Source organism: Gobio gobio (genome assembly GCF_949357685.1).
Source record: "Gobio gobio genome assembly, chromosome: 6".
NCBI lineage: Eukaryota > Metazoa > Chordata > Actinopteri > Cypriniformes > Gobionidae > Gobio > Gobio gobio.
This window is the reverse complement of record NC_137102.1, coordinates 35,135,470-35,196,417: the sequence shown is the minus strand read 5'-3', so window position 1 is coordinate 35,196,417 and position 60,948 is coordinate 35,135,470. Positions and strand designations below refer to the sequence as shown.

At 38.3% G+C, this 60,948-nt stretch overlaps 2 protein-coding genes across 3 annotated transcripts; one reads left to right on the top strand and one right to left on the bottom strand.

Moving 5' to 3' along the window:
* Positions 1 to 451: 451 nt before the first annotated feature.
* On the bottom strand, positions 452 to 29,174 carry dhx30 (DEAH (Asp-Glu-Ala-His) box helicase 30). Of its 2 annotated transcripts, none has more exons than XM_079819470.1 (20): positions 28,971 to 29,156; positions 28,753 to 28,880; positions 26,430 to 26,540; positions 24,445 to 24,611; positions 23,483 to 23,591; positions 22,864 to 23,013; positions 19,795 to 19,947; positions 17,948 to 18,421; positions 16,403 to 16,786; positions 16,221 to 16,296; positions 12,596 to 12,700; positions 11,873 to 12,048; positions 10,671 to 10,877; positions 10,407 to 10,488; positions 8,308 to 8,501; positions 8,047 to 8,197; positions 3,935 to 4,092; positions 3,590 to 3,693; positions 1,982 to 2,121; positions 452 to 1,629 (listed from the first exon to the last, which is right to left on the bottom strand). In XM_079819470.1, exons 1-20 carry the CDS (start codon positions 29,143 to 29,145, stop codon positions 1,334 to 1,336), a joined length of 3,540 nt encoding a protein of 1,179 aa, XP_079675596.1. In that variant the 5' UTR covers positions 29,146 to 29,156; the 3' UTR covers positions 452 to 1,333. The 2 variants fall into 2 exon arrangements, with proteins under 2 accessions (XP_079675596.1, XP_079675597.1); XM_079819471.1 differs by having other exon boundaries at positions 453 to 1,629; positions 28,753 to 28,900; positions 28,971 to 29,174.
* An 8,415-nt stretch (positions 29,175 to 37,589) lies between these two features.
* Positions 37,590 to 46,354, top strand: LOC307128255 (uncharacterized protein). Its single transcript, XM_079819970.1, has 3 exons — positions 37,590 to 37,633; positions 39,091 to 39,312; positions 39,645 to 46,354. The coding sequence occupies exons 2-3, from the start codon at positions 39,228 to 39,230 to the stop codon at positions 40,706 to 40,708; spliced, it is 1,149 nt and encodes a 382-aa protein (XP_079676096.1). The 5' UTR covers positions 37,590 to 37,633; positions 39,091 to 39,227; the 3' UTR covers positions 40,709 to 46,354.
* The last annotated feature ends 14,594 nt before the right edge of the window (positions 46,355 to 60,948 follow it).

Here is a 60,948-nt window from a genome sequence, read left to right as displayed (position 1 = left end):
TTGAAGGACCAGCACCACATCCTCTAGTACCACTGTTTGAAGAATTCATCTTCCAGAATCTGGCAGTACGTTTTGGGAGTTCATTTTTAGTCCATCTCTGCAAAACGGACTTCAGGATGGACTAAAATGCACAGACAGTTGGAGGCCCCTCACAGAGGAAAAAAAACAACTAAACACTTTATGCACTGCAACTGCGATTTAACTCATTTATATTTATGAATTTTTGGATCAGATGTAGCTGTTAATGGTTAACGTATAATTAGATTCTATTTCAAATCATATTCTATCCACCATTAAGCTTTAATAATGATGGTTCTTTAACCAGAACTATTGTTACAAAATGAATCTTGAATAAAAACAAAACCAGCATTCAATCTTCATCACTCGTAACACCTGGAATCTGGACTAGACCTTGAAAGCACGTTTAAAAAAAACAAATGAAGACAAGGATTAGATAAGAGATTTTATAGGAATTACAATGGAAATTCCTGATTATGGAAATATTTTTAGTTTTGTCTGTGTGGAATTTGTCAGTGCATTGAGAAGAGTTTCACCTGATCAAGTCATCTACTGATTCATAGAGAAAAGTATTGCACAAAGCAGTGCTTAAAAGACAAAAAGAGGCAGTGTATTTGTGTAATTCCGGTGAGAGTCTAAAATAATGTTTCAAAGTAATGAAGTCTGGGCTTGTTCCACAGAGACATACAGAAAACCTTGTTTGTTACTGTAAAAAAATCTTTATAGGTTCTTTTGGTAAGGTGCAATCTTATATCATCGTACATTTCTACAAAAGTTACAACATTGCAATGGTAGAAACAACATGGCACAAATGTTGCCACCACGTAATTCCGTTGCAATATAGGATTGCTGTTGAGTTCAGTGCTGCAGGATGTGATGTTTACATCTTTAATTGACAATAAATTAAGCAAAGTATATTAGTATTATAATGGTTTTCATACACCCTCAGACACAATGCCTGCACAAGTTAATGTCAACACAATGCATTTTGTGTAGACGTTCTTACAACTTGATAGTATTTCCAGCTCTCAAAAATTCAGCTTTTATTCTCCATGAAAAGACCTTTGTGCAAAAATGTTTTACATACTCTACTACTGAGAATTGTAACTGTTCTTTTAACTTAAATAAATTACTTTAATTAGTGCTATTTAAGCAGTTTGAGTGCCTCGACATGACCCGTACGATTGTGTTCTGACAGGAGAGAGTTTGATCCGAAATTCACAATCTTTACCCAGACCGCCTTGATATGCACAGCTGTTAGGCTGGAATGGAAAAACGTATCTCAATGAATTTGACACACAGACATACGTGCAAATTAAAAATGGTCAGCTTTAACATTTTCTGTGTTGGAGTTCAGACAGTTGTTGAAGTCATCCTGATCACCGCTAGTTTCTAAATCCGTGTTATTCAGAAGCTCCACTAATAAGCCAATAAGCTCACTGTCCTTCCCGCTGCTGGAGCTGGATTCACATTCAGACGGTCGGAGATTGCGGTGGATCATGGCCTGTAGGGAAGTGCGCAGGTCCCACAGTAACTCCCAGACGTGAGGAGAAAACTCCCATCGTATGAGTGTGTGACCTGGTAATGCCACCTCTACACGATCTCCCAGAACTTTAAAAAAAAGGAAGGAAAAAAAAAAGATTACCACTGTATCCACAAATTTTCAGAGCAAACAAGCATTGATAAAACATATTTCAGTATGAAGTGAATAATATGGAAGCTTGTTTCCACCACAGAATAAAAAATATTTAATTGCCACTTTTTAATCTCACAATTCAGTTGCATGTTTGTCTCATAAGTCCGAAAAAAAATCAGTCAGAATTGCGAGTTTATATCTTAAGTCAAAAAAAAAAAAAAGGTCAGAAAGATAAGTTTTTATTCTGTGGTGGGAACAAACTTCCATAGAATTATTATCAGAATCCTAGATGATCCAACTGTCTGGTGATGGCAGGGATTGCATTACCTCTTTCGCTGAGGTCACAGTCTGTGAGGAGCAACAACGCTAGTGGATGAGCCACTGAAGAGTCTCTAATGAAGACTTGACCATTTGATTTCATAGCAGAGAAGAATGTGAGCCAGCGACTCGAGAGATTCTGGTTTCCCCTAAACGACAAACAACACATGACTTCAACTGAATAGAACAAGACTCATGTTTCTTAAACTCAGGCAAATAAATCTGCAATGAAGATTGTGATGCACATTTTCACCAGCAGTCACGGTGGTGACGTAATGAGGAGGTCAAACATGCTTCTTTTCCACTGACACAGGCTTTGTCCGAAATCGCCCCCTCATTCACTATTCCCTACATTACTCCACAAATATAGTCCACTTGAAGGAGTGAATAAAAACGAGTAAGTGAATTCGGACACTGACCAGTAGAAAAGAAAAGATTTATCTTGAACATCGGTTGTAAACTCATTGCGGTGCATTGTGGGATTGAATGAGTAGACTCAACGTCCACTATGGTTTCGCACACCACTACAAATGGCTGTCCCCTCGAATAGTGCCCTGTTTAAGGGTATAGGGGCGATCTCGGACACAGGGTGTGTCTCAATCAGTCCCCGAGCTCCAGGGCTTGTGAATCAGTACATTGTGTACACGAATTCGGGCACTGGTAAGGACAGTAAAGGACGCTGGCTCACTACACATTGGGATGACTATTTCCAGCGACGTAGCAACATCCTCATTGTACAACGTCATTACTGGTATTTATGAACAACGGTAGAGCTGATATCTTTCTGACAAGTAATGTTATTTAAAGTACATTATAATAAATACTTTGCTTGTTACATACAAGTGAATAAATTATAAATGTTAGCTCATTTGTGTTACTTACCTGTCTAACAATGTATGTTAATGCTGAAAAATAATAAAAGAATGGTTTGTATTTTTAAAAACATCACGTCGTTATGAGTTGTGAGTTGGGTCACGTGATTTAAGTTTCGTGCTAAGTTTCGAGTTAAGGTAACATAGTGAGTGCCAATGCACGTTGGGTTTTTCGGTGCATTGTGGGACTTTTTAGGGAGCGAACGTTTCAGTGCACTTCTGCGATTGAGACAGCCCTTAAAATGGCCGACTCCCTGATCAGTGCCCTGTCACGGTTCCGGTGCAGGTTCCCGGCCTGTGCCCGTACTCAAACTGTTTAAAGCAGAATGGATTTTGATTGGCTGTCATAATTTCTCGCTGGAAAAAAAATGACTCAGAGGAGTGAAATCTTTGGAATCATTTTCAGTGTTTTATCTTTATAGTTTTGTTGTGGACTCTGCTATTGTTTTACATTTAAAACTGAATCTTTATAGTTATAATCCTTGGTGTGAACAAGGTGGTTCCTCACATGAAGAAATAAATGATTTGTCACAGAACATTATACAGATACAGTAGTAAAAAAGATTGGTGGAAAATGGTCAGGATTTGGGATAGCACTTTAAATACAGAATAAATCTGCTGTAATGCCCAATGTCTTCAAAAATAAATGTTCTGTAGAAATTCATAATACAATAATACAAACAATAAAACAGCAATGTCAATCTATCAATCTACATCAGCAGTTTTACTCTGTGCATGTCTTTACCTGTTGACAGAGGAGCGGTGCAGCACCACAGGGGTGCTTTCTGTACGGTAGGAAAGATTTTCTGGCCGGAATCTTCCACCTTTGGTTACTGTGCCTCTTTTCACCTGGTAAAGTTCAGATATTTTATTAATAGATGCACCTACACGGATCAATCTGTACTGCTTTTCCTGTTTTATGAGGAAATAATTCACACAGTGAAACCATTTGCTTCAGGCTTGTCCACATAAACCTGGGCATCAAAACAAAACTGACTAGTACAATAATATTTTAGTTACTGTAGTACTTTTCATCCAATATGTTCTGCATATATCAAGTATCTGGAAGTGTATGACAGGTGTGTGGTACCTGGACAAGGTTAGGATAAAGGCCCGCGACCAGCACTGCTTTAAGGAGCTGCTCATGCTGACTGTGCTGGTTCAAATGAGAGGAGAGGCGCAGACATTCAGCAGAATGATTCACCAGGCCAGCTTCAGACAAATTTTCACTGAACTGTTGCATCAGGCCTGTTTAAGAGACAAAGAAGATATTTTTATACTATGGCTACAAAATTACTAAAAACATGCATCAAACCGACTGAGCATTTTACACGTCATCTTCAAACATGCCATTTATGGCCACGGCACAATTTATTACGGGAATGAAAAAATGTAAATGTGCTCTCTGTCCGTAATGTTTACGTTTTAGGTCAGTAGGTGGAGAGTAGGGGGTCTTTTAGTGGCTGTTCAAATGCATTAGATCATATGAGAGTCTACACTACGAAAGCAATCCGGTCAAATGTGTTTTCGACTACCTCTGGTAGTGGTCGAAAGTGGAAAAGTTTAAAACTTTTTAGACCCCGTTTACACCTGTATTTAATGTTGTTTACTTGTGATCCGATCAACCAACAGAACGCATCTTAATACCAGGTGTACACAGGGCCTTTAAAGTCCCTGTAAAGGCAATTATGAGATTTGTTTCTAAACACATTAGAAATGTTAGAAATGTATTGCTGAAACAAATTACAAGGACTGTGAACTGTGTAGTACTGAATTCAGAAGTTAGACCGTTAAACAGTTTTTCACCGTTGTTGTGTTCAGGATTTTCAGGGCAGGGCTAAAACGGTGGCTCGATGACGCACTGGAGCCACCGAGCCTGGCTCCTCCCCTAACACGATCATAACTAGAGCACATTCACATCAGTTGCCCACTCGATCGCGAGTTACTGTCACTACTGTTAGTTACTATAGTCTACAACTTACAAAACAAAAACGATCAAGAAGAGGTGGATTAATTTTGTGAACAGCAACCTTGATGGAGAGCTGAGGATCACCACCAACACCTGCCTCTGCAGTGACTTTACAATGGATAGTTTTACAAACTTTCATCGGAGGCAACTGGGATTCACTGATAATCCGCTGCAAAACCGACTATCCCCCACCCCGGCCTTAGTCCTCCAGTCCCGCTGACATCTGGTGCGTCGTGATCATAGACAGTCGTGATCAGTACGTGAGTGTTGTCTTGTGTACGTGAGGGTCGCCGCTAGCTTAGCTTAGCATAATGAATGGAATCCTATGTTGCCAACTAGCATGTCCTGAGTAAAAGTGATAATAAAAAAATGCCCAAATTTTGATTTCATGTGTTGCGTGATATCTCTGCGCCCAAGTAGCAGTGCTTCCCCATAATATAGTCCCAAGTTAATATCTGCCTAGGAAATCGCCTAGTCCTAATCTGCATCACTATTTGTATTCGTTGTGAATACGCAGGCCACGAAGTAATTAGGTGTTTTTTGGGGGGGGTTTTATCACTTTTACTCAGGACATGCTAGCTGGCCACATAGGATTCCATTCATTATGCTAAGCTAAGCTAGCGGCGACCCTGCCAAACTAAAACAATGCATGCACTGAGACAAATGCATTTGCCCACATATCTAAATGTAGGAAAGAAGTTGAATAAGCCCTATTTCTAAAAACGGTGGAGTGTTCCTTTAAAGTACTAGGAAACATGTTTCCTTACATAGATTTAGCATGTATCTGTATGCTCATAAAAATTATGGCCAAAACAATTCATGTTCATCATTACAATTCATCATATTTGTGCTCAAAAGTTCTCATATCCCTTGCAGAATTAGCAAAATGTAATTTTTTTACTAAATAAGAGGCATCATAAAAATGCCATGTAATTTCTTATTTAGTACTGTCCTAAATATGGTATTTCACATAACAGGTGTTTACATATAGTCCACGAGACAAAAGAATAACTGAGGACAATTAACCCTTCGCAAAGACCTGCCCCAAGCCATGGTGTTCTCACATCATGTTCTCAGACAGTGGAAAAAAGTATTTTTCCAAAGAGGACACTTTGGTATGAAACAAATGCTGCATTCCAGGCAGGTTTTTTAGCCCGTAAGTTACGACTTCAAACCACGACTCACGACTTTGTAGCGTTCCAGGCAAAGTCACGCCAAACTGCCTGAGAGCAAGGAATTGTGGTAGCTAGATGTAAACAAAGCATGGCGGACGGTACGGGGCTTATGCTCATTTACAATCATTTCTATCGCCAAAGGTGCTTACTCCTTGCTTATTTGAGGGAAACGGAGGAGAAAAAAAGGCGCAGAAGGCAAGAGAAGCTGTTTTTCCTTTTATTTTACGTGATTTGAATATTTGGAAATGTATTTGGTATTAATTTATTCTTGCACTCAATTGACTGAAAACTAGCTAATGCTAGAAAAGCTGCTGATAATGCATAACATTTGTGGATAAATAACGTTAGAGCAATACCTTATTTTAATAAACGATTTGGTTTTTAAATGTACAACTTTCATAAACACAGCATCCGTAGGGGCTGCCATTGTTGTTTCGCAAGCTATGTGACATCAGAATGCGTAACTGGAAGTTCTCGGGTGGGAAGTCACAGATTTGACTGCCGTTCCAGTGCACTTTCACGGGTAGAAGGTTGGAAAAACACGGGTTACGGGTTGCCTGGAAGTCTCAGCTTTCAACACGTGTTATTTATTAAGAAATTCAAACAATAAATAGCGTTTTGTGGCTCTTTAATGTGTCGTGACAGACTGTAGCAGTACGTGAACCTATCATCTCTTCCTACTTATTATAGCACCAAATAAACATGAGTGAACATCAGAAGGTATGTTAATCTATTAACTCTCTGGTCTGGTTTGTTTCTCCCGACATTATGATTAGATCACCTGTCAAACAAAGAGTAACTCCTGGGGCCTATACCATGAAGCCGGTTTAGCTGGCTAACCAGATATGTTTAAGCTTAGTTTGTGCTAATCCTGGGTTTTGGGTACCATTAAAATGGTTTGGCTTTTAGCAGTGTTCATCTCCATAGTAACTTACGATCCACGGCTAACCTGCTCCAGGGCAGGATATGTTCTGGATAAGAGATCAAACTGAAATTGGACCAATCAGCTGTGAGCAAAGTGACACACCTCTGATGCAATGAAGTCACTCCCCCTGTTTCTACTCCAAATTACAGGTCACTACATAGCAAATGGCTATTCAAGACTAAAGCGTCTGGCTTTTAACAATGCTTATTCATAATAATAATAATTTTGAATGATTTAGATATCATTTATGTAATTATTATACCCGTAATCAATTACACATGTATAATTTTAGTTAATCAATCATTAATAGGCACTTAGTTGAAATTAATATAAATAGCCTATACAAAGGTCAGACAAATAAGCTTTAAAATCAATAAATAAAGCTATACAAATTACCACATGCAAGCTTAAATGTTCAATTCTCTATATATCAACTAAACTAACTTCATAACTTTTACTTGCATTGACGTAGTGAATATTTTCTTTAAGTTGTACTCTTTTATAGACAGCTCTTTTTCTTCTTGCTGTGTAAATTTGTTTAAATTCTTAATATTTTTCAATCATGTAATATTCTGCAGAAGAGAAAAAGGAATCTCGCTGCTTCTCTCACGAGAAGTGGATCTCAGTTTTATTGATCCACAGCGTGTGATTGGCTGTTCACTACTGATGTCACAGCTAAACTCAGGATCAAAGCCTGACTTGACAGAGAAAGCTGATGATCAGCATCATGGGACCAACAAAGTCTGAATAGATTGGTTTGGTTTTGTCAACTCTAAACTAATCCTGTAACCCTGAGTTTGTTAAACTACCATCATGGTACAGGCCCCTGGTAAAGAGTAAACTGAGGGACTCATACACAACTATTGCAAGAGCTGCAAACATTCACTGATGCATTAAGAGCTGGGGGTGTAAACTTATGAACAAGATGAGTAATTTTTCACATTTTGTTTAAAGATCACATTTTTTAAATTAAGTTCTGCCCTTTAGAAGATACTCACGTTTCCCAGAAGACAACAAAAGCAAGTACAATTTACCCTGATCATCCCGTTCAAAAAGATTAAATATTTTCAGATTCTGCAAGGGGAATGTAAACATTTGAGCATAACTGTACATTAATTATATGTGTGTCTCACCATGTATAAACCGCAGACTGGCTCCAGAGAGAGTAAATCTCTCCAGGAACTCCTGTTTACACTCCTTGCCCTGTTGCTCTTTCCAGCTCTGAACAACACGACTGAAGACCAGATAATCACTGCAGCTGGACCCACTCAGGGCCGTCTTGGCCTACAGAGAGGAACAGTTTATATTAGCATAGAAAAGTGATCTCATGCAGAAAAAAAATTATGAATGCGACTACAGACAAACAGAATACATTTTCCAAGTGGCTCTCTGACCTTGGAGACGAGGGCCCGGTTCTGCATGCTGTTATAGAAGGGATCTCGAGTCAAACAGGCCGCCACAGACAAAATGGGAAGAACGCAGGAAAACAGAGACGAGAGAACCAAGACTTTCCCCAAGCGTGGGTCACAAGACATACAGGCCACGCGTTGTCCCAATGGAGTCAGATTCTCTGAGCCGTCCAGCACACCTGACAGGCACAGAGAGTGTGAACTTCTACACATGACAGAACAGCCACACAAAACAGAACATACCAAAGTCTCACAACATATATATGTTCAGAGTTGTACAGTCACCTCAACGAAGTCAAATAGATTCAAATTTTCATTTGTAACGTGCTATAACTTTGCTTAATTTAAATAGGAAAAGTTCAGTTTTAAGGTAGATCTTTTAATGTATTATAGATGTTGTGTATTTGTCTATGGTGTGTGATGGTAATTTCCAGGCTGCAGAATAAATTGCTCCCATGGAGGACAAAATCTTAAAAAAATATATTTTCAACAATTTCGCAATTGTGATGGGGTGGTGAATCGTCTGTGTGTGTATCATTTATAGCATTGTGATACCTGGTTTTAACATGCATTTCAGCTATTCAAGCAAGGTTATTAACGTTATTACAGAAATAAAATGCACAATTCTCTCGTCTCAGGGGGACATGAGGGGGGAAAGTACCATAATTTCGATTATATACTACCGGGTTTCTACTGATACAAAGCTTAATGCTAAATCACTGAAGTAACCCTTTAAGACATACATGTCTAAAATATGACTCAAATATTTTGCATAAGACATATGCATATATTACTTGCAAAAACATGGTCACTTTGACACATAGATATGTGTATTTACCCGTTCAAGCCCAATTAGGCGGCAAAAACCACTCAGTTCAGTTCTCACACGCTCCATCAGTGCATTCAAACATGGTGTCGGCGATAACACTTCTCATTTACTTTGAATGGGTGACAGAGAGTGCACATATATACTGAAATGAGCTGCTAATTGCTCTTAAACGGTTTAAAATCACCTATTTTTAAACTACAATGCTAAAAAAAAGCACGCAAACAATAAGCTTTCAGCATGTGATGCTGCACAGCAAATGCTTGCGAGCATTATCGCGAAAGTTACTCATGTCTACCGGTATTAGGGCTGATCCAAATACCATTTTTTGAGCTTTGAAGCTTCGGTAGTAATCAACATCGAATATTCGAAGCTTCAGAGTGAAGGGGCTGAACATATTCTTCTCTCTAATAAAAGCAGGAATCTGGAGAAGAGGCACGCCTCAGGCGGGCAGGGCTTATATGCTCAGAGAACGGACACTGCAATAGTGATACAAAACACACAGGTCTGTAACGTCCCAGTTTTGATATATTATAGAAGTAAAATAATTTTGTTCTGTTAAGCCTAGTTCAGACTCGTCAGATTTTCAAACTCGTCGGATCAGAGTTCTTTTCACACTGCATGACTATCTTGGGTAGCATTCAGTCACTGCTATGTTCACACAGACCGATGGATCGGCGACAGGGGAGTTCACACTGCATGACTGTACAAGAGGAAAAATCGCCGACAGCTCTGTCCCGTCCGCAAACTACGTTTCACAAGCAAAAACACGCAAGAAGTGAGAAGGAAACAACGCGAGATCACACATGCGTCAGACCGGAGTTCTTGCGCGAGACTGGAATTGTTATTAAAAATATAGACTGCAGTTCAGAAATTTGCTATCCAAATTGTCTGTGCGCTGATTTGCAGCAAAAAGGAGAAAAAGAAAAAAAGATTATGGAGGAGGAAACAAAACAACGAATATTCGAATCCCAAATTTGAAAATCGGTATTCAAATATTATTATTATCCAGCCATAACCAGTGTATCGCCCACCCCTAAGTGTGTGTATGTAAATTAGATCGTGACACTGTTGTTGCTCTTAGCAATATTCAGTCTGTTTGGTCAGTCATCAGCTGTCACACAGAACGATATGAAAAACGGTATCATTTCAAATGAAATGAATGCCTAAAAATACTGTTCAACAAAAATAATTAATTGCATGATTTAACAGTTTCACTTTGACAGCCTTACTTAATAAAAAAATAAAAAACATTTACCGATTTCCATAAGGTTCTTCACAGCAACTTTCACTGCCTGGCTGTCTGGGGAGTCAAGCACTTGTGACAGGAAGTCCACAGCCTAAACGAGGAAGAATGACAATGTTTTCAATCCAATCCAATAAACTGCTCTTGAAAGACTATGCAGAGAACTGACAAAATTAAGCATATTTTCTGAATTTTAAAATAGATCAAAACAGATATTCTGCAAACTGTAAACAGTGATGATAAATGCTTTTTCCAGTAGATTTTAACATCCCGCACTTTGCTATCTGGACAGTGAATCTTGGCTTGTATGACCACGCTCTCCAGAGGGGTGCGGAGGATTTCAGGGATGGGAAACGTGTCCATGCTGTCGAGCTGTTTCCTTGGGAAGAGGTGGTAGGCATGTCCAGGTTGGCAGCGGCCTGCCCTTCCTCTTCGCTGAGTCACGTTTGATTTTGAAATCCAGACGGTGTTCAGACCAGAGACCTGAGAACACAGCACAACATCAGCTTTACTTTTACTGCTATGGGAGTTCTCAGACTTTAAAGTCACAATGAAATCAAAATGGACAATTCTTGTTTTTTTTTATGGAATATTACAGTATTTATTATAAATGATTTATCTGCGCACATCACTGTTTTAAATTCATGTGCCTCGCAATCAAAGTAACTTCTCCCTCTTGTAGCGACTTCACTTCGCTGATGACGAGGGCGGGGCAACATGCCACTCACATCAGATCCACCAATAGCAAACCACAACCACCCAATCAATTCCCCACTGACAAAATCAAGCCCCGTCCTACATTTGTTCTTGTTTGAAAAGCCTTTTCACTCGGATAGGGGCCGTTCTAAAAAATTTTCTTTCCACAAATCCAAGGTACACATTTCTAGTAATTGAGCAGTTAATTCTCATATTGTATTTTCAGAACGTTTTGGAATATTTTTCCTCTCCCTGAATTTGTCACTACTGAAACACAAATTATTTAATAAAGACAGCCTGTATTGACCTATTAAGATTATGTTTACATCTACCTTGTAAATATATTTTTTGCTATTTTATTAAAAAGTTTTCACAGGTAAATCAATAACAATTACAATTTTAACAATATTTCAAGTGTAATTTATGAGATTTGTTGCATTTTGAATCCAATCTTTCTTTGTAAAAGGTATAAAGTTAAATCATATTGATTTCAAAGTTAAGGATTCATTAGTTTGAATTGTTGTTTGGTAGTGACGTTCCTTAAGGTTACACACAGATTTTCAGATTTATGAACACATTTACCTCAAAATGATGACCTGTCTACTATGAAAGAGAGACTATGAGAGAGAGGGACACAGGAATATTTCCTGATCAAAAATGTAGGGGTGTGGTTAAAATCAGTCTCAGCCAATGGACTAAAACATACAAGGTTTTTTTTAATCAAAAATATATTTTTTTTCCTTCAAAAAATGTCATGGCAACATTAAAGCAGGGGGAATGACCTTTGTTCTGGGGTCGTAGTTCTGTTCTTTCTGAGATCCGGCATCCACCACGTGCACGATGTCGTCTATGGTGATGGACGTCTCTGCGATGTTGGTGGCCAGGACGATCTTTCGCATTCCCTTTGGAGGGCGCTGGAACACAGCTTGCTGCTCGGCTACAGCCATACTGGAGTGTACTACAGTAGAAATAATCAAAGCGTGTCCTCAGAATGATTGGCATGCATTTTATAAACATGAGTGGGTAGTAATCAAAAGAGGCACATTAAAGACGGCAAGCGTTGATTGGTCACGAAGCAATGTGTAGTCTGACATGTCCACGAATTTAGGAGTCTGATCACAATCTGACACAGTGACTTTTCTAAGAAAAATATCATGTAGTCTGAACCTGGCATTAGTCACAGACCTTATTTTCTGCAATAATCGAAAAGCCAATGGAAAAATCCTATTGGGTTTTTGTCGAGGGAACCAGGAAGATGCTGATGAATACGTCATCACTGCAGCGCTCTTTTTGGCTATTATAAAACTTTATGCATAAATGGTGTCCACTTGGCTGATTAAAAGAAATGTTAGCACATATGCTTATAAAAATGTCACTGAATTTTGAGTTCTATCACTGTATTTGCCATCATTAAATTGAATTTAATAAAATTAAGCCATTATATCAGTCACTGGCTGCTGAAAAACACCGGTCGTATTTGTGGTGTGATCTGGAAAGGTGCTTACACGGTAAAATCATCTGTGAACCTGATCTGTAAGCTGCTTTCTCTTCCAGTTTCTGCTGTACAACTTTAATGTCTTGCCATCCTGGGAGGAAACACAACACAGCACCTGGAACGGAGCAAACACTGTTAGTCAGTATACAAGAGACCAGAGAGAACAGCAAAAGCTTAAGCAGACACAAACATTCAATGTCTGCTATGAAATGTGTATTCTTAGGAAAAAGGTTCTATACGGTTCTATATAGAAGCTTAGGGTTCTTGAATGAATTTTAAAGAACACTACGCCAAAAAATTGAGATATAAGGAGATATGTCATTAATGATCGCACAATACTTTCATGTTTAATTGGAAATTTCTGAACTAAAACAACATTCATCAATTACAACTAAATCCATAAAATGATCCCACAATGGGAACCACTAAAAGGTTCTGTATATGAAGCGCCTGACAGAAAGAACCCTTTAAGGTTCCATATAGAACCTTTTCTTCTTATGGTGTCAGCGTGGTTTGTTATCAGGACACTCTGCCATTTGTGTCTTTATTATTATTAAAAATACTTTAAGTTAATAAAAAAATACCTTACTATTGCAATAATACATACGATTGTACTGTGTGTGTGTGTGTGTGTGTGTGTGTGTGTATGTATATATATATATATATATATATATATATATATATATATATATATATATATATATATTACAATCAAGCATTTAATAATCAATCATAATATATTATATCTAGAGATGCACCGATTGCAATTTTCTTGACCGATTAGATTTTTATTTAAGTGTGACCTGCCAATACCGATTTTTGCCGATTCCGATTTTCTTTCAAAGAACTATAATTGATAGCATATACAAACAAAAATCTACTTTTCCGAAATGCTAAAAAAAAAATTCATAAAAAAAACAACAGCTGGATAGTCTTCATTATAAAAAAATTAAATGCAGATTAATACTTACAATTAGTTTAGTTATTTTACAATTACAATTAATTATTTCACAAAGTTATTTTAATTTTAATGATTTAATTTAAATTCTAATTAACTGAATTAATACAAAATTACTTCATTTATTAAAGGATTAGGTCACTTTCAAATAAACTTTTGCTTGTAATTTACTCACCCCCTTGTCATCCAAGATATCCATGTCTTTCTGTGTTCAGTCGAAAAGAAATGAAGATTTTTGATGAAAAGTTTTCAGGATATTTCTCCATAAAATGGAAGTCAATAGACCCCATACGGTTCAAGGTCCAAATGAGAGGTTCAGTACCGTTTGATGTGGTTTAAAGCCCTTTAGAAGCTGTACTGAACCTCTCATTTGGACCTTGAACCATATGGAGTCTATTGACTTCCATTTTATGGAGAAATATCCTGAAATCTTTTCATCAAAAATCTTCATTTCTTTTCGACTGAAGACTGAAAAACATGGATATCTTGGATGACAAGGGGGTGAGTAAATTACAAGCAAAAGTTTATTTGAAAGTGAACTAATCCTTTAATTTGTTTACAATATCAGGGCCCTATGAAATGTTAGTTTTTCCCCCCCTAGAAATTCTGTATTGTGTAAATGAGAACGTGCAGCTCACATTATTGCCTGCACCGCTGGCAACAAAACAGACTGCCTCAGAATCCGATGCCTGGCTGGTCAATTGGTGCATCTCTAATTATAACACAACATATATTATACAAATAAGATAAATAGACTCATTATTTTTCATAATTATTATTATGTTTTTTTAATTAAATAGTACAGTACAGTAAAATTAAAATACTAACATTTATCATCCTAATTTCTTTGCTTTCAAATGTTAAATCATTGAGCCCCAAAGCTTCTCTTTGTTGACAACAACAGATTTATAAACTATTCTCATTATGAACTTGGGGAAAATGGTAAGCCACTCAATTTATTCTCCTTATCCAGTCTTATGCAAAGCATGCTAGGAACTAGAAACCCACCACCCGATTTCAAAAGTTACTACAACTTAATAAATCTAATATCCATGCTGGTTATGGCCCTGGTACTTCACCTTTAAGTGGGAAAACAATGGTTTCATTAGATTTTCAGCAATAACCATTTTAAAAGGTGGGGTAAATGGTAGTTCAAAACTGCTTTAGAAAAGTGTCTCAGGCCAAGCACCAAAACAAACTTAGAGCCAATCAGCAGTAAGGGGCATGTCTACTAATAACGGGAAGAAGAGAACGCTCAGTGCACGTCATTATTCAAAAGATACAGCACAGGACGCACATTAGTCGAGCAACGACAGAAAGAGAGAGATGGCCGATAAAAAACAAATGTGGAAGATATCTGTGTAACAAAAGCAGGCTTACGATCAGGCAAGAAGAATCAGCTTTCCAGCACTGGAGAGAACTCAAGGAGCGAAGGCCGAGGTTGCTTTATTTCTTCTCGATAGGCGAGTAACATTGATTTTGTTTTGTTTTACAGAACTATGCACATGAATATGCTCATGTGTCATGTTTGCTTGCTTGTCCATTTGCGACGGTATTGTCATTCACTTCAGCGATGATAAAGACCTATTCATTTCCACACCGTATAAGCCTGAATTGTCTAAACCTCCTCACTGTCCGTTCCAAGCATCAGCTCCCAAAGTGTGTCCGAAAAGTAAGATAATATACTGCTAATATATGTGTTTCTTTTGGTTCCTCTTTTCGTGACCAATATAACCCTCAAATCTTGTCATAATTGTAATATGTTCATTAGTTGGACTGTCGTGCTATCGAGTTGTTCATGAGAACAGTGTTTGTGTTTTTGGGATGCAAGGGATGACTTTTTCACTGAACATTCGACCTGGATCACCATAGCACCACACATTGCCTTCACTTATTGATGACATCATACCCTCGGCCGGTGTGTGTGTATGTGTGCGCATTATGGCTGTTAACAGATTCAAACTAAATGTTTAACACTGGCAAATGTATTTAACAAAGTATTAATATACAAGACCTGTTTACACTGGACACTTCATGTGTCTTCTCTGATCAAATAGCTATTTGATTTGTTAATCGTTTCATTTACAATTGGCCACATAAATGTGTCTCCGCTAAACGATTATGAATCCGATCTTCCCACACTATATGCAAATTCAAAACAGTTCATGTCTGAAAGCAGCAGATATGAACTGCCCTTTTTAGCTAATTTCAAGATAATAATTATAAAAATGTGTTCTATAAAGTGCTTTTTTTTGGGTACTCAAAGCGCTTTACATATAGAAGGAGGGAATCACCTCAACCACCACCGATGTGCAGCATCCACCTGGATGATGCGATGGCAGCCATATTGTGCCAGAACGCCCGCCACACACCAGCTTATTGGTGGAGAGGAGACAGAGTGATGAACACCCCTACTCTTTTTCCGAAGGACATCTTGGGATTTTTAATGACCACAGAGAGTCAGGACCTCGGTTTAATGTCTCATCCGAAGGATGGATGATTGAGGACCGTGCCAAAGATAAATAACCAATCCATCTCATAATGCATTTACAGCTGGCCTTTACACAATCCTATATCTATTCGATCAGAGAAAACGCATGAAGTGACCAAGTGTAAACACTGCAGGTCACATCAGCCTAAAATGTTCTGATTTGTGCACCCTTGAAATCGTCTTTACCTGGCTCTCCAGATCTGTGAATATGGTCTATCACGCCAGCCACCAGATCAAGATCAGGAGCGACATCTTTTTCTTCCTTGAGACAAAGAATAAAAGCAAAGCTTTTTAGCTGTGGTCTGTGCACAATTTAAAATCCTTACAACTAAACCAGAACACATATTTAAGCCTCCATCTGAACTCACCACTCCGTTTCTCTTCTCTCTGCTCTTCTCCAGTAACGGTCGGCCCATCTCTGTCACCACCTCCTCTAGGTACCTCGCCTGCACTGGATGCATGAATCCAGGCACACACACCACCGGGCACCCGCCGAAATACTGTGAGAGCCGCTGAGTGTCGCCCGTGGCGCTCATCAGAACCACTCGCAGCTCTGGATTCTCTTTCAGGACAGAGAGCAGCAGGGCCAGAAGCAAGTCAGTGTTGACATCTCTCTCGTGGACCTCATCAACCACCACATGGCTGATGCCCTGGAGACTGGGGTTGGACTGCAGTTTCCGAAGGAGGACACCGACAGTGAGGAAGAGCATAGCGCCGCCGCTGCGCTCAGGTGGACGTGATTCAAGACGCACCTGTAAGAGCGATAGGCATCTGTTTAAGGTGTGTGCACACTTGAACTTCAGTTCGCTTGGTTTATTTGGACCAGACCAAAAAATAATTTAGTCCTGGTCTGTTTAGCATTCTCATTTGCACTTTAACACCGAACCTAAAGGTATCTTTTTGGTCCATGTTACATTCATATTTCATTCACACCGCACCAGTGTCCGTTTGGAGGCGGAGCGAGACCCATTTTTTCAGCTGTCTCAGTCCACTTGTTTGGTGCGAACCAGGGTTCAGATGGCATCGTTCACACTTATTCAAATGAACCGCACTAACAGAGCAATCGCACCCGGGTTCGTTTTAATCCAAACAAACCTGGCAAGTGTGAACACTACACAAAGTCTCAAGAAACTGCTCCATATCAGCGACAGGCGACTTTTCTATCCTAAACACAAGCATTAATGCAATGGGCTAATAAAATAATATGCTCCAAGGCAGAGTTATCATAGTAAGCTAAAACTAAAACCATAAAAATAAAATGTTTCTGGAAATAAAATTAAAAGTAAAAGTATGGTATTATATTGTAACACTTTACAATAAGGTTCATTAGTTAGCATGAATTAATCATGAACTACACTTCTACAGCATTTATTTATCTTTGTTAATGTTAATTTCAACATTTACTAATACTTTATTCAAATCTTGTTAACATTAGATACTGCACTGTGAACCAACATGAACAGCTGTATTTGTATTAACTAATGTTAACAAAGATTAACAAATACAGTAACAAATGTATTCCTCATGGTTATTTCATGTTAGTTAATACATTAACTAATGTTTAATAAATTAACCTTATTGTAAAGATGATCTAGATGGATGTCAATGCAACATTTCTCATTTAGCTTGTGTACTAAAACAACTAAAACAAAAGTTAATAATAACTTTAGACATATTTTTTAAAAGGGGCGAGGTTTAAGCAGACTAAATGATTGGAGAAGTCCTGCATATGTTAGTCAAGTCTGATGTTACACCAGAAGATCCAGTTATGACATTTTGATTAAACATTCAAGGTCAACAAATTACAACACATGTAATAAAATCATATGTAATAAAACAATAGATAATTTGACAGCAAAAAAAGCACATTTATAAACAGACTGAAAGGCCTGAAATGTTTTGGATGTTCTTGCCTGGTATCCCACACAGTTTCGGAGGGCAGGTCCCATCTCCTGTGCTACACGTTGCGCCACAGACACAGCACTGATCCGACGAGGCTGTGTGACCAGGATGTTGCATTTGGCCCCCTCTCCGCTCCTAATGTGCCCCTCCAACAAGAACCGTGGGATCCGCGTGGTCTTACCACAGCCCGTCTCTCCGGCAATCACAACGACTTGTGAGGATTTGACCGCTGCAAGCACACTCTCTTTATAGGAGTCCACCGGAAGCTCCACCCCTCGTCCAGGACCGGCCCCCATCCACAGGCTGAGGAGGCGGTCGCTGAGACTGTCCTCCTCATCGGGGCGCAAAGTGCGGTATGGCTTATTGGTAATAGCATCTGTAATGAAGTCGTCGTCATCATCATCATCTGCACTGATGGAAGATGACTGAACTGATAGCTGCTCCTCTTCATCCCACAATTTTTTAACCTCAGCCTCCACTGGATACTAAAACAGATATCAATCAGTTATGATGCTACAAAATTGTTCAAATAATTGAATAAAAATGAATTTCGCTTTAGTGCACTGGAGAATTTTTCACTTCTTTTAAACTTTTGTTTATCAACTAAGTCCCCTTTTCTTTCTCGTCCATTTCTGGACTGTTTTACTGATTTGTCCTTTCATAACAAATATAAATAAGTTTGTTTTGTTTTTTTACTTCAATATCAAGTAAGTTTAATGCTCATTAAGTATGGAATGTCCAGGAACAGGAATGTGGTTTGAGGGATTAATAAATATAATTGTATTAATCCCTCATAATATTAAATAATATTACATCATCAATAAATATCTAAATAACTTCCGGTAACGGCCATACGCAAGTCTAGTTCCGGTGGAAGAGTGACCTCTGACCTGAGGTATTGATGAACGTGAAAGCACAGAGGGTAGAGCAAAACAAAACACCGGTAACAAATTAAATGTGGGAGGAGCTTGAGTTTGTTGCCCAGCCCTGTTTGTTTGAACCGCGAGAGGCACCTGCTCTCACCTAATGCTACTCCTACATCATGCGTCGGGTCAGAGATCACTTTTCCGTTGGAACTAGACTTGCGTATGGCTGTTACCAGAAGCCAATGATTATAGTTTATAAAGTTATAAATATGGATTTTTATTACAAAAACACATCGCTTCACTTCAGAAGGCCTTGGATGCGTTTTTTGTGTGCTTTTTTTTGTTGCCAAATGCGTTTCTGAAAAGCCAGCGTTGATTAACGTTTCATTACAGCGCCTTCTCTTTTTGTTTGTTAACTAATTTCGCTTGAGGTTCATTTGTTATAACAGTAAATTAATTACAAGTTACTAACCCTAAACCACACCCTAAACGTAACTGTAACTCTATAGCAAGTAGTTAATTAATATTACTCTGTACTTATTTGAGTAAGTCTCTTAATTCGCAAAAAAGTTCACACGTTTGGTTTTTGACCTGTGAGAAAAAGAGTTAATGAGAATAATGGGAGATGGAAATGCATTTGCCGAGTAAATTCTGACGTAACGGACATTAAACCCACGTGACAAACCGGCTGTTTCCGCTAATGGCATTTTATTTACTGTTGGTTACTAGGTTACCAATACCGCTGTCAGCAACTCAAACAACTTGACGGAAACGAACCTAATTTGCATTTGTTTTTTGCAAACTTTGAAAAGATTTGCTTCACGTTTGGATGGAAACCCAGCTTAAGTCACCTTAAAATAAAGTGTAACCAAATTATTTGCGCTCATCTATACTCTAACATGCATCATTTTGAAATGTTTATCCATTATGTAACCTAGTGAAATACCGATTGGCCAAAGCATCAGTGCAGCGTGAATTCTCATGCGTGTCACCTGTGAGAGGTACTCTTGAATCCTCTGTTCTAGATACTGGGGTATTTCAACGCGGCAGGGTCGTCTGTGCCTCTCGCCAGCTTCACGCACCTCCTCCTGATGGTACTTGGCGTGAGTCAGAGGGTTGTTCTGCTCATCCAGAAGCTTCAGTTCCTGTAGGCATAATCAAACCAGTCAACTAGTGGATCTCAGCACTGGTGTTAGATGACAAGCACAGTACTTCAGGAAGTAAGAGACAGGAAATAAGAGTTATCAATAGTTACTTCACAACAATGGAAATTGATTTGCTACTTAAAACTGTTAGTGGTATTAGTACAAGGAGATGTTCCAAAGCTGTGCTTCTGAGAATGGTGGTGCATTCATGCCATATCAGACATATGAAAAGTCCTTAAAGGGGACCTATTATGCAAGATTCGCTTTTATAAGGTGTTTGAATACAGATGTGTTTTGGCCATCATTCGGACAGGGTCCGCTACAACATGCTTGTACTAATAGTCGATAAAAGCAAGATGGCAATATAAGTTAAAATCGGACTATACAATGCCTGTTCGATCTCCATGCAGCATATATTCTTTGGCTCTGAAGACATTGTGAGTCCGGTTCAAACTGAACAGCGTTAGTTTTCGACATGTTCTGTTGTTGTTGCATGAGCTCTTGAAGCTCCACCCTCTTCTTGATAGAACAGGCAGGGAGCACCAGCTCATTTGCATTTAAAGGGACATACACAAAATTGAGTGTTTTTGCTCACCCCAAAAAAGTGGCAATTCTAACATGCTGTAAAAAATGATCTGTTGTGTATTTTGAGCTAATACTTCACAGACACATTCTGGGGATACCAGAGACTTATATTACATCTTGTGAGGGGCATAATATGTCCCCTTTAATATTTGGCTACTTCTTTAAAATAAAAATGCTACATCCACTGTAATTTCTTGAACAAGACTCAGAGCTAGGGTTTAATACTTATTTTCCTTATTATTGGCCATGTATTGCGAGATTTTGGGAACAACCTCCTTCCCTCAGTTAGAGCATTGAAGATGGGTCGAGGCTGGGTCTTCCAACATGACAATGACCCGAAGCACACAGCCAGGATAACCAAGGAGTGGCTCTGTAAGAAGCATATCAAGGTTCTGGCGTGGCCTAGCCAGTCTCCAGACCTAAACCCAATAGAGAATCTTTGGAGGGAGCTCAAACTCTGTGTTTCTCAGCGACAGGCCAGAAACCTGACTGATCTAGAGAAGATCTGTGTGGAGGAGTGGGCCAAAATCCCTCCTGCAGTGTGTGCAAACCTGGTGAAAAACTACAGGAAACGTTTGACCTCTGTAATTGCAAACAAAGGCTACTGTACTAAATATTAACATTGATTTTCTCCGGTGTTCAAATACTTATTTGCAGCTGTATCATACAAATAAATAGTAAAAAAATCATACATTGAGATTTCTGGATTTTATTTTTTGATTATGTCTCTCACAGTGGACATGCACATACGATGACAATTTCAGACCCCTCCATGATTTCTAAGTGGGAGAACTTGCAAAATAGCAGGGTGTTCAAATACTTATTTTCCTCACTGTATTTACACAATGGAAAATAGTGCCCTGTTGATGTTTTGCTACATTTTCTTTTTTGTTTTATTTATTTTCATTTATTCTTTAAGGAGATGCACTGAAATTTGGTGAATAAGAGGACCTATTTTATTTTGATGCACATAGTTGTCCATTAGCAGGAATGTAGCACAATATGGATGTGAAACCAGTTATAATTAGCCTATGTGACAATAACATTTGTTTTGGTTAAAATCAACAAATAATCGTGATAATTAATAGTTTTCTCAATATTGATCAAAATAATCGTGATTATCATTTTGGCCATAATCATCCAGCCCTACAGCCTGGATGCCAGCCGAATTTAGCCCCGCCCACAATTTTTTTTGCTCGGGCAATTCGTTCTGGACTCGCTCCATAGAGGAGGAATTATGCCCGAACAGAAACTGTTCGGACCAATGAAATTGTCAGGGCGGGCTTTAGACGATGATGGACAGATGATCAACAGTAGCGTAATCATCCACGTCATCGAAGGCTCTTGGGTTGAATTTGCTCTCATCCTAAACGGAGAACTTGTTCGTATATGCGTTCACCTTCACTATTTCTCTCAGAAACGATGATCGTGTTGGTAAGTACTCTGTGTATCCTTAAATTATTTTATTACTGGCAAAGATCGTTTACACTCATCTTTTTCTTGTAACGTTACTTAATCCAGCGTGCGGTGCAGACAGGGTTTCCAAGTGTTTTTGCAATGTCGCGCACAATTGCTACTCAAAACTATAGCCCAAAACAATAACTTTCCGGGGGGTTCTCCGGAAAAAAATGGCGTTTGGTTGGCAAAATATGTTATTTTGGCAAGGTTGCCTGCTAAAATTCGCATTCCTGGGTTTATATAAATCACATAATTGGGGTCACTTCAACCCGTGGACATGGAGAAAAACACGGACTTGGTAACACAGTGCAGTTGAGTTCTGTTGACATTTGACAACTAACGTTACTCGTCGCTCCGTTGCTCTGATTGGTTGTGGGTCTATCCAATTGAGGTCTTTCCTGGCTCGGTTGAAACACGCCCCATAATCAAAGCTCAATGGAGCGGTACCAGACTCATATTCTGACTAGAATTGAGTATGGCCACGCCAGGCTACCAGCCCTACATAAACATGTAAAAATTATCATTATATTGGATCCATGCATAAGGTCTTAAAGTGACAGCAGCCTCATATAGGCCTGTCGTTAATGTTAATCAAACAACAAAAGAAAAAGAAAATAATTCACTGCTCTTGACTGCTATTGCCTTCCATAGCTTTATTTCAGTGCAGTTCATACTATGCAGTTTAACTGGGGGGGTAGGGGGGTGTACAACAACATCATGTATGTTGTGTTAGAAGCAGGCCCACTGCCTTTGACTTTGGAAACCCCTATTTTATGCTTTACAGTAAACTTTAACTTCTATAACTTTTTTTACACAATATACTTTAAGCTGCTTTCACTTCTGCAATAATCTGTCTGCCCTACACAAACCAACCTTAAACCAGAGACAAGCCAGTGCTGCTGCTTTTGACTCCGCTTCCACTCTACGGCGACCATGGGCTGTAAAGGTCATCTCCTCCGGCCAGCGTAAAGTCAGCTCGCATGTCTTTACCGTACCACCAGTAGTTCTGTACCGAAGCAGCTCCTTCACACAGCAGAACGGAGAAAAAGAAATAGAAACGAAACAGGAAAAAAAGAAAAATCAATATTGACGTATGCATGCGTGATATGTGACAGGAAAGCATTCTTAATGCGGATTTAAGCTCATCCAGACGGAACGAGTGTTTCACGGTAGAGGAGGAAGAAATATATTGCAAACTCTAGACCCAAGAAATTAAAAAAAAAATCTCATGCTGACGAAGTAGTTCTTCAGTCAAAAAACTGCATAATTATTTAACATCACACCTCACATAAATGGAATCATTCAGATACAGGGAATAACTTGGTTGTAAACGTGGTTTACTTGTATTGCAGGGTTATTACTTTGCAAATAAACCAGAACAACTGGTTAATTCAATAAACATATTTTTGGGACTCATCAGCGTCTGTATGTACATGCTTGTTTTGTCTTTATGTCAGATGTGTGTGCTGGTCAATAACAGTTTTTAACTTACTCTGACTCTACAGGATGATGTGGCCACTTGAATGACAGTGCCAAGAAGTGCCCTCGGCTTTGGAAACATGGAGAGTGCCTCAGTCACGGTTGGATCCTCTTCTATTGGCCTATAACATATCAAATATCAGATACAGATGGACATCATACCAAATGCACAGACAAGTACAATAAAAAGATATCAAATAATGTGTCAAATTTATGGGAGTAGTATATTGAATCATAGCATAGGTCTTCCTGTCCACTCTCCTGCATTAATGGATTGAGTTGGGAGCATGAAATTGTCCAAAATGCCTTGGTATGCTAAAGCATTAAGAGTTCCTTTCACTGGAACAAAGGGGCCAAGTCCAATCCTGAAAAACAACCCCCACACCATAATCCTCCCTCCACCAAACTTTACACTTGGCACAATGCAGTCAGGCAAGTACCATTCTCCAGAAAAAATGGCGTTTGGGGGGTAAAATATGTGTTTTTTTGGTAGGGTTGACTGGGTTCCTGGGTCTAAATATCACATAATTGGGGTCATTTCAACCCACGGACATGGAAAAACAGCCCGCGGTTGCAGTTGAGTTCTGTTGACATTTAACAACTAATGCCATGCGTCGCTCCGTTGCTCTGATTGGTTGTAGTTCTATCCAATTGAGGTCTTTTCTGGTTCGGTTGAAACACGCCCCATAATCACAGCCCAACGGAGCAGTATCAGACTGACTAGGATTGAATATGACAACGTCAGGCTACTACATATTAATAGTAGTCATTTAATACTGGGCACATTGTGTTAACAGCTTCTGTGCCCTGTTTGTGCTTCCAAAGTGGACCTGTACATTTATGTATGATTTGGTGACTTCAATCTCTTTTGCACCTTTTTTTATGCATTTTATTAATCTATATACTTTTTTGACTGGAATGACAAACTTGAAATGATAAACTCAAGTGCAGTATTCTGAAAAAGTATTCGACTACCCTTGGGCTGTTTCTTTCCGTGTTTTCTTCTGGAAAGGCAGAGATTCAAGACGTTCACGGACAGCCACATCCTCTTCTTCATCTTCCCAGACAGATGTCTGCCTCCCTTTCGGTTTTGTCTTTCCTGTTATGGATGGCTGCTTTCCTTGACCAAGGACTCCAAGCTCCTAAAGACACAATGCATAATTTTCAGGATTACTAAACCTACAAATAGTGTTATAATCATCAATAATTGTACGCAAACAGCACAGAAATTACTTCCACAATTGAATGGTTTATAATGCTAAATTATATACTCAGCAAGCAACTCTTCATCATGGGCTATTACTAATAGGCCATGCTGAATTTAAAAACAAAAATGTTTGAATATAAATATGGTTTTCCATGCTCTTTTCATGAATTTGCAATGAATGGGGACCAAAGATTTAGAAAGAAGCCCAATAAAAGAGGAGCCCATACAATTCTTTGACAAAAATGTCATTGAATCATCCGTAACGCTGATTCATCCATTAATTAAAAAAATTATTTAAATGAATCCAACATTTTAGTTTAAATAGACTGCAGCAATTAACATTTGTCAGAACCTCTAGTAAATTACATATTTTGTTTAATTGTCTGTTCAGAATTGTGGGAGAATTATCTCAGTTTGAAACCGAAAAACCGTCATTCTCAATTTATCCAGAATCGTGCAGCTCTATCGTGCACTATATTATCAATTTCTTAAAGGTCCCATGGCATGGCATTTTTCTATTATTTTATAATGTTTCCTGAGGTGTACTTATATATTTAGTATGATTTTTACATCATAAAATGTCATAATTTAGAAATAAAAGGCATTTTTTCAATACTGATGTTTGTCCTCTGGCTGAATGCCCTGCTTCAAGAGGCGTGTCTGCTGTGAGACTTCAGTAAAAACGCCCACTGTTGTGATTGGCTGACATCTTTGCATTTTAAATGAGCGGAGGGGGCGTGGTTTAACGAGGTCTACGAGGCACGAGCTGCTGCCAGAGAGACGGATGGACCTGAGTTCACTTCTCATCAGTTCTGTCAGTCTCAGTTCAGTGCTGTTGTAGTTACTAGAATATACTTCAGGTTATTAGTTTATTTCTAGTCGGAGGGGCTGTCACTCATGTCAGAAAGTTAGTAACTTTAGTAAATTATGGATCAGCGCTGACTGGAGACGCGAACCGTTTAGAACGATTCAGTCCGATTTGGTGAACTGATTCGGTGCACTAAACAGAACCGGTTCAAAAGAATGATTCGTTCGCGAACCGGACATCACGGAGACGGAGCGATTGCTAACAGTTATTTATAGTAACTACTGAGTTGTGAGAGCGCTGTCTGTCAGCGCGAGTTTATTGTGTTTGTATCTGAGAGTTCTGAATAAACACGAGTTCCAGTCACACCGAGTCCGTCTTCATCATTATTACCAACTTTGTAACACATGCAAAGTACCATTACAGCTGTCGAGACGAACGAGTTACGAGTAAGTGTTGATAATAGCATTATTTTTAGACATGTTCCTATCATATGAAAAGCGTCAGTGACGCGCATTGAGTACACAGCGCAAACAAAAACACAACAGCAGTAATCGAATGTAATCCAGTTTATTGTAGAAATAGCTGGCTAGCCTAGCCGGATACCCTCACGCTTACCCCCCGTCTGCTTTATCTCGCGCCGCGTAAGGCGCCTCCGCTGTGGGCCAGATGCAGTACTGGGGGTCGGGGATGTTGAAGGCCGACCGGTCAGCCCGAGCTTCGGCGTGTGTGATGTTTATCTCTAAAGATGTGGCTCTCTATTCAAGGCCTTAAAAGGCCAAATATACGTTAAGCTAAATTGAAGATCAAACTGGTGACGTGCTTTCAAACTAAATCAGGCCAAAACTAAGTTAATTTGGAGTTGATTTCAGAAGGTTAAAACAGCTTAACATATTCTATTAGTTCTATGGTGGAAGGGATGGAAGTGACTCTCTAGCTCATACTTACTCTGAGTTTACAAAGAGCTGCAGCTGCTGCTTGACGCTCGGCCTCCAGCTTACGAGACCCAAAGCCCTCCGCCTCCATCCTCACGGGCCAGTGAAGAGTGACTGTCGCTCTCTAAAAGACATTGTATAAAAGTACAAGTCATACAACGGTATCACCATAATCATCACTCAGTAACGTTTCATCAAGCTACATAATATGCGGCTTCATTTGAATGAGTTGTCCAGACCTGGGGCCTGATGCATTAACGTTGGCACGCACATATCAGGATTTCTAAAAAAATTAACTAGGCGTAAATGTGTGCGCACCATACAGACACTATAGACTGTGCATACACACTCTTTTACTGGAGTGAGTGAAGTAATGAAGTAAACATCTGATATACGTGTAGATTAAAAATGCCACTTTGGTTAATGGAGTCAAGCACAGAAATTTGCTTAACTCCATTATCCAAATTCTGATGACACATTATACTGTACGCAGGTGTGCTGTTGGTGTCATGCACAGACAGACAGTAACCTAATGATAACCATTTTCATGCTCTTTCCAATATTATGAAAAATAACATTTTTATTTGAAGATTAGAATGAAGAAAACTGTAAAATAAGCATGCTTTATTTTTAAATGTTTTGTCAGTGACACACCGAGTCGGACAATTGTTTACACTGCAAAAAATAAGGCTGGCTTGCATTAAAAATATATATACATCCTAAAATATATGTTAACCTTACAGGCAAAATGGCATAAATTTGATATGCTTAAAGCAATTAAAAATATAATTTGGCCAGTGGAAATGTATTTGATAGAATTTTGATTTATTTATTCTAAAAAACGTCAAAAATCCAAAGGATTTTTAGCAATGTAATGTACATAGTCCACATCTCATATTTTCCTAATGTTATATGCTTGCAGCTTTAATACATTTTAATATTTTATTATTTATCTTATACATTTACTAATATCAAATTCTTATTTTAAACAAATACTTATTTATTTTATTCATTTATTTATATAAAATTTGTATTTTAATCTTTTTTTATTTGTTTGATTTTTTTTTCTTTTCTTTTTTTCCCGAACCCCCATTTGAAAACCCCTGTGGCCAGTTGCATAAACTGCTAAAACAAGCCTTCCAAGTCAGTCATCAATATTTTATTTTTCTTTAAGACTTTTTTAAAGGAATAGTTCACCCAAAAATGATGTTCCAAACCTCTACGAGTTCTTTCTTCTGCTGAACACAAAAAAGTAGTGAAGTCAACTGTAAGCTTACCCATATTCTTAAAAATATCTTTTGTGTTCTGTTCAACAGAAAAAACTAACTCATACAGGTTTGGAACAACATGAGGGTGAGTAAATGATGACGGTCGGTTACGTAAAAACGTAGATTGGGCTAATTTGATACTGAAATGTGAAGCTGATTACCTCCAACTAACTGCTAGTTGGTCATATAAGTTCTTAACCTCCTGGGTACCACACAGTGTACAAGGATATTATATTTTTGTGAATTTCTCTGACACCATCCATGTCACAGTTGTAAGTCTGGAGGTCTGTAAAGAGCACATTCAGGGCTTTTCAGAGATACCATGTTTTGAGGTTTCACCAGGACAACAACTTCCCCTTGGTCTTTAAAAAATAAGCAAATTATCAAATTTAGCACTCTTATGGAAATATGATAATATTTAAATATCATTTAAATCAGACTAATTTTCAAATTGTTTGTCATAAATCAACATCTCAGGAAAATGTTAGGAGTTATGGGTTATGACTTTCTGTTACAGAACAGGGCATTGATTTCATACATGTCCAGAGACACAGCATTTTGGGAGACAAGTGAATAGGGAAATACATTTACTTATCAGCATAGATATTATGAAAATGTTGCCAACTATTACTCCCATTATACTTATTTTTTTCATGACATGTTTCTCCAAGAACACATTAATATGCAAATTAGATCCAGTATATGTATGCATTGCATTGAATGGAAAAACCCATGTATGTCCATTTTACCCACATATTGCATAAAGTAAAATGATATATTCAAAATGGTACAAATCATTCTGTTATATATTTCATTACATAGTTGAGAATCATCTTTAAACAACGTTTGGATAAAAAAAAATCCTGAAACAAAAATGAAAATTGATTGATGAATGAAAAAAACATTGTTTTTGCCTATACCTGTCATTTCATGTAATTTTATGAGTCCTGGTGTCCACTTATTAGGACATAACAACGTGAATAAAATATAATTCTCATAATTGGGAGGTTAAGACCGTTTTAACATAACGACACAGTTTACGCAATTGGCCCTGGTCGAGTGTCTCACCTTGACCTCCCCATCGCTGCAGCTGTACTGGATGTACTGGGACAGATCGGACAGACCCAGGGATTTGGACAGTGTGGCGTACAGGAGGTTCTTTGGTTGAGGAAACTCTCGGAGAAGATCAGGACCACCTGTACGCAAATGTCCGACACTGTCAGTAATAAAAACAGCGCGTGAGAATCGTTTGCATAATGTCAGGTCGCCGATCTCATACATCTTACCTTTGTGAGCTGTTTCCAGCGGAGAATGGCGATGTTTATGGATGACACCGGTTTTAGTCCTATACTGACTTACAAAAGTCCAGTTTGACCAGATGTCTTTATTAATTTCAAGAGTTTTTCTCCTCAAAGTGACGAGTGCCCGAACCGGCATGAGTGCAGTGCAGGACATCGCCATGTTTAACTGTCTTCTTCGCCGCTTTTGACGAGAAACCTAACGTTACCGGCGACAGCGCCACCTTCACTGGAAGTTGAACATTAATGTTGTTCAAATGGGAAATTGTCTCGTTCATACATAAAACAAAACACACAAATAAATGTAATTCTGTTTTTTTCTGTATACTGCCAAACATTACAAACAACCTATTGCTCCAGTACACAAAGTGTTCTCAAATTATAATGAGGATCAATTGTTGTAAAAGAAAGTGTTCACTACTACATTGTTGCATTATAGCTTAGAACAGTAGCATAAACACATGTAGACCCTGTAGAATGTGAACAAAATCTGAACATGATGTTCAACCATAGAACATTTTGGAAGATCAAAAAAATGACCTTGACTAAAATGATTACCTTTAATCTAAAATAAATCACTGTTTTTTTTATGGAAGCTTGTTTCTGCCACAGAATAAAACATTGTAAAAGATAATTGCAACTTTTCTTTTCACAATTGTTTACAGAATTGTTTCAGAATTGCAATATATAAACACGCAATTGCAAGTCAAAATTGAGTGATATAAAGTTAGAATTGTGGGATAAAAAGGTCACAATTACCTTTTTAATTTATTTATTCTGTGGCGGAAACAAGCTTCCATATTCCACAGATTCTCAATCTTCTTTTTTTCTTTTCTAAATCAGATGATGACTGAAATGTGTTCAAACTTTGTAATGTAAATATTAATCAGATTCGGCTTCGGCTAGGCAAGAGAGCAGTGATTAGTCAAAATATAACACAGAACAATTTCATTGACTGAAACTGGCTTCAAAGTGAATTATGAATACAAAGTTTACCAGTGCAAAGATATTTTGAGGTCAGAAATTCTGAGGTCAAAATGAAGCACACTTGCAAGCAGGTCACAGTATCACTTCATCAAATGACAAAACTGAGAATGTTTTTTTTTATAAATACATATATAATTTATTTAAAACAAATTCAAGCTTACAATATAGACTGAGCTACTGAGAAGTATAAATTAATGACAAACAAATTTCCTTCAAGAAAAAAAAGCAGAAGTACAGTAGCTACTAAAACTGCTAGAATCTTAATAAAATATGAACAAGTTGATGTGAGGATTAAAACATCTTCAAGTTTCTCATCAAAAAAGTGAAATATAACAAAATCACACTGCTTTAACTCTTCAGTCAGCGGCATTGAAAGCACAGCAGATTAACTGAAGAATTAAAAACAGTCAGTCGTCATCAGACCACCATTTTCATCATGTCTGGACGGACATTCTGAGTGATGGTGACAAAACACAAGTGACTTCATTTTAAATATTCTACTAAAAATACAGTTTCTATGGTAGACTTTATGTTAATGCACACACTGAAACACTCTGGTTACAGGGTTTAGTTTAGTCTCTTCATCCCGTCTTTCCGCACACATTCTGTATTTCATCATCAGTTCTCTTTAGCAATTTTCATCAGCTGATTAAAACAAACAACAAATGTAAAAAAAAAAACATTTTACAAAGCATCTTTTTGCATTATATATATATATATATATACACACACACACACACACACACACACACACACACACACACTAAAATATGCTTATATAATAATTTTATTATTATATGAAGCAGCACAACTGTTTTAAACATTGGTAATAATAATAATAATATAATTTTTTTATTGAGCACCAAATCATCAATCAATCATTAGAATGATTTCTGAAGGATCATGTGACAATGAAGACTGGAGTAATGATGCTGAAAATTCAGCTTTGATCACAGGAATAAATTACATAAAATATTCAAATAGAAAACAGTTACTTAAAGTCAAGTTATTTAAAGTTAATATTTCACAATATTACCGTTTTACTGTATGTTTAATGAAATAACTGGTGACCATGAGCATGAGAGAAAACATTCTTTCAAAAACATTTAAAAAAATCTTACCAACTCAATCTTTTGAGCAGACTGTGTGAGTCTCTTGATCTGCTTTTCCTCGTTTTCTACAGACATACAATATCACACCGGTCACTGTGAGAGATACAGGAATCAACACCAGGAGCACCAAACAGTAGAGCAACGAGTCTTCTGAAATGATAAACAGCTTCATGTAAAAAAATAAATAAATAAAAAAACAAAAAAAAAGCAGTGCAGTCCCACAAATGAAAATTGTAATTTCTTCACGCTCATGCTGTTCCGTACTCGCACGATTTTCTTTCTTCTGCGAATCACAAAAGACGATTTTTGAAGAATCTTTCAGCTGTTCACTGGATTTGGGTTCTACGCTGTATGAGCGTAGCCTTTTGTGTTACAGATCAGTATTGGAGGTGGATTACGGGCATCCTAGGAGATGTGGGGACTTGTTTTCTGGGCAAGCTAGCATGCCTAATTCCAGGGTGAAAGCGTCAACAAGTGATCTATGGAGACGTGCATCTGATTAACTGACCATGTGTGAAAATTTACTATGACTAACTATTTTCTTTTAGCCAATCAGAAACATTCAACCTGCAGAGTAGCTAGACCTTGGGAAAGAGTATAATTGCTGTGTAAAAGGTATTTGCAGAGAGCGCGGCATACAAACTCCTTGAGAGACTTGAAGCTGGCTTCTGCTGATGGAACTGCAAACTTTTCTTCAGTAAATTTCTCTTTTACTTAATTGCACTCCTGACTCTTGGTCTTCATTCTTTACAACTGGTCATGGGTCCTAAAATGTTGTCCCCTTACACAACTCACTATTATAATTTTTTAAACAAGATCAGGAACCTTGAATTTGTAACCTGAATGTGTGAAGCTTCCGTTGTCGTTCGCTTCCAGTTGGGTCATACATTTTTTTTTTTTTTAATCATTTAAAATTTAAACGATTTTATATATATATATATATATAATGTGTGTGTGTGTGTGTGTGTGTGTGTGTGTGTGTGAGAGAGAGAATGGTAAAATAGGACAATTTGCGCTTGTAATTTCAAAGTGAAGGCTTAGAATAGACCCTATAGTTAAAAGCGCTCCTTTTTCCCCCCTTTTTGGACAACCAACCAATCACAGTCTTCAAAAGACTGTGTCATACGTAACAACGGGGTCAGCCCTGCCTCTTCACTAAGATAAAAGTTTTTGTATTTTCCTTGCTCAGAGTTGCTCTCAGATCGGTCCCGAATAGCTCTTAAGCTAAGACTCCTACGTAAAGGTTTAAGCTAAATTAGTTTTCTGAGAGGACTCTTGATGAATAAGGGCCCTGAAACATTCTTCAAATAAAAACAATCATATGGGTAAAGAACAGCATGAGGGTGAGCGGTGAGGGAATGACATCATTTTTATGATTGGGTGAACTACATTCTTAAAAATAAAGTTTTCAAAAGGGGGGTTTCGTAGCGATGCCATAGAAGAAATGTTGGTTCTGCAGAGAACAGCTTTTAAAATAACCTTTTTCTTTTTTTATTATGAATAACTATTACTCTAATAATCTAAAGAAATTGTTTCCACAATAAAGAACCATTTTTGGAATGGAAAGGTTCCTTAGATGTTAAAGGATCTTCTATAAGAACCTTCATTTTTAAGAGTGTAACCTTTCAAATGTCATGCACAACAGTACAAATATATCTTCTAAGCTTTCAGTTACAATTCAGTACAGTAGAGTCTAGACTGAGAAGAGTCAGTCATGTAAAAGAAAAGAAAAAGTTCTGAATAAAACACCACTGACATACCTGAAGGTGGCTGGCAGAGATCTGTAACGTTAAGCAGTGTCGTCTTGTTGCTGAAGGGATTGTTTACCACACAGCTGTAAGGGTTTTCATCAAGATCCTCCACATCCAGGGTTAAAGACAGGGTGCTGCTGACATCGGAGCCGCTGACGCTGGAGACTAAATCATTCCCTTTGTACAAGGAAAGTGTCGCCCATGTCGCATTCTTCACAGAACACATCAAGGCACATGCTGGAGCTAAAGCCCCATCGAGATCTTTGCTAAAGGTCTGTCGAGACGCTGTCGAGTTCTGTACAGAGACACTGTGGATGATGGGAATGGCCAGAGGAGCTGGAATTTAGAAAAAGGTCCTATTAGTTAAATATTGACATAAACATGAAGATTAAGAAATGCTTTAGGAGTGTTTTTCATTGTTAGTTCACCTTAACTAATGTATTTAACTAATTAATGTTAATAAATGGAACCTTATTGTAACAAAAAAACAATGATATCAGGAAGAAAAAAAAAAACTAAAATATGTTTATTTCTCACCATAGACTTTAACACTGAAACTCTTGTGGAATGTCCTTCTACCATTGACGATAGTTAATTTATAAACTCCTGAGTGTTCAGAACTGGTGTTTTTAATGGTCAGAGAGCCGGTGTGATGGTCCAGTTGCAGTCTATCTCTGAATGGCAACTGTTCATTCACATATATGGAGAACATGTAGGACCATTTGATGATTTCAGCTATCAGGTTGTCTGGACTGTCAGGTCCAAACTTCCACAGTAGGTCATCATTTCTCTTAATTCTAATGATATCAGTGTGCAGAGTGACTGAATCTCCCACCATAACTGACACTGTTTCAGTGTTATCCATCTCCTCACCAAACACACCTGCAGAAACACAAACTGCTTGTTATGAAATCATGTCGTCATCCGACTTAAAGGGATAGTTCACCCAAAAATGAAAATTATGTCATAATTTACTCACCCTCAAGTTGTTCCAAACCTGTATGAGTTTCTTTGTTCTGCTGAACTCAAAAGAAGATATTTTGAAGAATGTTTGTAAACAAGCAGATGGAGCAACCATTGACTACCATAGTATTTTTTTCCCTACTATGGTAGTCAATGGTTCCTCTCTCTGCTTGGTTATAAACATTCTTCAAAATATCTTATTTTGTGTTCAGCAGAACAAAGAAACTCATACAGGTTTGGAACAACTTGAGGGTGAGTAAATGATGACAGAATGTTCATTTTTGGGTGAGCTATCTCTTTAATCCTAGCTGAGGAAATTTGCTTTTTAAACAGATCTTGCTCTTACTTCCAAATATTAAGCTTCAATACAGCCATCATGACTGGTTTCAGATAATTTGCTGGAGTGGCTGCAATTTGGTTAACTGATGTTTGATGTCATTAAAAAAAGACATAAATAAACAGTTTCAAAAAAGGTAATACAGAAAGAAAGAACACTTTTAAATAAAGAAACTGTACTATTAGGCCTACATTGCTCCTAACTCTGAAACGCTGTTAATGGAAAAATTAGATCAGATCTCTTTAATAATAATGAATAAACTTCTTAACCTACCGACCAGTAAATACAAGATACAGACAGTCTTGAAACGCATTGTCCTCCACAGCCCCAAACAGTGTCTGAAAACTGAGCTGCGCGTTAAGAACTGCTAAGAACACACTCACTAAAACAGGTAAATACTGCTTGTCGACATATAGTTCGTGACTAGTGCTAGTGGCTCATCGATTGAGCATATAAATATTTTTAACAGGATCGACTCTTAGTACGTTTGTCGCGCGTTAAATGTGAGATGAATCAATACGCTCGTGGTCGGCACGCTCACTACCTTAGGGCACGCCCATTACTCATACCTGCAGATACGCTTACACTTGGAAGAAGAGTGTTGGTTTTAGTACCGGGTGGCAAACGTTTATGACTTTAGTGTGTACTTTTCATTTATCCCATATATGATTACAGAAAAAAAAAATAGTTTGCATTGAACATTATGGAGCAACAGATTTAGTGGGAAAATAAATCATAAAAGTAGTTTATTTTGTTTGCAAATATTATGTATGGGGTTACCCCAGACACATGGGGCAAAAGGCTCACCAGCTTGGGGGAGGGAAGGCACACAGTATTGATACAAATACTTAAGCTAAAATAATATGTTTTTAAAAATGTCTAAATTAATACTTGTTCAGAACAATCACTTTAGCAAAGTATGAACTATTTTCTGTTTATTTTGATAAATAAAAGAATTCATTTTTTGTTCAATAAATAATAATAAAATAATAATACAGAAAATATATTATATTAATTTTAAAAAGTAAAGGTTCTGAAAGCATTGGAGATCCCATAATAAATTAATATAGGTTTACAGTAGTAACAATAAATTATATTTTATTATTAATATCATATTTGTATGTATGATGCTTTTGTTACAAATATGGTGATTATTTCTAAAGTGGACACCCAACTTGTTATATGTTATCTGGTATCTACTCAACAAAATTGTGTTCCTCTTCTAAACGTGATTTCTTTGCTTGCGATTAATGTAATTCTCTAAAATGTGCAATCTACTAGATTAAATTATTTGGGGTGAATGTGAACCAATTAAGTACTCGAAAATGATTTATGCTGAGATGGTGGTCCAGTGTGTTAAACCATGGAACTGATATGCAGAAGGTTGCTGGTTCAATCCCAGCGGTCACATCCAGTGTGTCCTTGGGCAAGGCACTTTACTCCATGTTGCTCCAGGGGAATTGTCCCTGTAATAAGGACCCTGTAAATCGCTTTGGATAAAAGCGTCTGCCAAATGCATAAATGTAAATGTAATGCTGAAAATGTAGTTCCCAGTATGCTTTGCTTGGGACTTGACGAGTAGAGTAAAATTGTTTAAATTAAGTGTTATTTTATGTGTTTTGGGGCAAAATGAGAAAAGGGGGAGACTTTATATTGTTTATTTATGTTGGAATTATTAGAACCATTTAAATTATACTGGTTTACCATAGTGGAGAAGAGCAGAGCAATTGCTGTGGACTGATACAGCACATTAAAGAGCATTTCATACTTAGCATGTCTGTTATGTTCTATTGCTGGCTAATAGAATAAAAGCTAGTAAGTACAGTCACATAAATCATAAAAAGTGACAACAAAATATACGAAAATAAAAATAAACTTGTGTTTAGTGATTTGATTAAAAAGGCAGGGTCTCAAGCCCCCCTGTGCACACCACTGTTGTTATAGGGAGCCATATTAAATCATTGTGAGACTACTCAATTCCGTTACTTAAAAATTACTTCATTCCATGATGTTTAAATTATGTGAACAAATTATGTCTGATTAACTTAATTGATTCATGTGGAACTGATGTACATGATTAAAGCCTGTAAATCAAACACTTTTTTTTCAGTGTGTTCAGCAGGTAAAAATGAATTTAATCTCTATAATCTAATGAAGTAGCTGTCACAATCTGGTCCAATGATGAGCTGTTCATATTCAAATATGTATGGACTTAATACAAGACCTAGATTATTTATTTAGCAAATTGTCCTTTTAAATTAAATTAAATAATATTTATTAATTAAAAAAAAGTTTGCTGTTCCAATAAAGCTCGGTGTGCTCCCTTTAAGCTCATCCACATTAAACATCTATGTAAATACTTCATAAACAGACTTAAAATTATTCTTTATAAATGTTGTTTAAAATAATAAACAAATGTTGTGAGCTTAATGGCAACAGGGGTGTGCTTAAAGGGTACAAAAATGTACCCATTAAGCACAGCCAGACTTTTTGCATTTAATGATGTACATCTTAATTTAAATGCTTTTGTCATTTAAAATAAAATAAAATATTATTGTGTGAGATATTAATATTTTATTTTAACATAACTTCTTGTACTCAAACCAATACCCTGTGCACTAAAATGTCTCAATGTAGATTTTGGTGAGCTTAATAGACGTTTACCCTAGTTCGGGAATGTTAAAATAACATGAACTTTATTCCAAAGTAAACATGCACAAAATGAGCCATACTGTGTCCTTTGTCCAGCTGTTGGTATTTTTCTGCTGGACCTTGTGGTGGGGAAAGGCCTTGATTGAAGAATAAATTTCCCTCACTGCCTGGCCACCAGTCCCCCTGGTGTCCAAAAATGGTTATTTCTATTTATTTAGTTTTGAAGGATTCGAATTTATGTAAATCAGTGGTTCTCATTCTTTAGAATTTCAGTGGTCCTAGTAGATCCCTTTGGTAGACCAATGTTAATTTAATATATATATAAACAATTAGTTTTCAATAAATGATTAAAGAGTAAAAAAGAGTTGTTAATTACGGAAAAATGCATACTGCTATATATATACACACACACACACACATATATATATATATATATATATATATATATATATATATATATATATATATATATATATATATATATATATATATATATATATATATATATATATATATATATATACATACAGTTATTTTAAGTTTTTTAATTTAAAATGTGCTCTCAAGATGGTAATACTGAAATCATTATGTGTTAATGAGAAAAGCAGAGTATGGAAATTAAATCCACCTTTTTTCTTTAAATAAACTCTCATAAACCATCAAATTTATTATTGCGTTTAATAAGTCCGATGGATGATATTACAGAGTCGAATTCAGAAGTAACGGAAGACACAGTGGAGATTTTTATTTATGTATGACAGAGACTTTTATATTTGCTTCCCCGCTCGACGTCACGCTGACGTCACACGAACATGGACGGTGTGTTTGCTGTTATTTTGTCGAGGAAAGGTTTGTGTGTGTTTTTTTTAAATCCCTTTAGTGTTCAATGTGTTTAAAGACAGACGGTTGGAAGTTTTGACCGAAGTGCTCCCGACCACATGGTATTATTGAAACCATTTTGCGTTGGAAATGTAAAACAAATATAGATTATTGCCGAATATAATACTGTAAGTTAATGGTTTGAGGCCTGTTCACATCAACTATGAAGTAAAAACGATTACAATCTGAATGTTTAATATAGTCATGCTTTATCTAAATTGTATTACAGAAGCTGCATTTATTATTCCGTGCAGCACACTTTATAGCCAATGTAGCCTACTCTATTTCTGTGTCACTATCACTGCATGCATCTAGTGAAATGTTTATTGGTTGGTGTCTTATAAATAACCTTATAACAAGTGAATGATTGAAGTGCATTTTGCTGAATATGACTGAAACATGTCATGTACATGTCATATTGAATCTCAAAGTAAAATAAAGACCAAAATAGTAAATTATATTTTATTTAAACCGGTTGAAGCCAAATTGTATAACCATTAAGAGTTTTTGCATTGTGACATTATTTTCACCCATTCAATTCAGCCTTTATCCTTTTAATTTTCATACATTACCTATAAAAATGTATAGGACCCGCAGTGTAACATGTTTAACAGTAATGTTTTGCAATAATACTAATTGTACTGTAGTAATTTTGCTGTTCTACTATAAAGTATTATATAGATTATATATCCTTTATATCAGTGGTTCCCAACCACGTTCCTGGAGGACCCCCAACAGTGCACATTTTGGATGTGTCCTTTGTCTGACACACCCACATCAGGTCTTGGAGTAGCTACTAATGAGCTGATAACCTGAATCAGGTGTGTTTGATTGATGAGACATGCAAAATGTGCACTGTTGGGGGTCCTCCAGGAACGTGGTTGGGAACCACTGCTTTATATGTCACCCCCTGTCATTCTTTTTTTGAGAATAGATGTGAAAATGCACTATCCAAACTTCTTGTAATTCAAGAATGCTTTGTAATATAGACCTTAGTTTGGTCTTGTTTTAAAGAAGACACTCAGCAGATTATTGCTCAAAAATAAAAAATGTAAATTAAATATACTACATATTTATTTTATGTAATATATATATTTTACAAACTTTTTACTCTAAAAAAAATAGTATAAAATCAAAGCCATATGTCTAACCAAGGTCTGTTCCAGATCATTGCAATTATTACAAAAGATATTTTAAACAATGTTTGTAGCCAAACAGGATTTACTTCCATAGATTTATTTTTTCATACAATGGAAGTCAATGGTCCCCCACAACTGTTTGGCTACAAACATTCATCAAAATATATATATTTTTTTGTGTTTGGCATTACAAAGAAATTCACACCGTTTTGGAACAACTTGAGGGTGAGCAATGCAAATAATTTTTTCATTTTTGGTTTAACTAATCCTTTAAATTTGACTGGGCAGATCTGGACCTCCAGTGAAGCTCCTCCCAGAGATGGGAATATTTCAGTCATTCTACAAGTGAAGAAGCCATGTGGATTCAAACATGCCGGAATAATCCTGGTGTAACAACTAATCCTGCTTAACACACTATTGAAAAGATGGAATTCGTGAGAGTGGTGATTGGGGACGTGAGTGATCCGGAACCGTTCAAAATATTAAAGGATGACTCAGAGGAACAAAAAGGTTGGTCCCCAGTTTTATCAAATGGTGATTGCAGGGTCTACTTATTTATGTAAGTCATATGACATGTAATATGTTGATATTGTACCATATTGAAGTCATCGAACCAAGTAATTTTTAAGGAAAAAAGCAATCTAAAGAGAATGATCACTGCAGCAATGCCGCAAATGTGAAAGGAATTGTTTATATATATATATATATATATATATATATATATATATATATATATATATATATATATATATATATATATATATATATATATATATATATATAATTTTTTTTTTTTTTTTTTTTTTGCTTGTTTGTTTGTTTAAATTTTGTGTTCATTTTAGACCTGGTGGAGGTGAAAGAGGAAAGTCAAGATTTGAACGAAGTGGAGGAGAAACGTCAATTTGAGGAACCTCGTGCATTCATAACTAGTGAAAAATCTTTTAGTTGCTCACAGACTGAAAATAAATGTGCACCGAAAACCACTCTCATCTGTCAGTTTGAGGAACCTCATGCATTCATAACTAGTGAAAAATCTTTGAGTTGCTCACAGACTGAAAATAAATGTACACAGAAAACCGCTCTCATCTGCCCTCATTGCGGAAAGAGTTTTAAACAAAGAGGACACCTTGATGATCATATACGGACTCACACCGGAGAGAAGCCTTACTCATGCCTTCAGTGCGGAAAGAGTTTCACACATAAAGGAAACCTTAAGGATCACATGAGAATTCACTCTGGAGAGAGGCGATTCGCATGTCAGCAGTGCGGAAAAAGATTCACGCATAAAGCAAACCTCACAGATCACATAAGGATTCACACTGGAGAGAAGCCGTTCACATGCACTCAGTGCGGAAGGAGTTTCACGCATGCAACAAGTCTTAAAACTCACCTGCTCACTCACTCTGGAGAAAGGCCATTTAACTGTGATCAGTGTGGTCAAAAGTTCATTTTGGCGGCGCACTTAAAAAGACACCTGAGAATCCACACGAACGAGAGGCCGTATGTGTGTTCTTTTTGTGGGAAGAGTTTTTTATGGCTCTGCTACTTTAAAGACCACCAGAAGAAACACAACGGTGTGAAAGCACACGTGTGCTCTGAGTGTGGCAGCGCTTTTACCAGAGCCAGTGAATTGAAAATGCACCAAAGAATCCATACTGGAGAAAAACCGTACATATGCTCGTATTGTGGAAAGAGCTTCGCTGAGTCTGGAAACCTGAAAAAACACGAGCGAGTGCACACTGGAGAGAAGCCATACCAGTGCCCTTCATGTGGAAAGAGTTTCAGCCAATTCAGCCATCTACTGAGACATTTAAAACAGCAAAACTGTCCAAAGTTGTCGCAATTCATCTTCAGGCCCCAAGATGAGCAAAGTTCATCCCCAGGCGCGACGCTTTCAAGTACATAGTGTTTCATTCAATTGAATCATAGACTCCCAAAATAGCCGTTTAATCTACAAGGATATATTACAGATACAGCAGCCTATATAAATGCTTGCACGCACTCCTTTCAATCGTGCATTGCGTCGGAATAACATGTTTCTTTGTTTCATCATACAAGATTCATTTTGGGAAACTTTAACTTGTAGATTAATGCCGCCTTCACGTGCTATCGGAAATTTTATAATTCCCACTTCCGAGGTCGTGATTACAAGCTCATTGCATTCAAATTTTGAAATGGGAGGGCATTCATGTGCAATTTTTACCTAGGAAACCTTCTGTGCTTTACCTGAAAAAGTCCTGTGCTCTATGGGCACTGCCATTGAAAGAGGATAAAGCGAAAGTTGTTTTACACTCCGTGATAAAGGCCTATTACATACCTAATTTAAATATTTAGCTGGAAACAGAAATCTAATCAATTATCCAGATACAGAGAGACCACTTGATGTGAACAAATGTAAATGCGGCCGTGTCCTGATTTACTGATGATCCATTCTGCTTGATCAGATCACTGTGATCGCATGTTTATGCCAAGTGTAAACGTCCCTCTAGAGTAAATTATTTCTTATAACAAGCAAAATAAATAATAAGTAAATTACATTAGACAGAAGACAATGTATGCAGTCAGACTGGATATTTATGAAGCTTTCGAAGCTTTTTGGTGAGTCACACACATTTTTTGAGCTGGTGTCATATACTCTCCGCTTGATCGTTAATATTTATATCATGTTATCTACGAATAGTATGTCAAAAATGTGTTTCTACTAGTGTGCCATACTAGCTACTAGACCGATAAACAAACACATACCAGAAGTTAACTTCGGGCCAGACGCGTAACCGTGGCAACCAGCATGCATCCGATGAAACTGTCTATATTACTGTATCTGTCAAGGCAGTGGTTCCCAAACTTTTTCTGCCAGGCCCCCCTTTTGTAGAGAAAAATATTTTCAACCTGGCTGTCCTAGCACGAACTTGTCCATGCATCTTTCATCTATATTTTGATGCCGCTTTTCTACTGCATGGTACGGCTCAATATTACCACCCCAGTTGAGGTTCCAAGCGAGCCATACCGATACTAAATTGTGACATGTAAACACTGCAGATCGTCACTTCCAGCATCATTGGATTTGCGACACGAGACACCAAACCTGCTAGAAACAAACTTCTTTGTCTTTCAGTGAAACATATCCACATGTAAGAATATCAAGAATAGGGGTGTGCAATATATATCGTCTGCGATTTAATATTGTTATTGTTTTAACGATGTGCGATCTGACTTTATCGAGTATATCCATCACACCCAGAGAGCACATGCACACTACGTGTAGTCTAGTAGGTTAGACTAGTGTGCGTACTGCGTACGCATTTAGTGTACACTTTCATTGCAGGATTTAGTCTATCAAAATGCTAAATTGTCCCAAAATTCAAGACATATTTATATAATTTAATATCGTTAATCAATATCACACAAAGTGCAGTTTTTCTCCAGATATCAGCATGAAAACAATAAACAAAAAGTTACATTTTAGACACCATATATCCTGTTTTGCCAACAAAAATAGTTTGAAACAAAGCCACAGTGCTGTTGTTTGTCTCTAAGCAGCACACAGCGGGTGTTTCCTTACTGAATGAATCCGCTTTTTGAACGAATCGGTTAAAGGGGTGATTCAATGAATCCCTCAGTCAAGTGCTTTGTCCCTGAATGAATCAGCCGTTTGAATGAATCAGTTAAATCTCAATGGCTGAATCCGAAATCGCCCCTTATACCCTCAAATAGGGCATTATTTGAGGGGACAGCCATTTGTAGTAGTGTATGAATACCATAGTGGACGTTATCAAGTGCACTTATTCAAGCCCACAATGCACCGCAATACCAAGTGTTCAGCCGATGTACACTCAATGGCTGTCTCGTTTTCATTCACTTTTAATTGAACTGTATTAGTGGACTAATGTAGGGAATAGTGAATAAGGGTTTAGGGGGCGATTTCAGATTCAGCCAATGGGCCCTATCATACACCCGACACAAGTGTTTTTTGCTAGTTTCAGCCTAACGCAGTTATCATTTTCACGTCCAGCGCCCATGTTGGTTAAATAGCAAATCTGTTTGTCCTTGAAAATGGACAAACTGGTCTGAAAATTATGTGTTTTCAGGCGCGTTTTTATTATAAAATGACTGTGCCATTGACTAGGGGTGTCAATCGTCACTGGTCTCACGATTCGATTACAATTATCATGTCAACGATTCGATATCACGATGCGTTGCATCCTTAATTTTGAATAGTACTGCACATGGCTACATTTTCGTAAATGAATACAAGCTGTCAGATATATGAACTCCCTTTTTATTTTATCTGCTCCGAGAAAGTACACTTCCTGAAAGTAGCAAACATGAAACACAACTTAAGTCTAAACATGGCAGAAATAATAATATTAAAGGCCTTCTGAAGTGAATTGATGCGTTTGTGTAAGAAAAATATCCATATTTAAAACTTTTTAAAGTAAAGTTTAAAAAATAGCACAAAAAAAGCCTAATATAAATTTCAAGCATTATTAAAGACAAGTAAACACTAATTTAAAAAAGAAAACAAATAAATAAATTAGCAATTGCACAAATAAATCCAATTTAACAAAGATAGGATTGAAATAAAAATGTTCAGGTATGTACAGAAACTGTAATCAAATATAAAATAACGCTGCACTTTATTAATAAAATATAGGCTATACATTACAAATATGATATCAATGACAACCGACTGTGTTGACGAGAGTATTTTTACATTTTTGTGTCTATTTGTCCATTGGCGTGCTGAATGGACAAACACACAAAAAGACGAGGAAGAGAACTCCGTTCACTATCGTGCACTATTCATTCACTATGAGAATCCGCTCTGTGCGCACGTGTGTGTGTTTGCAGCAGAGAAAACAGCGCACGCATCCATTTTGCGCTCAAATGGTTAAAAATCACAATAAAATGACACATGAATATTAAAATATGACCACGGAGAGAAAAAAACAGAGTTGAGGGCACTTTAAGCATTTTAAAAATCTAACCCTATATAACAACAAACTGCCAAAACGAGGGAGAAACGCGGAAGAACATTTGAAAAGGTCTAAGGATATTTTCAATACATTTAAGAGCACTACAGTCTCTGAACAAATGGCACACGTCAGTTTAACACAGACCGAATAAAGCATTTATTTTTTTGCCCATTCTTCTTTGAATTGTCAGTCTATTTATTAACTTAAATTGTCTTTGGTGAAGCAGAATAATCCATCGTGTCATTGCGGCCGTGATCAGACGTACGGCTGTAGTATCAGTGTCCTTGTTTGCATACATACAAGATGTGATGAAATATGTGCGCGTAGACGCTGCTGGTTCATGTTTACAGCACTAGAGTATATGAAATATGTCTATAAAACGCGCTCGCTCCGGTCTATATCTTTGCTATATGATCCATGTGGTGAGCATTGTTAATCTCATCACAGCATTCTGCGCAGAAACTGCTCTCTTGCGCGCGCAAAGTATTGTTTGAGTTCTCCGCTGTAATCAAGGGCTGAATCCGAAATCGCCCCCTATACCCTCAAATAGGACATTATTCGAAGGGACAGTCCGTAACCATAGTGGACGTTATTGAGTGCACTCATTCAATCCCACATTGCACCGCAATAACGAGTGTACAGCCCATGTACACACAACGGCTCGCCAAATTCACTCACTCGTTTTCATATTTACTCCTTCAAGTGAACTATATTAGTGGATAACGTAGGGGATGGTGAATGAGGGTGTAGGGGGTTGCACTGTGTCCTCACTACAGTGCAACAGTGAAACGGGACCCCTCTCAAACAGTGTCGCACTGCGCCACTTTCCGAACGTTGTTTTGCGACTTGTGATGATGTCACGGCAGTAGAGGCGGCGCAACTATAACGGTCATTCTATAATCCCACCCACTTTGAAGCGGTACTAACTGCAGTGGAAAAGCAAAGCGAGCAGAGTCGGACCTAAGCAGCAACCTTCCGATCTCTCTCTTGAAGCCAACATGGAAGTAACTTAAACTTAGACTCTACGCTAGAGACAGGCTCCAAAAGGGAGTCAATCCCATAGACCCCCATGTTAAAATGCGTAAATTTACAGCAGAAAAAATGCTTACAGCCTGGTACAAAAAGTGGTTTTGGTCTATATAGCTAATTTACTGTGAGGGGGGTGATTTTAATTTAAATTTTTTATAACTCATCCGTTTACATTATATTAAGCCTTAAAGTTCTGCATAATTAAGGGCGTGGCCACTTAAGACAAACTAGCCATTTGTCTGCTGTCTGTCTTCACCCATGTCCCGCCTCTTTGCCCATTTTCAGTTAGGATTGATTCTCTGCCAAGATGGTGACAGCCGGCTCCGCCCACTTTGGGCTTCAATGCTCAAATGCTCTTCAGAAACCTACAGGTGGCGTCATGGACACGTCCACTGTTTTATACAGTCTAATTTTGTACCACGCACCATTACATGGCTCCCTGCAATACTTCATTCTGTTTTTTCAATGTTGCCATCTAGTGGTCTGGTATTGCATGACAATAACTGCTATAACTGATAACAGACTGCTCAAACGAGCACTGCGGGTAATTTTGAGGTAATAAAATATTCAAGTCAAATTAATATTTTGTGTTCAATTATTTACTTGTGTATCAAGTAGCCGCATAATAAGCGGGATAATTACGCAGTGGGGTCTTGTATCCCCCTGAAGATTTATATTTATTTAAGTTTCTTTTGCATAACAATATACTGACTACACTATCCCTTAGCCTTGCAGCGCCCCCAAGTTTGGGAACCACTGTTCACTGGATTATGTTTTATGTAACCTGGATTTCACAATGGAAATATTCACAGAATAGCTGACATGGCATTGAAACAAAACATCATGAAAGTGGGTGACTTTTTCAAATACTTTACTTGGAGTGATGAAATATAGTGCAGAGTAGTAAGTTGCTGTGAAGTGCCATGTTTTTAGAGATGTTATGTTGAAATAGCAATAGTACAAAAAAAGTATATTGATGTTCACTTAGAAATTAAACTTCATCGCCCTTGCATGTTGCTCCAAACCTATGATTTCTTTCTGCTGAAGACAAAAGGAGGTATTTAAGCATTCTGCTCTTTTCCACACATTGAAACAGGTGTGTGATTCTAACTGTCAAGCACAAGTGCAGTAAACGCAGACTTTTTCCAAAATCCTTCTCTTATCTGTGGAAGAAGGAAAGAGTTTTGACAAATTCTCATTTCAGTGTTAACCGTGCCTTTCTGTCAATCATAGTGAAGAACTGAAGAGATTTTACTGCAATGAGATCAGTGAGATTTTTTTGATGGAACCTTCACCAGTCAACTGGAACAACGTGACTCCATCAATGCCAAACAGTTTGATTTTCAGTTAACACAATTGTTGATAGAATGTATACCTTGAATGCATACTGTAAGTTGCTTGGGACAAAAGTGTCTTCAAACTAAATAAATGTTTAATGCTTGTTCACCTTTAGAAACTCTTGTGGGTGAAACAAATGTTTGTGTACTTGGCTTGCAAACATAAGTCAAGCTTGGTGTATAGCTTTCTCTTATAAAACAAAACTCTTGTACTCAAAGTCAGATTTTTCTAATAATTTGTCTTATATGGGTCACTATGAAAGATTTTTTTTTTTTAAAGATATGTAGACAACTGACATATTTACAAAAATCAAGTTCATTACTATTAAGAGGCAATATAAAGAATGCATGTGATAATTTTACATATCTTTAAATATAATGGTTTATATGTTCTTCTCTCTTGAGTGGCATGTGTCCCCAAGTCTAACCCTCATAACTTCACTTAGAAAATAAACAACTAAACAGTAGCTCAGCCACGAAGTGGTAGACCACGTAAAATCACAGAGCGGGGTCAGCGCATGCTGAGGCGCACAGTGAGCAGAAGTTGACAATTTTATGCAGAGTCAATAGCTACAGACCTCCAAACTTCGTGTGGCCTTCAGATTAGCTCAAGAACAGTGCATAGAGAGCTTCATGGAATGTGTTTCCATGGCCGAGCAGCTGCATCCAAGCCTTACATCACCAAGTACAATGCAAAAGCGTTGGATGCAGTGGTGTAAAGCACGCCACTACTGGACTCTAGAGCAGTGGAGACGTGTTCTCTGGAGTGACCAATCACGCTTCTCTGTCTGGCATCCAATGGACCCAATCCTGGGTTTGGCGGTTGCCAGGAAAACAGTACTTGCCGGACTGCATTGTGCCAAGTGTAAAGGTTGGTGGAGGGTGGATTATGGTGTGGGGTTGTTTTTCAGGGGTTGGGTCAGTGAAAGGAACTCTTAATGCTTCAGCATACCAATACATTTTGGACAACATTGTGGGAAAAGTTTGGGGATGGCCCCTTCCTGTTCCAAAATGACTGCACACCAGTGCACAAAGCAAGGTCCATAAAGACATCGGATGAGTGAGTTTGGTGTGAAGGAACTTGACTGACCTCAACCAGATAGAACACCTTTGGGATGAATTAGAGCAGAGATTGCAAGCCAGGCCTTCTCGTCCAACATCAGTGCCTGAACTCACAAATTTGCTTTTAGAACAATGGTCAAAAATTCCCATAAACACACTCCTATACCTTGTGGAAAGCCTTCCCAGAAAAGTTGAAGCTGTTATAGTTGCAAATGGTGGGCCAACTCCATATTAAACCCTATGGATTAAAAATGGGATGTTCATGTGCATGCAAAGGCAGGCTTCTCAAAACATTTGGCAATATAGTGTAGCTTACTCTTAAGTGTTTGTTTTGGATAAACCTGCAGTCATTTTCATCTTACATGGGATCATGCAGGACAAGTTGTATTGTAGCCGCACTGCCGCAGTGTTCTTTAAAACATAGACACAAATACTTGTAACGCCTTATATAATTTACTTACAAAAAATATAATTAGAGTTTATAAATAGATTTCATTGACTGCTGAATATCTAAACACAAATAAGTTCAGTAGGACAGTAGTAAAGCTGTAGAGTTAATAGCACTTTTATTTTGCATTTTGGATTTGATACTGTGTTGTAGAATTCTCCCCATCACATTCATGTTAAAACAGTATATACAACATATACAATTTTTTATTCAAATACTATTTGTCAACATTTAAGGAAACTGCACATTGCAAAAATTAATAACCTACTTTACTGCAAGTTTTACAATACACTTATTCCAATAATCCAGTCCACAGTGCACTTTAAACTTTCTAAAAAAAATGCATTGAAGGTAAACTGTCCATTCAACAATGACAATTGATACCCTCACAACACAAAAGAAATCAGCTGGCCTATAAGCTATGCTGAAGATTGAAAAATGCAAAACCACATTGGACTAATTTACCAATAAGTGTGGTACAATAAGTGTACCAATAAGCCTCAAACATAGTTATACAGTAACCAAAGTCTCTATTAATCACTTGCCCAAAATAAACTTGAGTATGACTATATGACAGATATGTACAAATTACTGGACCATAGTATAGTGCATTACTATACATACAGTACATGACTATTCAGTCAACTTCCCATTTGTTAGGTTGAATGCGAAGTAAATGATGTACTTCGTACACATTTTTCAAGTAAACACAAGTTGTTTTGATTTCAGTGAACTTAATTAATTTGACATCACTCGAAATACAGCTCTCCTTAACATTTTAATTATTTTTGAGGAGGTGGGGTAGTGCACTATAGGCCCCTGTGGCGTGGCCTAAGCTTTTGTCCTTCCTGGCATTTTTTCCTTACATTACTTTTATACTTAAAGTAGTTTTGAAACCAGCACTTTTACTTGAGTAAATAGCTTGAGTTGATACTTCAACTCCCATAGAAGTCTTTTTAAACCCTAGTATCTATACTTCAACCTGAGTAATGAATGTGAATACTTTTGACACCTCTGATTAAACTCTATACTCACACAAGGTTAACTTGTCAAAAATAAACACTTTTAAAAGAATAAAACTCTGTTGTAAAAGTAACAAAATGTAAAAGATTGAATTAGAACAGAATAAATTAGTCAAAATAGCTCAAATGGACTGTTTGGTCAGAATGTGAGTAAACACACAATCACATTTCATATATATCACCAATTGACAACATCACACTGATAATACTATATTTCTGAATTTGTCTCTGTTACAAAACATTTGAGATGAAATTATCAAAATAAGTATAAAATGTCACTCTGAACAATCACAGGTTTTCAGTGCACTGAATAACACTATATAAACCAATAGTAAATGCTGGGGCCCACACACACACACCAATCATTCACAACCCAACACGTTGCAGGCAGGGGCGTAGCCAGAACGTTTTTTCAGATGTGGCCAGGTAAGACCGAGTGATTTTATTGAGGTGGCCAAATTATTTTTACTACTGACTGTGACTTGCTGTACCAAAGCAAATTCTACAGAAATTATAGATCACAAACAAACAAAAATAATTTAAAATTGTCAATTTATTTACAATGTCAATCTAAATTCACAAAACCTTTTTTTCTGGTTCTCAGGAAGATATGTTAAAACAATGTAAAGCAATGTAAAGGCAGACTAATAGATTAATAGACAATTTGTAGCAAAATATTTTTGAAATTCCAATTATTGGTAAATTACTTGTAAATAAATAATCATACATTTCTCACAGTACACTGCGGTGGTGGAGCTGTTGCTTAGCCTATCTGCACTTTACTAGAGCACCCTCAGTAATTTCTGAAGCACCCTCAGTTATTTGATTCTGGAACCGGGCCTGCCCTTCACTCTCCTGAGCTGGACAATAAACTCAAACAAAGGTACCTAACTCCGTAATGAGAACTCTGCAGCACATAAGTTCCTCCAGCGCGCACTCTCTGATGACGGGCCACAGACTCCTCTGCACTGTAGTCCTCCTGTTGAAGTGTACTCTACTGTGCAATAATAATATATTTATGTTATATGTGATGGGGAAAGGTAGTAGATCTGATATGTGATGGGTAAAGATCTGATATGTGATGGGGAAAGATCTGATATGTGATGGGGAAAGGTAGTAGAGGTAGAGGGAGTTCGGCAAAAGGTGTATTTGAACCTTGGGTCGATTTGCATCAAAATGTTCTGCCATGTGCTTTACCCCTACACTATTGCCAATTTAAATGATTCGGTGTTTTCTTTAATTTTGTCTGGCCCAAACCAGGGGTTTAGTAAACAAGGCGGTATATTTGTACTTAACCCCTAGGAGTCTGAGCTGTTTTGGGGCCCTTTAGAAGTTTTGACATGCTCTGACATTTGTGTTTTTTTCAGTTGCTTATAAACACATTAATGGCAAAAGTGTAATTACACTGTATTCCGCACAAACTGGGCTACCATAATATGTGAGCAACTTGTATGTACATGCTTGTAATTTTGAGAGAAAAATGTTTATGCACAGATTTTGAAAAAAAAAATTATAATATTTAAATTAAGGCCTAAAACACAATAGATATCGGTTCCCAAGACTTTTGACTCCTGTCTGTATTTGCATAGCGTTTTTTCTTTATACTGATGTGAGAATCATTGAGCCTACTCATTCACATAAAACAATACACTGATTTAAAATTTGTAAGATAGTTTCTCTTCACAAAGCCAATATGCGAGGAGGCGTGATATCTAATGAATAATGATGAGATAGCACCTGAGATAACAAAGTCTGTGACAGAGAGCAACAGAGCAAAGGATCTATATTCTCTCTCACAACAATTTATGATTTATTAAACTATAATTGATAATTTATTACACCAATTGTTTTAAATAACCTTATGTGATCTCATTTGGCTTTGGATCAAAAAATCAGAGAGAAAATATATTTTACAAAATTCTGCATAATTATAAAAGCTTGAGTAGCATTGCATTATAAATATAATCTATTATGAAAACACCCAACATGTTATAAATAACACAGATAAGCCATATATTGTCGCGATTGTGTGTTTATTATCTTCAAACTTGTCTATCTGCATGTTAGTCTAACATTGTTAGAGCGATTTCTGGAATCTGGAATTTTCCAGAAATCGATCAATGAATATGAAAACAGTCGGTACCTTCTAAAGATTGTAATACAAGCGTCAGCTGCTCTCATTCATAAAAAACTCTTCATACTTCATACTGGCAGCCGGAGGGCGCTCCATGCACATGTAGTCCATATATAGAGCGCCCTCCGGCTGCCAGTATGAAGTATGAAGAGTTTTTTATGAATGAGAGCAGCTGACGCTTGTATTACAATCTTTAGAAGGTACCGACAGTTTTCATATTCATAACTCCTGACACATATTTACAAATTACGGTCACTATATGACTTTGAGAATAAAACAGAGGTCAAAAATGGAAGCTTGAGTCTTAGATCTTTTAAATGATGTATAGTTTGTCAAGGTAATTACTTACATCTGACAGTAATTTTGAGCTAATTTAAACAAAGAAAGCTTCAGTGCGCCTCGTTGCACGATGTGTTTGTCGATGTGTTTGTTTGAGCTGATGTGTGTGTGGGCGTCGCCTCAGTATTTGAATCTCAATAGAGCGCGCACTTCGTGGGCGTGGTCGCATTAGTCTATAATGAGCCGCTCAGGAACGACTAACATTGATCTGCTTTCAAACGGATTACATAAACACAGAATATTTGTTTTTGATTTGGTTTACAGTGTTTAAAACCTGACATTTCAGCGTTTCTTTAGACTTATGGCTCATGTTTGTCAGACAAGTATTCAATAAGCTAGAGGTCATTTTCTGAAGACTATCTGAATGAACGTCTTTGACAGAGAGGCTGCAGATCACACGTCATGTTTGATTTCTTTATTTTGCAAAAAGCACAACCATTTGTTTTTATTGTGACTGTACTAAAAAAAATAGAAACTTAACAGATTATAATGATGTATAACACTTACCTGAATGATAAAAAACGACAGAGTTATTTGAGTCTCTTTGGCACTGATAAGAAAAAAAGCAAGCCAATCACGCCGCTCATTCACACAGAGATGCGCAGAACATGCAGATTTCAGAAGCAGTCTATTTGAGTTTTAATATTCGCAGACTCTAGTCCATATCGAGATTTGATTCAATTGTACAGCCCTACTTTTGATTTATTCATTCAAAAATGGTCAAATTCCATGACGTTCTGCTTTATACAGTAAGTTCCATTTGTGACTAGGTTCGGCGATTCGATCTGTGTTGCTTCGTGACATGTGAAGTTATTACATGTAATTTCAGGAGGGGTACGCCTATCTAATCTTCCAATTCATAGCAAGGTATAAAACCAGCATCTTACCTCTCCCCGTTGTTAGTCCTATCGGCATCCCTCCTCCTCCTCCCTTTCTCCTCTTTTTTGTACAATTTTGTCTGTTAAAGGGGGGCAATCAGAGCTCGAGTAGAATATCCTCTCCGAGCCCCTCTGTAGCAGAGAGCAAGCCAAAACTGTTTGCCACTTTTCGCTAAGATTATATGGGAACACAAACTTGTAAAAGTCGAGGTGAATTTATGAAAACACATCACTTCTGGTTGACAACTTTTGATGCAGTCTCCATTCCCAGGCCTCAGGTATGGATAACGCACCAAAATTAAACAATCTCGGGTCTATTACTTGGGTGCTCTGTTCTCCAGAAGATACAGTGAGGGTGTCGGTGGGATACACATTTGCAATTACCATTCCAGCTGGAATAGAGATATTTTTAGATGTTTAATTGTGGACCAGGACTTGGATATTTTGACCTTCTACTGCTAAAAATGGGAATACCACTGGGGTTATGAACGTTTCAGCTGGAAGACGATCCTCCTCAGGGGCGTTTGCCACAAAGATCTCTTTTCTCAAAGGCTTGCCAGTCTCCATTTTACAGACAGCACACACATCTTCCCTTGGTGGAACAGCGCAATCCTCAGGTCCTAGCAATCAAGCTTTATCTTCAGGTTTGTCAGGAAGGGTTTCTGTCTCTTGCTGTCAAGGCAGATGGATGGCAGGGTGTTGAGTCTGGATTCTCAAAGCATGTGCAACACTGGATCCGTCAGTATCATGGCTAAGCGCAGCAAGGCGTTTGAAGAAAACAGCATTGGTACCAATAATAACTGGCAATTGGGAAGGTCCTTGGGGTTCAGGACATACAAGTACCAGGATGGAGACCATTACAGAGGCAGTAAAGGTGACATCCACTGCTATATCCCTTTTAAGGGTAACTGGAAGAAACTGAGGCCTGATATGGATAATCCTGCCAAGGGGTGAATGGGCACATCAGGCAGGTTCTTGGAATACCAGCTGTCAAACATAATGGTCACTTGTGATACGCTGTCTAACAGTGCTTGACATACACGGCCATTCAGCTTCACTTACACAGTTGATGCCGGTCCTACTAGTCCTTTTGTAATGACTTTGGTCTGATCCTGTTTTGTCTTTTGTCTCCGTGTTTTGCGTGCTTTGTTTTTCTTGAGGACATGGTCTGTGTTGACTAGTTGGCCAGGTGTTTCGCTGTCTTTGTGATGTTTCCCCTCCCACTCATTATCCCTAATTCTCATTTGTGTTCACCGTTACACCTGTTGCTTATTTCCCATCATTATTCTCCCCTATATTAGATCCTCTCTTTCTCACTTGTTTGTCCGACCGTTGTTGTATGTTGTGCAATGCTTTCGCTCGTGACCGACCTTCGTTTTTGTCAAGTCTTGCCGTGTCGTGCTTTTCCAGACTCCTAGTGCTGTTTGTTTTCTTGTTTAATATTCTTGGTTCTACCTCTCTCCCTCTCGCTCGCCAGACCCTTATTCCTTTGCTACCTGCCCAGGTGATCCCCGCTCTGTGGAAGCTCGGAATCATCGCTCCAATTCCTCTCAGCGCGCTCACCGCTCTCTTCAGGGAATCCCCTCTCTGCGTGCTCTTCGCCATCATCTGGGAATTTCCCCTCTGCGCGCTCATTGCGCCCACCGCGCTCATCTGAGAACTCCTCTATATTGCGTCATTGGTGACGTTGGGAACTGTCCTTGTTTAGTAGTGCTCACCGGACCTGTGGACATTTGATTTGGATTTTTGTTCTGTTTTTTTGTTCCTGCTATTTTTCCCTGTGTCCATTTCTGAGCTCGAAATAAACTTTTCTGTTACCTGCATCTGCATCCGTATTATTCCCTGACACCTTTAGGAAGAATGTTAAATTTATGCCTGTCTGGCTCTTTTTGGAGAAACAGGCTTGGTTTGGAGCAGTTCTTTTGTCATCCGTCTTGTACTTTCCACTCTTTGCCTGCCGCAAAGAATGAATCAGCTTCTGAATCACTTGATCAGAATTTGGTGGAGCTTGACACTTTGATGCAATATGACTATCTTCTCCACACCTGTAGCAGAAGTAGTCATCTCTTGTTCTGGCTGACTTGTATCTTAACGACGTGGAAACAGACTGGGACTGGGTTTTGGCCACTGCTCTGGAACATGAGGTGAGCCTTGAGTAGAACTGACATTTTGAACTGTCAACTGCTGCTGTAAGTGTTGGACCTGTTTCTTTAACTCTTGGACTTCTGAATCATCAGTTTATTTCAGATTTGTTTCTCTTTAGTTTTAATCACCAGGGATGAAGTAGCTCACCCCCACTTATTTGGGTTCTCAATTCTTGAAGCTCGGCTTGAGTTCTTGGATGACAGAGGTGCTGGCTCTTTCCTCTTCATGGAATTGTATGGCCTTGGCTTTCACAGACATTGTGGGGCGAGCCGCTTCACTCTCTTCAGCCTCATATATTTCTTTTTACAGACTCAGAAAAGACGGTGGATGATTTTCCCTTTCTCTCTGCCTCAGTTGGAGCAACATCATGTCAGAATTCACAGCCCCTCTAATCAGCTGTTCCATGCATACTTTATCTACCAGTCAGAAGGACAGTCCATCTCTTTCCAGTACTTTACTGAGGGTCTTCTCCATCCTTCTCAGGAATTCAGACAGTGCCTCCCCTAACTCTCATAAACCAATCAAGAAACACCTAACTTGTAGATTAAACCCCCGTTTTGAAGTCGTTCGCGGATCCACGTCAACGGGAATCATTTTGATAATGTTTTTATCTGTACAGAGGGAATGGGAAGGGAAGGGTCTAGTTGACACAGTCTCTGCTGACACTTCAGGGCTGCGTTGTGGTCGTGTCTTGGCGCAGGTCCACCATCTGATCTGGATACGGCCTGGATCCAGCAGACTACTGTAAACCTCAGGATAAACAGAGAGACTAATATGTCAGTCTTCTTATGAGGCATTATGGGAAAGATTGGAAGTTGTATGATAGATTTTTCTCATGGCCACGACTTCATATGTTGAGGGAATGATATCTATTTCTCATGGCCACAAGTTAAATGCGTAAACAACCTGCGCAGTCATAGTAACCTGGAATTATCAGAAATTAATATTTATTTTTAATTAATATTAGTGTAACGGAACACGTATTCGTACCGAACCGTTTCGGTACAGGACTTCCGGTACAGTGCACAACTGCACGTGTGTACTGAACGATACCGAATGCAAACAAGGCATGGCTCTTAATGTACTGTCCATCTTCAATATCAGAGTAAACGCCATCTTTATTTGGTATGCCTGACTTGAACCTGTATGAGGTGTTTGGATCCATTACAATGCTCTTTAAGGTTTGCAGAATTGGAACATATACAAAGTTGTCTGTCACGGGAATTTGCTCATATAATCCAGAGGCCTGGTACTTTCTCCAAAGGCTGGATAATTCTCCATTTTCGTTTAGATATGGAATTAAGTAAGGTGGAAGGGTTTTCCATTTCCTGAAATGATTGCTCTATTGTACTTTTAATGTCCGTGTCATGTGAAGATAAGCAATTTAGAGCAGTCTCTTTTACTTGATCCAGGATGTCTTGAACAACTTCTTCCATAGACATAACAAAGGTATTAACAGTAGTCTGACCAACACCTGCAGCTTGCAATTGTGCTATTGCTGATGCACACAAATCTGTAATGTTTTTGCTATAAACTGGCAAAGAACTGCCATTTAAACATGTAGCCACACGTGTACATGTATAAACAATATTACTTGGTAGCTCAACAACTGCATTCTGAACAGCACTATCTTCAAATTATATGAGAACTTCATAACTTCTTTCATGAATTCTATTCAAATGTTTGCGGAATACTGAAAATGTATTCTCCAAATTCTACACAGCAACCTCCTTAACCACATTTAAGATGAAACAATTTGCCAGGCAACAGTCCATGAATTAACTTAAGATATTGAACAAGCACATTTGTGTTCTCAAGGCAGCAAGAACAAACAAAGCAGATAATTTTTTACTGACAATCAGCTCTAATGCATGAATATAGCGCTGAACTCAGCAACTCTTTGACTCTCTTTGACCTTGTCAATGTCAATCTGAAAAACAGTTGTCTGTACGAATGTGTACATGTTGTGCAGCACTTTGCTGTAAGATGCGCCAAACACAAAGTGGGCTTTGAACAATTCATCAAAGGCACCCAGACCACTCACTGACTTGCAATGGTATAGCTTTCTTGTTGAGAATTATGTAGTATGCATGAATGTTGTTCTTCTTGGTCCCCATGGCGAGCAGGTAAGGCCGTGTGCTCTCTTTAATGGTATAAAGGTGACCTTGGATGGCAGTCCCTGCCTAAAGATAAAGCAAAGACAAACACTCAAAGTCAGCTCTCTAATTGCCTCTGTCCTTACATTAGTTCACCACAATACAATGAACCCAACTGGCAATATTTTGAGGCAGACAACAGGTTGTAACAGAAAAGTCCAAATTTTTAAGTTTCTCAGCTTGATGTGCGGACAAATTTCTTGGTCTCTCTGCGGTGATGGTGGAATCAAATAAAGTAAGAGAAGAATTTAAGCAAAATCGCAGTCCCATCCTAAATAACAGATATGGCAACTTCAGCAAAAAATACATGGACACATTTAGATAATCTTAATCGGAATGCAAACAGTCTTACCTGCATCATCTGTTTCATCTTCTTTGACAGCTGATTCCGCAGAATAAAATTCCGCAGGTCCTGACGATCTTGCGAGAAGTGAAGACCTTTGCTTTGTTAAACGACCTTCTGTATAAATGTGGCTGGCCACCTTTCCAGGAATTTAGCTGTCTTCTCACCAAAAATCTAAATAAAATCCTGAATCAGCTTCTCTACACTGCTCTTCTGTCTGGATGAAGCCTCTCTTTTTGCAGTTGGGCCACTGCTGAAAGACTGGGGGGAAAATACCCTCAGTACCCTAAAGTCAAGTACCCTAGTCCAGTGGTTTTCAAACCTGTCCTGGAGGACCCCCAGCACTGCACATTTTGTATGTCTCCCATATTTGACACACCCACTTCAGGTCTTGCAGTCTCTAATAATGAGCTCATGAGTTGAATCAGGTGTGTTAGATGAGGGAGACATACAAAATGTGCAGTGCTGGGGGTCCTCCAGGACAGGTTTGAAAACCACTGCCCTAGTCCACTTAGAGGATCATAATAATGTTCCTTTGAAAAATAAAAACGTTTTTAGTAATACAAAAGTGACCAACTATCCCACTCCTAGATTAAACCAAGAAATATTTTTACTTGCATATCCATTCTTTGTGTAGGGATCACAAAGATAATGGAAACAGAGAAACAATGTTAAGGTGGAAATGTGTGTGTGTGTGTGTGTGTATATATATATATATAGAGATCCAAGATGGGATGCAGCTTGAGCACAAGAGACTTCTTTCAAAAGCATTAAAAAAGGTAGTGTGTCCAAACTTTTGACTGGTTCCCTGTGTGTTTGTGTGTGTGTGTGTGTGTGTGTGTGTGTGTGTGTGTGTGTGTATATATATATATATATATATATATATATATATATATATATATATATATATATATATATACACACACACACACACACACAAACACACAGGGAACCAGTCAAAAGTTTGGACACACTACCTTTTTTAATGCTTTTGAAAGAAGTCTCTTGTGCTCAAGCTGCATTTATTTAATAAAAAATATGGTAAAAAAAGAAAAGACAGTACTATTAGGAAATAGTTTTTCTATTTTAATATACTTTCAAATGTAATTTATTTCTGTGATGCAAAGCTGAATTTTCATCATCATTACTCCAGTCTTCAGTGTTACATGATCCTTTAGAAATCATTCTAATATGATGATTTGATAATAATAATAATAAGTTTAATTTATATAGCGTCTTTCCCAAGCTCAAGGACGCGTCACAATAACAGTAAATAACAAGCAGTTTACACATAGACGGACAGTGGACATTTGCCCAGTCCAAGTAATGAGCGATTGCAGTTGCAAATCGCACTACATTTGCAATACAACATGAAAAACAAAGGCAACAAACATTAATTACAGACAGCATGGTGGGCAGTTAGAGTAAAGATGCAACAGATTATTGGTAGTGAGTTAACATTGTGACTGTATTATGTCAAGTTAACATTGTCATGACTGATAATACTGATTAAACAAATGTGTTTTGAGTTTACATTTAAATTCATGTAACGTGGTTGTTGTCCTGAGAGCCAGGGGGAGAGAGTTCCATAGCTTAGGGGCTGTAACAAAGAAAGACCTGCCACCCATAGATGATAAACGAAATCTCCGCTCACAGAGGAGTTCACAGCCAGAAGATCGGAGAGTTTGAGGGGGAATATAAGGAGAAAGTAATTCAGAGAGATAGGCTGGAGCAAGATCATTGAGTGACTTAAAAGTAAGCAGAAGAATTTTGTAAGTGATACGGGATAACACAGGTAGCCAGTGCAGTTTGAACAGAATTGGAGTGATATGGGCAGTTTTTTTAGTGTAAGTTAGTAGTCTTGCGACAGAGTTTTGGATATATTGCAAACGTGAGAGTGTGCTGGTAGTCCAGAAAAAAGAACATTACAGTAGTCGAGGCGAGATGTGATGAACGCGTGGACTAGTGCTTCAGCGTCTTTTGGGCTGACATAGGGACGGAGTTTGGCAATACGGCGCAGATGAAAAAAGGACACTTTACAAAGTTGACTAATGTAAGCGTCGAACGTCAGTGAAGGATCAAGAATGATACCATCTTTTTTGACAGTGGCAGATGGAATTATTGATGTAGCTTCAAGGTCAAGTCTGGGAATATTACTTACATTCTTTGTTAGAGATGGAGGGCCAATGATTAATATTTCTGTTTTAGTCAGATTGAAAATTGAAAAAAGAGAAAATTTATTGAAAAAGAGAAAATTGGAGTTGAGCCAGGTCTTTAATTCATTAACACATGATGATAGTGATGTGGTCTGGTAAATAGAATCCAGTTGGCAAGCAGTATATATCTGGATATCGTCGGTGTAGCAGTGGTATTGAAAACCATGGCGGCGAATAATTTGTCCGTGAGGCAAAATGTAAATAATAAATAGTAACGGGCCAAGAACTGAACCCTGTGGAACACCTTGTTTGAGAGTGACAGTGGGAGATTTGTAATTGTGCATAGTGATGTAGTATTTCCTATCTGTTAGATAGGAGGAAAACGATACTCGGTTACTTAACGTAACCTCGGTTCTCTCTAGAAGAGGGAACGAGTATTGCGTAAGTTCCTTACGCTACGGGAAAGTATTCTTTCTTCGAGATTTCTGAAAAACCCAAAATTATCCTTAATTTTGTAACATTGTCAACGCAGTGCGGCAGCCTGGCAGACCATAGCAGGCTATTCCAGCGTGCCATTGGCTGCTCTGCTGGCAACTGCAGCAGCCTATCGGTGAGCCCGCGTGACGTGGCGACCAATGAGGGCGCTTCGCGCCCACCTGGCTTCATTTGCCTACAGGTGGGGCGTGGCCACGTGTATATAAGCAGGGCTCACGGGCTGCATATTCGGTTTTCGTAGTTCTGAAGCGTAAAAGCCCGCGGGGCGCACGGCAAGGAACGCAATACTCGTTCCCTCTTCTAGAGAGAACCGAGGTTACGTTAAGTAACCGAGTATCGTTCTCTTACGAGAGGTTCTCTCGTATTGCGTAAGTTCCTTACGCTACGGGAACATATTGTCAACGCCGTGCGCGCCTCGCATACAGCATATGTATCCCAGGGAACCGGGGACCATAACACTGCTCGGGCAGGGTGGCCGGTAAAGGAAACGGGCCACCACATATACGGACACTTCGTTTGAACTGACGGGTGGTTACAACGGGTGGTTACAACACCCTGCCTTATGAATGAGGGAACGGCACCTGCCGGTCGCCTTCAAATTCACCACACCTTGTCTCATGAATGAGGGAACGGCAAGGCCGGTCGCCTTCAAATTCACAATATCTTGTCATATGAGTGAGGTAACGGCACCGCCGGTCACCTTCAAACTCACAATAGCTCTTTTCGTAAATGAGGGAACGGTACCGCCGGTCTCCTTCAAATTTACATAAGCCTTGTACCGAACTTACTACCAGTATGTGAGCTATGTCTGCGCAGAATCACCGGGCAGAACCAACAGCCTTATTGAACTGATAACACTTTCGCCTGTAAGGCAGGAACTTCCAGATTGTAAAATCTCACGAACGTAGACGGGGAGGCCCAGCCTGCCGCCACGCAAATATCGTGGATGGAAATCCCTCTGGCCCAAGCCCACGAAGAGGCCATGCCTCTGGTGGAGTGTGCTCTGACACCTAGCGGGCACTGCAGGTGTTTGGAAGCGTATGCAGTTGCAATCGCGTCCACTATCCACCTGGACAGGGTCTGTTTCGAGGAGGCGAGACCTTTAGCGCGCCCTCCAAACGAAACAAATAGCTGCTCAGAACGCCTGAAGGCGGCGGAGCGTGTGACATAAACCCTCAATGCCCTGACAGGGCAAAGGATATTGCCACCGTCCCCCTCGTCGGATGCTGGCAGAGCCGAGAGGGAGATAATCTGCGCCCTGAAAGGAGTGCCGATCGCTTTGGGGACATAACCATGCCTCGGTCTGAGAATGACCTTAGAGTCATTAGGACCGAACTCCATACACGTCGGGCTCACTGAGAGCGCGTGTAGATCCCCCACGCGTTTCACTGAAGCCAGAGCTATCAGGAACGCGGTTTTTAGCGAAAGGAACCTTGGTTCCACAGTCTCGAGCGGTTCAAAGGGATGAGCCTTCATGGCCTCTAGGACCAAGGCCAGATCCCAAATAGGAACCGATGGGAGCCGCGGGGGATTCATCCGTCTAGCTCCTCTGAGGAAACGGATGATGAGCTCGTTCCTTCCTAGCGTGCTGCCTAGCGTCGTCTGGGCGAACGCTGCTATAGCCGC

What these genes read in the sequence shown, in the direction of transcription:
- LOC307128255 (XM_079819970.1), top strand. Translation starts at nt 39,228, where the DNA reads ATGGAATTCGTGAGAGTGGTGATTGGGGACGTGAGTGATCCGGAACCG. An exon ending in TGACTCAGAGGAACAAAAAG is followed by an intron (nt 39,313 to 39,644) that starts GTTGGTCCCCAG and finishes TGTTCATTTTAG; the next exon opens with ACCTGGTGGAGGTGAAAGAG.
- dhx30 (XM_079819470.1), bottom strand. Translation starts at nt 29,145, where the DNA reads ATGGCGATGTCCTGCACTGCACTCATGCCGGTTCGGGCACTCGTCACT. An exon ending in CGGAAAGAAACAGCCCAAGG is followed by an intron (nt 23,592 to 24,444) that starts GTAGTCGAATAC and finishes GATATGTTATAG; the next exon opens with GCCAATAGAAGAGGATCCAA. An exon ending in GAGAGAAGAGAAACGGAGTG is followed by an intron (nt 16,297 to 16,402) that starts GTGAGTTCAGAT and finishes CTTTGTCTCAAG; the next exon opens with GAAGAAAAAGATGTCGCTCC.